General features: G+C 37.1%; 1 protein-coding gene across 2 annotated transcripts; it reads right to left on the bottom strand.

The window, feature by feature from the left end:
- Nucleotides 1-21,015: 21,015 nt before the first annotated feature.
- ARHGAP5 (Rho GTPase activating protein 5) lies at nt 21,016-69,115 on the bottom strand. 2 transcript variants are annotated; one of them, XM_069017780.1, is made up of 8 exons: nt 68,855-69,115; nt 61,626-61,732; nt 54,152-58,051; nt 44,382-44,529; nt 32,274-32,351; nt 31,158-31,289; nt 29,456-29,561; nt 21,016-25,119 (listed from the first exon to the last, which is right to left on the bottom strand). In XM_069017780.1, the coding sequence occupies exons 3-8, from the start codon at nt 57,872-57,874 to the stop codon at nt 24,789-24,791; spliced, it is 4,518 nt and encodes a 1,505-aa protein (XP_068873881.1). In that variant the 5' UTR covers nt 57,875-58,051; nt 61,626-61,732; nt 68,855-69,115; the 3' UTR covers nt 21,016-24,788. The 2 variants fall into 2 exon arrangements, with proteins under 2 accessions (XP_068873881.1, XP_068873882.1); XM_069017781.1 differs by lacking the exons at nt 21,016-25,119; nt 29,456-29,561; nt 44,382-44,529 and having other exon boundaries at nt 31,182-31,289.
- Nucleotides 69,116-72,089: the final 2,974 nt, after the last annotated feature.

Here is a 72,089-nt window from a genome sequence, read left to right as displayed (position 1 = left end):
TTAGAACCATCAGACTTCTCAGATATTTAGATTTAGTTTCCTTTTTCAAATTAAGTGAAAAGGATTTTTTTTTTTTTTTTAAGTATTGTTATGATTACTGATTGATTTTGGTAAGAATCTGAAACAGCCTTTTCTGGTAAAGAAAAAATTAATCCAACGATGTAAAATATTTTCAGAACAAAAAGGTTAGGGAGGCAGGCAAATATTGTTGCTGACTCAGGATTAAGTTGACAAAAACATCATCTGTGAAAAATACTTTTACTAGAAAAGAAAACTGGAATGAGATTGTTGGAGATAGTCCTGAAAGAACACATATTTACAAAATATTGCCAATTTTCGGCAAGGAAAAGATGAAATTCAATTCTCACAGTTGACCAAAAAAAAACCCCAAGCAAACGATGGTGTCAAAAAAATGTAAAAAAAAAGAGATGCAAAAAAGATGTAAAGATTTTTATTTTTATTTGTGTTATTATGAAGAGAAAGAATAAATAAATGAGCACCTGCATATTCAAGAGAGAACAGGATAGTTCAGTTCCTTTTCTATTGCCTTGAAATATTATGTGTGTGTCTTTCATTTAAACATCATGGGCCTTTGTGAAACCTCTGTGTAACAGCACCTGTCAAACCAGGTGAGGCTCACAGGCTCCATCCATTAGCACTGCTTAACTGATTTGGGAAGCTCAGTTGCAACATCCTATGCTGAAATGCAAAAATCTCTTCTGCATTCTGATGTAATGAACAGACACGGTATGGAGGGTGTTTAGAATAAAAATTCAGAGGAGAGTGAGACTGTCTTAAAGTTGTGTTTTCTGGAGAACTGGTTACAAAAGGCTGGCAAACCATGGAAGGTATGAGAGCCTTCAAGAAGAAAGGGTCTTTCATGGAATGATCACAGCAGTTTCCTCTGGCAAACATTAAGGCTCGTGTGCTTTGTTCATGAATTTTTCAGTGTTAAACTTTTTCAGATATTTCAATAGCAACATCAGATGCAGTTGAATTCGATCACCACAAATCAGATTTGTGATCAGGAAAGTCAGTCATGCATATCAGCTACTCATTCTGCCAGTACCATCTTTTTCAGTACCATGGAGCAGACGCTGTGAGCCACATTCTCCCAACATTACTCTCTCTGAGCAACTTTTCTGCAAAAAGTCCTGTTGATTTCAAAGCATAAGTGAATTTTATTCTCACTTGCAGGAGATCTGATTGCAATTTTTATCACAGGCTTTTCCCTAGCTTCTATCCTCTATCATTACCCATCAAGTGATGATCTTTTTCTGAGAGCACTTTCTATTGTCGGAAATAATAGTCAATACTTACATTAGGAAGAGGTGCTTGGGAGCACCTGTGCTGTGCTGCAGAACAGATCACATCCGATAGGAAGGAAAAAAGTGTGGTGAAAAATGAGCAGTTCCTCTAATAGTTACTTCCTGTTGGAAAAAAACTCTTCAGAGCCTTGTTCCAGATGTGCAACCAATCTTGCAAATAAAGCATCAATAGGATACTGGATTGACTGTTTTGAGCTAATTAATTTTTTTCCAGGAAAGAGAGAAATGTCAGAACTTTCAGCTTACTGCATGTTTTTCTAAAATATGGTGCCAAGTTTCCTGCGTATATAAATATATATATGTATGTATGTATGTATGTATGTATGTAAAAAAAAAAAGGATTCACCATGTTCTTCTGAAACTCACTTAATTCATCTCCCTGTATTAAATATTTTTTAATGTGAGATTTCAAGATTCATGACTTTGCATTTCAATTGTAAATGGATGAAAAGATGTGTTAACAAAAAAGCAGGAGTGTACCACCAGAAACTGGCAGAATGAAAGTTTTGTAGATGAAGAAAAAGGTAGGGGAAAAATGCGGTCAAGTTTCCCACTGAACTAAATGCTCCCATATCACCCCACACGCTAGCAGTGAAGCAGATAACCTATCTGCAAGGCTACAGCTCAGTTACAGGAAGGTTTCTTTCCCCTCTTGCTATCAAAGGCAAATAGAAGAAAAATTATAGTTAGATGGTGAGTTATGAAGGATAACATGAAAGTAAAGAAATAACTCACAAGCGAGACTCTTCTTTTTGTTTAAAACATATGAGACATTAGAAACACAATTTTTTTCTCCTAAATTTCAGTTGTCTGCTGAAGCATTCGCATACTGCAAATCAAAATACAGCAGTAAGTATACTCTGGCTCAAGATTCAACTTCTGACAAAGAAAATTGTAAGTAAAATGTACAGTCAGATTTAAACAACCCACTCAGGAACCTAAGCCTGCAAACAAAAATCTTTTTCATGGGCAGGGATTACTGTTCCTCATAGAACAGAGGGGGTGAAAACTCTATCTTCCTTCTTGATTTTTGAGCTCGTTCCTGTTACCATCTATAGTCCAAAAAAAATCGATCCACTGAGTGCCAAGGGCTTTACCCAGTTGGATGAGGAGAGTTCATGGGTGGCTAGTCTGCAGCAAAGGGGGTTGGCTGTGTAAGCCTTCCAAGATTTGAGTCTTTGTGAGCAGTTTGCTCTTCTACACCCTCTCCAGCCACACAACTGAAGGGAAGGGGAGCGAGAAAAGCAAAACTCCAGGAAGGAGCCTGAGAGAAGCTGCAATTAAAATAGGCCTGGCCAAATGCCAGCCCTGAATACCTCTGGATACAAAGGGTCCTAAACCTAAATTAGGCCAACTGCCAGGCTTGGGGATGCATGCACAACCATAATCTCCCAAGAGCAGACAGACAGCAAAGTTCAATTAAGTGTTCTCAGTTCACCAGTCAGTCAGAGCAATCCTTAGGCATAGCAACACTTGCCAAACGTTTTTCAAGTACAACACGAATAAAAAAAAGAAATTAAAAATTTGTTCAATTCCTATCACTTTGGAGAAAAAGAGTGAGAAAATTTGAGATCTGGGAAGAGAAATACTAAAATGCACATATGGGCAGAGCTAGGAAAGGAGATTTTAAAGCTATTTTTTGACAAGGCCACATGCCTACACATGAATGACATTGATTTACCTTTCATTAACAAGCACAATTGCAAAAATGTTGGTGAAGAGGGAACAAATTAAATAAGAAAGCCACGTGGCAATATAGCTTGGCTACAATTTATGTTTGTTGCATTCTCTTCTTGTACAAGACAGACTTCCAGTTATCCTCTCTTTGACACTAGCACCATGATCCAACTTATTCTCTTCATTAGGCTCAGTTATTGGCCATCTGTCTGTGCAAAAAAAAATAGTCTGAATATCATTTCTTCCTCATAACATGAAAACAGTAATGAAATATCTTACAGGAAAAGCAAGCTAGAATTAGGATACCTCCCAGTTCAAACAAGAGAGAGCTGGAGCCCATACTAAGGTTGCTGGATTCCAAGTCCTGCCACAGCCTCATACCAGGAGCCAACTGCAGGGACTGCCAGTGAGGAAAAAAGCATTAAATCACAGCCAGCACTACTTAGGGTCAGGAGTCCAATGAAAATAGAGTTTTAGTTATTAATAATGCCACTGTAAAGAAAACAAGCCCTGCAAACACGCACACATTCAAACCCCAAAGCAGTCCAAGGGGAAAGCGGCCCTGAGGGTGAGGTCAGTGCTTGCAGTCTCCCACAGCACTGGGCTCTGCTCTCCTTCACATTAAGCACAGCCAGGATGCTGTCTCAAGTTTTGAGTATCAGGATTTAGTGTCTTCCACCCATCTTCTCCTCCTTTCCACGGCAAAAAAAGGCAGGGATGGGTTGAGAGAGATGGCTATGGATTACCTGGAGCCTGCTGTCTGGGAAGTGCCCTGCAAAGGGTGTGTGGCTGATGCCAGGGACATGCAGAGGCAGGGCTGCAGGTGCTGGGGCAGGGGACAGTCCTGCTGGGCACTTGTGAGGTGGCTCTGCAGCCCAAGAAGTGGAAAGAAACACAGAAGGTCAGCGAGGCAGCAACACCATTGGTCTGGGCTAAAAGGACAAACCAAGGAGCTGAGAACAGACACCCACCTGTGCCTGCTCGCTGCTCAGCCATGGGCCAGCAGGGCTGCACAGGGTGGTCAGGAGCAAGAATAGAGGTCAGAGTGCAAGCCTTGTCTCCAGGAGTTACAGGATGCTCTTTCTGTAGGTAAAAAACTAAAGGATCATTTCAGTAAATTTCATTCATTCTCCTACAAATTCTGAAGACAGGGATATAAATACATTAAAAGATCCACAGCTCCCAGTAATTAAACTGAAAAACTGGCCTAACTAGCCAAGATTTGCAGCAATGAAATTAGGGTTGCCCTAGTACTTACCTTTGTCAGTCTGAATCACTAATTGTCTTTTTGCCTTTCTTTTGTACACAGTGTTTATGTGGAGATCCTCATAAATAAACCTGAGGATATTGAACCTCACAATCTAATAGCTGAAAAACTAATTCTTATGCAATAGCTGAAAAATTAATTCTTATTTTACTGATCACCAACATTTCTAGGAAGCCAGAGATACCAAGAGAAAGAAAAAAATACCCAAAGATTTCTGTGTACCTTTTCTTCCAAAGATATAACCACAAGGTATTCATTGTCTGTTGGCTGTTTTCTTTTATGATTGACAGAAGTGAAGAAATTCTCCCAAAGGAGCATATAAATAATTTAAATAGCACACACAGTGGCTGCCAGTACCCAGCCAAATTCACCCTGGCTGTAATTCTGCTTGGCTCTCGCATTTCATCTCCAAAGCAGATAAACCAAATGTGTAACAGAGAATTAAGAAAGAATAAAAAATACCAGTAACCCTCTGTAGTAACAGTTATAATCTGTTTTGATATAGATTTAAAATCTAAACTGTGTTTTCAGAAAGGTTATAAGGAAATTATGCGTTGAACTGCTCTGGGATCTTGGGATGGAAAACACTACATATATTCCAAATCTTTGTTAACTACCACAACTTGCATACCATTACTTTGAACACAGCCAATCCAAAGTTTGTGCAAAAGGTGCTGTAGGAGTATTTTAAATCAGGGCATCAAGCCAGAGAATATTAAAGTATATAAACTGCCTTCCTGTCTCTAGAGGTTTTAATGCAACGAAGGCTTGAACTCCTGTTAGCCTTGTTACATGAATTATGATGTACTAACTGTTCATCTGAGCACAAGCAGCCCATTGTAAACCTAAGGAAAATGGATACTACCCTCCAGTGAAAACTAAGCATTGTTTTCTCTGACATTTTTTTCTTGAAAAAAAATTGAGTTAAAATTTTCATTTCAACACTACAACAAGTTTAAAGATCTTGGTTTGTCTGATGGTTTGGATGACCACATGAAAATGGCTTCTTTTGTTTGTTTTTTTATATCATTAGGGAGTTAAGGTGTTCTTTTTCTTGTAAATGTTCTAGAGAATTAAATGTGCGCACAAATTAATTTAGAAGTTGAAATAAATTTCATTACTTTAAGGAAAACATGTTTTGCTACAGCAGCCCAAGGAAAACCTATGATCTCTATTTTTGTCTTTGAACATCTTATCAGCTACAATTTGAAATAAACCTGTGCTAAGGGAGAGGAGAATATATACAGTTTTGTCTAACAAAGTTAAAGCACAAAGCACAAACATCACTAAACTTTTCAAAATCTTTGTCAGAGGTAGAAACGTTCTCTCTGAGGGGAAAACCAAAAGAGAAAATGAAAAATTACCCTTGTTTAAATTCATAATATGGGATTTTACCTTTTAAGTCTGTTAGACCTCCTTCCTAATCCACAGCTATAGAGGCATTTGAAACAGCAGATCTCAAGAACTAAATGTTTTGTGGTTAATTCCACATATGGAATCATTTACTTAACAACCAAATTGCTTGTGATATTAAGAAATAATTGTATGGTTTCTTAGCACTATCTTGGGTGTCAAATCTTCTTTTCCCACAGAAAAATACTGCAACTCGTAATATCCTGCACTGCTGTGGGTTTAGAAAGTCAGACAGATGTAAGCATCATTACTGAACTTGAATTAGCTGCACAATACCAATTAACATGGCATGTTATCTATGGACGGAGCTGCCTTTCAGACAGTTCCAAAGAACACACCTGCCTCTGAACTAGCCACTGCTAATGGTGGTTTCCCAAGGCTCTTTGGGGAGAGCAGTGTTCTTCCCACTCCAGTACATCCACAGCACTCTGTGAACTCCACTGAAATCATCTTGCTGATCCTGCAGGCCAGTAAGATCTTAGCCAGGTCTCAGCTGTTGTATTATTATTTGTGTCGTGTACTGCCTCAGTAGGTGTTCTGTCTGCTCTATCAATGCTCAAACTCTCCGTGTTTGTTTCTGTGTGCTTAAAATTCAAAAAGGGATCACAAGTGACATTCACTTTGTAGAAGTGTGAGGACACTAAACATGGGCCTGACACATGCATATGGCAAAAGTTTACTGTTATGTACAAAACACTATAAAAAGTTAAATCTAGCATGGATAAAAATCACCAGGGATTTCAGTGTGAATGTTAACCCACCAAACTCCTCAGAATTTGCTCCTTTTGAAAACCTTGTAAAACAAATACTAGATGAAACAGAAGTGACTTTACAGAATTCATAGAACCTGCTTTACAAGTATAAAGAATGTGTACTATTTATCTGCATGCGTAAGTAATTAAAATTCAAAGCATTAACATGAATAGTAAGAATAAGAAGAACTTTAATGAGTCTCTGTGGAGCATAGGCCAAGCTTGTTTGTTTGGCTAAAATCTTTCATATATATAACTGCAGTGGAATTGTGCACACAAGAACAATAAAGCAGAGTAACTGCCTGGAAAAGAAAACCAAATAAAAGTGAATAAAGGAAAAAAGCATGAATAAATGTAACTCCAGTGTAGCAAATATAAATGAGAATTAGAGACAACTCTACCAGGATGTAATGAGGAAGGCAGCTAAACAAGCATTGCTGTCTCTCAACCACTGCCTTTATCTCCCACTTCATGCTTATTTCATGTCACAAAATTGGGACAAAGGCAATAAAAGTAACTTGTGAAAAAATAAGAGATGCATACCACAGCATCATACTGAAACATACTCAAAGTCAAACCACTTTCACCAGATAACAACTGAACAGACAGTCAAAAGAAGTTTCTCTGCAGTCCACTTCTGATGCTGTAAATGGACCTGAGTTGGCTTGTCAGACAAGAGTTTGCATCAAAGCAAGCTGTCCTCCCTCAGAGGAGCATCTTTTAACAACCTCGTAAGTCTTTTGAGTGCAAATTTTCCAAATATGCTCCAAGGACACAAAAGAAGTCAGTCACTCCAATCCCTGCTTGAACTGAAGGATTTGATTAACCATCCAGAACATATTACCTTGGGACACATGACAAGGTTACATCTTGCTAACTCCATTGCATGGATTTTCAAACAGATTATGAGACAGCTCCCAGAGGGCTGTAATGCAGTACAGCTTTAAAGCACATGGAAATGTGAGATAGTTCTCTGTAAAATGTTACAATTTAACCTAAAACATAGCCCCTGAATCATAAACAACTTGGACACGGAAAGAATAGGGCAGAAAACCTGGAGAAGTTAGAGTGAAAGTTGTCCCAGAGTATGCCTTCTGTGCTTACCTTCAGAGGCCTGAGAATACCCTTCATTAATCTGGCTGGATCCACAGCTGGCTCTCAGAGCACCTAGCTTTCAGCACTTCAGAGTCTAGCACAACATGGAGCTTTTAACTGGAACTTAGACTTCTCTTAGGATATGGGGAAAGACCTGATAACTAAAAAGTGGAAGTAAAAAAACACAGTCCTGGAAGCAAAAAGCAGACCAAACTGAGGGGTTTTGTCTGCATGGGAATCATGGTCTTGAGACTGCTTCTGAAATTCAGTCTCCGACAGCCATGGCTCATAAAATAAAACCAGGAGACCAAGTAGTGGTTCTTTAGTTTCATCCTACCATTAAATGTCTGCAATGTTCGTTTGAGACACAGAAGAGTTTTACCCAGATCCATTCTCTGCTTGCAACTCTTCGAACATTTTTTCCTACACAGGCTGCTTTAATTGATTTTATAAAACCTGGGCTTGGAATTTTTGTTACAATTAACATTTATGTACATAACATTCAGTAAAGCATGATCAGAAAGGGGAAAAAAAACAGTAAAAATGTTATTTTTACTTATTGCAAGTCAAAATATTAAAATAATTTCAACACATAGTAAATGTAGACACAAAGCCACAGTAATGACTGCACCAACAAAACAGAACTTAATAATATTAATTTCAGTTATCTGTAGTGAAATGCACTGATGCAACACTGGAAATCTTCTAAATGGAAATAACGTGCTCAGACACACCAGTTTATGATTCTCTCTATAAGCAGGTTTTTTGCAATATTTACTTTTGTCAGCATCAGCTTGTCTGCAGACACTTTCGAATTGCAGCAGGTTTCTGCAGTATAAAAGCCTGAAGAATAATAAAACAAATAGCTTTCTCATTCAAGAGATTAGCCTCTAGCACACAAAACCTTTATTCCAGCTATAATACAATTCACATCTGGTTAAAAGAGATGCAATGCATAGAGAGGGTCTGTCCGTCACGCAGGCCTGATGCATTAAGTCTTTATTTTTCCTGTTTGCTGAGCTCTAAGGTTCAGCAGTAAATGCGAATGGAGGTCTCACAGACCTTTTCTTTTTTAGCTTAGAGGTCAAACCTACTGCATGAAATACAGAAAGGAAAAAAAACAACAAACCCAAACCTCTTTTTTTAAAACTAACCAGCGGTGAGGATTATTATTCTTATGTATTTTGTTAAACAGGGATAGTTGGTTTTTATGGTAAGGTCATTACTTAACACCGAGAAATTTTAGTGATTCGCCTCAGTTGCATTCCTGACAAAATAAAGAAACAGTACCAACAGCAAGTTAGCATTTGTTTTCACGAAGATAATTACTTAAAGGGACAGTAGTGAGTATCTCACAGTGGTAGAGAAAGAGAAAAGATGTTTTCTTAAAAGTGCAGACTTGAAGAACTATAGGCACAATAAGGACACCTCAAAGTAACAGCCAACACAAAAATATGTATAAATGCCATGAGTTCTATTTTACATCCTAACCACTACATATGCTTATTTTCTGACCATGAACAGGCTCAAACAAAACCTTTTTTTAAATGACAAGGAGAAGTAATTAATTTAGAAACACGAAAATACTTATTTATCTGTGCATATGGGTCAAATCCTTAGTAACAGTAAAGTTCTCATGAACTAAGAGAAAAGATTAAGGAAGGTTTCAGTAGTAGCAGAACAAAGATTTTTAGCCAGGAAAAATGCAAGCAAATCCATCTGTGAGAAAAGAAAGCAAAACACCGCGATAAAATATGAGCAAATGCTCAGTGGAGGCATGGGAGCACAGGCAAACTGGGACAGAGTGAAGAAAGGAGCAGAGGTGTTGGAACTCTGCAGGGGTCAGTTCTCCCGGGGCACAGTCGGCCGCTTTGCTCACAGGGCTGGCAACACGCCAGCTCCCAGATGTTAACCTGGAGATCTGAGCCATGACACAAAACCTCAGAGGGAAGGCATCCTGTCCTCCTTTCCACAAGAATTCGGGGCTGTGTTCCTCCTGGTCCTTAGCTGTCTATAATGAACTTGTCTTAAGGCACAGCTGTCCGCTGGGCCATTGACTCAGGTGTGTCCTGTCCCCTGGCAAACATTTTGTGGCTGGAGGGCTGCAGCCAATACAAACCATCATCTCAACAGACAGCCAAGTGGCAGAGAGAGAAGGAATTCACATGATGTTGCTCAACAACTGCTGTGTGCACAAGGTCTGCAAGGGCTCTGCTTGATTTGTTGTCCAAGTTGCTGCTCAGCATTGCTGAGCAGAATCTCTCAGAAGGAGAGAAAGGAAGAAGCCATTCAGACTGAAAACATGAGCATCACTCCTACATCTAATTCAGCCTGAGAAGACCTGAAACTGTCAGTGAATGCTTTCAATGATGAACATTAAGTTGTGCAAATTGAGTTGTGTATGATTAAGACAATGTCATACATGAAATCCCTATTTGTGCTTGGTCTTTGCATATTAAGTGCTTTAATTAATTCTGAGCTTAATATTTTTAAATTGAATGTTAAAATCAATCCATCAGTCCAGGTACACTAATCAAGTTTTTATGGTCTTCCTGTGTTTACTGTATACCTTTACAAGTGTTTTAAGATGTGTTGGATGTATTTTTTTTATGTTTTACTTGTATCTTGGTTTCAAAGCAGATTTAATAAAAAAAAAAAACCCAGTTGCAACAAACAGCCCAGCCCCCATAACCATATCCCCGTAAGCTCCATGACCCTTATCTCAACTAATATCACCCCTCTGACCAGGAGGAGCCATTGGTGGACGGAGATGGTCTGTCAAAGGGAGAGCACCAATCACCTTGAACCAAGGGGGTGGGCTGTGGGCGGACTGTGGGCGGAGCAAAAGCTATAAAAGGGAGCAAAAGAAAAACACGTGTCTCAGTCTCCCTTCCTCTCCAGCTTGCTAAGGCAGTGCTGGAGAAACCTACCCCTTTCTAGGGGCTTTTAGAAATAGATTTCTTTTTGACCAGCCTAGACTGCAAGTTTGTTTTTTTCTCTACCTGAGGTTCAGAGCTGTCTTAAGCCTAAGCTCCTGAATCCCTGCGCTCCTGGGGCATACTTCTTGAGCCATCAGGATCCCAAATTTTTATATTTTGTTAGGTTTTTTTTGCAATTTTTCAATTTTTCTGTTTTAATAAATTGTTTTAATTTCTAAAAAGAGTTGTCTCATTCCTCACAGACAAGAAACCTGAAAACTTGCCGAAGTGTTTTAATCAAATAGGAAAGTAATTTTCTTAGAATGGTTCAAGCAGGTCTGATTTTTAAAGTGATAAATTCATTTTAGAAGAAGTAACTTTCATAGATTAAACAATTAGGGCTTCATTTTAAAATAAATTAAACCTTTGCTTTTAACACATTATTACTGAAAGCTGTGTACTGAAGTATTTCACAAATCCTATTGTGTTCCTGAAAGCATTATGCCATTTCATGGAGAACAGAAACATTTTGGGGTTTGTTTTTCACCTGCTTAGTGCTACGCTTTCTTTTGCCTGTTTCATTGTTAAAAGAAACTCATTCACTGAGCTCTGAAGATCAATTGAAGGCAGCTTACTTGTGGTCCATTCACAGCACCAGGTCCATTGCTGGAAACCCCAGGCCACATCACATCTTCTCCTGCCTCCACAGGGAGCACACCAACACATGCCAGATGGAAAATCTCGCTGCTCACACCCAAGCAGTAGGCTGCTGCTCAGAATAAAAAAACAACTTGTGGGCCAAATGAATAACACTAAACTCAGGTAGCAAGTCATCAGATCACCCAAACCACTGAAATGATGAAGGGAGCTTATCTAAACCACACTCCCAGAAGAGCCTTTAGGAGCCAAAAGAATTCACATGTCCCTGTAATAGGTACGGTATTTTTGTGCCTATTCAAAGCAGTGCAATGCAAAATAGACTTGCGCTCTTCTCCTTCCACTCCAAACTGAAAGACACGTGATCTTCCATAACATGAGCAGTACCCAGTAAAGCCTCTCAGTTCCCAGACACATTAAAAAATTCCAGATGTGCGACATAATTCGGGCGCAGTGGTCCAGAGAGACCAGGGCACAGCACAGCATGGAGGGTCCAAGCTCCCAAGGGCTTTGTTGGGTCCTGGTTCCCTGGGCTCTCCTCACCATATTGTCTTTTGTCTGGAGACCACATGGGCAGCACTATTTCTGGGAGGCATTTATTTTGTTCCCTGTGGTGAATGCCCTTCTGTGGGTAAAGCACCCTCTCTGAGATGCTCCTTGCTCTTGGTAGTGCTATGGTTATTGTGATTTTAGTAAACTGTTATTCCAATTTATAATGTCTCCTTATTGTTTCTTCATTACCAGAAGGGGCAGAGGGAGAAAGGGAGAAGCTTGAGTGGGGTTTAATTTTCCAACTGGATTTTAAACCACTCCAATGTACTAGCTCTGTCTCAGTGGCTTTGCAATCAATTGGTCCTATGGTTATCCCACACTTTTGTCAATAAAACCTTCACATTCAAAGCACAAATTATTGCATTTCTAGAACAATATACAATGCATTCTGTCTCAGATGATGTGTGCATAGCTGAATGTAAATACATCATCAAGAAGATGATTAGAGAAATATTTCTCTACATTAGAGAAATATGCTTCCTAATAGGATATTTTTCTTAAAGCAATCCTTGCATGTTATTACCTGTTACAGATGTATAGTAAGTTGTTTGCCTTGTCATTTAAGAAACTGCTGCTTTGAGATTTTGGAATGCACTGTCAACACTGAAGGGACTGATATTGATACCACATTTCAAAACCAGCAAAACTTGATTAATGGCCTCTATTGCAATAAGGAATCACACTGCAGTGCTATGGATTTACATTTCCTATGAATGTAAAGAAAGTGAGAAGAATGAGAGAAGTACAGATGAGCATTTAAAAGGCCAGATCACACACCTTCAGACAATGGTATTTATTGTACAAATTAAAGTTTTTGGATTTGGGGGTGGGGGGATAGTTGCTTTTATCTAGCCCTGGAACTGATGAAGGGAGCCATAAACTTAATAGTCAATAAACCTTATGGAAACATGACAGTGAGTCTTAAATTAGCGTGTACTAAATGAGACATTTATTATGGGATTCAATGCCAAATATATTTGCATTGTTTGTAAAATGTCGCATGTATCTTTGCAGACAAAGCTAAGAACACTGAAAGAATTTTTTCAGTTTTAGAACAAGGAGTTATAAAATGTTGATTAGGTACTCTGATAAATGGGAGGTATTTAAACATTTTGGATATACTGAAGTAATTCAGGCGTGAAGACACCTAACTCACCCAACTATATTTCTCTCTTGAATGTTAGAAGAATCCAATAAAGAACAAACATTAATTCTTGAATCCTCACTGAACAAAGCAATTTTTGTATTTCTTTAAAGCAAGGCAGCCATGATAATGGCATTTGCATTAAGTATACATGCTTTAAGAAGAGACACATCTATTCTCATCACTCAATTCAGTAACCATTTTAAAAGGCTGCCTTTGCTCTCACCCAGGCTTACTGTGTCTTTTGTGTTTTCTCTATCATCCTTCTCAATGACAGCATTAGATCACAGAGTTGCAGCATGATTTAATAGCGAGTGTTTCAGGAGCAATTAATAAGAAAGCCACCTGCCTCTCAATTCTCTGAAAGGCAGAATGCCTCATCCCACATCTCCCTGTCACTCATGCGCCTACTGAGCGGTGCCTGTAGCACAGTGGTTCACACCACTTGAGCCCCTTGAGTGGACAGAAACACCCACAAGACTGTGCAATAGAGGAACAAACCAGTGTCCCTGAATGAATGGTATTATTTTAAAAGGACAGTCTGGTAATAAAATCAGGGCCTATAGTATATTAGGCAAGGGGTTAATCAGCCTTACTTGTTATTTACACGACATAAAAGGTATTAAATGGGGTGTCATTTGTACTCATAGAGTGATCAGGACTGTGCCCAGTTTGGACCACCAATATACTTAAAAGAAAGGCAACAAAATACTACATAGGTTTTAAACAAAACTATAAAAAAAGCTTAAGAGATTGTGTTACTTGGACAAAGGTAAGAGAGTCATGGAAAGCAGTGAGAGAAAAATGGGCCACAGAAGTCTTCAAGACTCTAAAGACCACCATAAAGGTGACAGTGATAAATATCCACCACATCCACTTGCAGTAGAACTAGAAGAATTCAGTTTATCTTGCAGTAAGGAAGATTTAGCTTGGCTACCTGGAAAATCTTTCTCCCCATAAGGCTACTGAATCACTAAAATAAGACACGGAGAACACTGTGGAATCTATTTCACAGGTTTAGAAAAAAAAGCATAGATCAATATCCAAACAAGAAGAATGATTACAACCTACATTTGAATATTCAATAATACTTATTATATAAAATCTCTGGTGTGTCAAGAATTGTTTTATCTCAATAGTAGTGTAAATTTAAAAACCTAACAAGCATATATGTATTGATTAAACAAGACAAATATACAGAAATAGTCAAACAAACCCATTTGCATAGCCTAGAGCTAGAACCCTTATATTAACACATGCAACCATTCCCACATTTCATACAGCCTTATTTTTACATCTTCACCTTTATTAACAACTAAGTTCTTCCTCCTTTGAAGACCTTTGCCTTAACTCTACTTCTTAACCATTTCCATATTTGGGTCCCTATTTTATGGCCTTTCTAAAATTATTATTAAATGTTAAATTATTATTAAATATATAACTCCGCTCCCCCGCCCCCAACCACACGTTTCTTAAACAATCTGTGCAGTCTCCACAACTTCCAGAATTTTGTTAGCAGAAACAACCAAATGGCCATAGAGGTCTACCACCTAGCAAGGGAAAACAGAAAGAAAGTAGGTCAGGGGGAAAAAAAAGTGAGTGAAGATAAAATCATTTTAAGGTCTCTCAATTCTAAATGCAGTTCCTATGGCATCCTCATTCTTTCTAAAAATATACAGAAAGTTACTGCCATCCTATTGGTATTGCATCCAATTAAATTTTGCCAATACGATTTACAAAACTCAGCATAATCCCAGCTATTGTACACTTACTTTTATTACTGTACAGGTGTGGTCCCAAGAAGGTGCCAAATACCCCGCAGCATGAAAACTTCCTTGTTCCAGAAACTTGTGACTTAAGCATAAGGCAAGAGACAACAGCTGGCTGTAGTAAATGGGCAACAGAGTGTAACAGTGGGTGATGTGAGTCAGGCAAGGTCACTCTGCTACCTGTTTCATTTGGGGAAGTAGAGGGCCGAGGATTTTTAGCAGTAAGCTTGCTAGAAATACCATTTGCAGGTCTTCCAATAAACCAAAGGGCGTGATTTGAGAAGACCACCATACTTGTGCCCATACATTTTTACACACATCTTTAAAACAACTATTTTTCAGTCAAAAGGGAAAAGAACTTCAATTATTTCCTGCTCAGTGAGTATGTGCACCTGATGTCATGCACATATTTGAACTTTTCTTCCATTTACATAATTTGTTATCTCCTACATCAATTAAAATCAGAAGGATGAGGGAAAGTTTGCAGTTGAGGAATAGAAGTGTGTTCCTTTAAGCCTCTTGAGGAAAAGGGGAAAGACTCACATTGCTGATGTGAAACAAGAGGATAGTTTTCTAAATTTTACTTTCAAAATCAGAGGGAGAGAACTTTTCCTCTGCAGTATTTAAAGAGAACAGTACACAGCCATTTACCAAAGGTCTCAAGGATACAACTGCATATGAAATGCCAGCCTTTGAGACTGTGCCCTGCCTAGAAACAAAATACTCGGCTACCCTCAGAGTGCCTGTAGGAACGATGCAGCTGGATCTCTTCCACAGACAGAGAACAGGGGCAAATTCCCAATACAGAAACTCCCAGATTTTTCAGAAATTCATTCACCTTTATTTTCTTCTCTGCTTCTTAAATACCAACTGTATTGACAAAGCAAGGATGCTGTTCAGGAAGCAGAGAGACTAAAAGTTAATGCACTTAGAGCAAATTCGAGTTTTAGTTTCCAAGACAAGCTGGAAAACTCAACATGTTGTGCTATACATAGCTGAATCTGAGACATTTGGGGACACAGAGTTACTAGACTAATGAGCAAACTGCAGCGTCAGAGAGCCATTTTCATAACCCTCCATGCACACATGCATGTATGTGAGACTTCCACTGATCACGTCGGAGCCGTCTGCCGAGGACTTTGCAAGTAAACAAAAACTTTCATTCCCTCCTCACTAACTGAACCAACACCAAAGCAGAAGTGCAACATTTCCATCCCCACTTTACTTCTACTTCACCTTTAAGGTGAAGAGCAGCATTTTAACAGTAACACAACTTGCTCTACCTTTATCAGATTAACTCTAACCAAAAACTGTTTTCTGACAACACTCACTAAACCTTTTAATCTGAACTAATACTGCCATTGTGTCATGTGTAGACATCACCTCTTTAAAAAAAACCAAACTGGGTACAGTCAGAAATGAAAATATAATGAATGCAGGAACAGAGGTCTGCTAAGTATTTTTGAAAGGTGGGTTAGAAAATATACATCTGGCATTTATATTCAGACAGATTATGTCCTAAGACTATAAAACAGACTAAGATAGTCAGTCTTGTAGTCAAATTTCCAGTAAGGAAAAAATTAAGACATGCTTTCATCTGCTCTACCTAATGCTTCTTTCTGGAAGTTACATTCACAGAACAGGTTCTCTTTCCTTTGTACATGGGTGCTCCAGATACTGCAGTTGCACTATTGCCAGTTGCAGTTGAAACCAAACTTCCGCCAATTCAGGCAAAAAAAGGTCACCCTAGTTGTTCTTTAACAATAAAGAATGTCAGCTCTCTCCTTTTTATATTCTCGGGAAGAAATCTGGATCTCTTTCACTCACCATCAGAATAATGAATAATCAGGGCCTCCTGTATGCAGCTACTTCAACAGAGATTTTTTTAAAACTACTACATACAACTGTAGTTTAAAAATGGCGTTAATATCCCTGCAAATAAAACACATTTAATGACTTAAAAAAGAATCTAGTTGGTAGTCAGAAAATTATGAGGCCACTAGAAAAACTAATCAGATTATTGCCTTTAATATGAATATTTCACTGGTATTTCCAGAAGGTTACTTAGCTAATTCTAATACTTTCTTTTAATAGTAAATTCTAACACCTCTCCAAAAGGAAAAAAAAAAAAAAGTTGTGCCAAATTCAACAATTTTATGTTTTTTAAAAAAAGGACAACCAGTCCAAAAAAACATCCCCATAGAAACTGCTGAGATTGGTTTTGGCCAACAATCTATATTCCTGAGAATTTTGTGAAGGTGGGAAACTCCCTTATCCTACATGAAACCTTTTAAAGCCCTTGGGTTTTACCTGAAAGGAAAAAGGATGATGCAAACTGCCTTCAGCACCTCCTCATCAAGCACACAGCTAGACGTTAGTTAAGAGCATTGTAGCAGTGGGAATGTGTCAGAACATGTCCTCATGTTAAAAAACCACAAACAGAAGTCTCTGAAAACCCTAGAATGGAAAGAATACCCACCGTAAATATTTCCTTCTGGTCAGTTTAAAACTTCTCAGCTCTTAAAATCCCCACTCTATCATGGTTTTCTTCAGATGAGCTAAGCTATTTGCACATCCTATTGGCTTGTATTTAGCAGACTTTCTAGTAGTCCTTCACTTCAGCTGGACACGCAATATGTTGGCAAGAAGGCAATTGCTTACATTTTTTTTTTTTTGCTAGACAATTCTAATATAGAGATATTTATCATCCAGATCAGCGCAGGAACATTCTTTTTACTACTATTCACTGCAAGAATAGCTGTAGGTTTCCTTAAGGAGTACATCAGAAGGAAGGAGACTCACAAGTTTTAAGCTATTTTTTTTGTTTCTGAAGAAATTTTGCTATCCTAGGGCTCTGGGCATCTGTCCCATAAATTAATGCACAAAAACAAGTAACTGCCTGTAGACATTTGCTTTGGCCAACTCATCCTCACCAACTTTAGGGAGGAGAAAAAAACAGGGTTTGTAACAAGCCCAGAAGTTAAGAAACAAATTCTTATAGCGCAAAGGAAGAGAGCTGAGATCTAAAGCCAAGTACTTTCAAATGAGAAAGCCCAGCAGCCTGCAGGAGAATCCTTTCTTCATATTGACAGAACTCTAGCTGTGTAGCTCTGTCATTTTGGGGAGGGTCAGGACATGTATAGGGAGAGGAAGTAAATAAAGAAAAATGGAGGGAAAGAATAGCATTTCAGGAAATCAGACTCAATCCATTTACAGATCAGTACCTAAAAAATACATTTATTACAGCAAATGTCTTAAGTAAAATAATGGATATGGGGCAGTAGTCAAAATCCAAAGGGAGCTATGGGACCCTTCCCTTCAGTTTATGAAAAGCGCATAGCCTTGGAGAAAAACAGAAGCATCCAGTTCCTCCCAGTACTCTGAATACTACAGGACATAGATGTCTGCATTGCCTTTTAGTGTGCTTGGTGTCAAATTTTTTGCTCATTTCCCGTTGGGGTCAGAGCTCAGCTTTGACAACCACATTACATGTACACCAGTTTATCCCCCTCCTGAAGAATGAAAAAGAAAACAAACAAAACAAAGTATTAAGTTTCATTCAAAGAGGAACTACAGCCATGACTGAGAATTTCTTCTGCAATTCACTTACTCTGCCACAGTCTTCCAAATGATTCCAGCAGGATTCACATCTTCATAGACTGCTTCAATGCCTTCATTGAATGACCTGGGCATTTACCTCATGGTGTCACTATCATGCTACAAAAACACACCTCTGACAGATAACAGTTCAGTCCTCTGATTTTTCTTAGAAATGGTTTTCTTTGAAAAGAAGAGAGAAAACAAAGTAACACTTGATAGTGCTGTGCACAATCCCAAGGAGAATAGAGCTTCATTTCTACTTCCTCAGATGTATTTCAGGTCAGAGAATCTTTGTATCCTCTAAAAATCACCTGGACCTGCAGATTGTGGTGGTAATACCACTCAAAACTATTTTAAAGTAAAAACCAACAAAACTCTCAGGCCAGCACACTTCGGGAGAAGGGATGCTGATAAACAATTTAAGGCTCATATATATGTCCCCACTGCTTTGGTGTGCCAAGTTTACTTGAAGGCCACATGCTAATCCACAACTCTGTGGGGCCAAAACTCCACACTGGACATAGGGAACTTTTTGCCCCAAACTCTGTAAGAGTAACACTGACCCTTGAGGTCAGAGACAAGGGTATAGATTCAATCTCCTCCTCCCTCTTACACTATCAGTGGAAGGCTTAAAAGCACCCTACACACAAATTTCTAGCACAGAAAGGAAGCCCAGTTGAGATGAGCATCTTCACCTCATCGATGTACTAAGAGCTCGCATTTATCCTTCACCATTTTTAATGGTTTCCTAGCTGGTCTTTCCAGCACTCTTTTATAAAAAGCAGGTTAGGATATGGAAAGGGATCACCCCAGTATATACCTGCTAGTGATCAGAAATCTCCAGACATGGACAAGTCTATCCCCAAAACTGCAAGTGAGTACACACATAAAAGTGCAGACAAAAGGGGACAAAAGAGTATTGTCAGACTTTTATAAACCTTATGTGGGACCTGGTCTGTTTTATAGGAGACAAGTAGTATGATCATGTTATAAATTTTAAGTTTTGGTGTTAAGTCAAAAAGAAGAGTAAAGAAAGCAGTTATCTGTGAAAATAAACTTTCCAACTCTTAAGAGTTACATCAAGGACATAAAATCAGGCTTGTGTGACCACAAGATAATACAGTAACAAAATTAAACCATTAGAGCTAGACAATTCACCAATACAGTATCAAAATTAGGTATAACTGTTGACATTCATTTTTCACAATTTAACATGTGAGTTGTAAGCAATATTTACTGTAGCAGGCTGGCCCCCTTTACTGTATTAAAACCCCTGCACCAATATCCACTTCTTTACTAAGGTAAAAAAAGTATATGTACATACATACATACTTCAATAATCAACCATGGACATTTAATTCCTCAGATTTGTTTTATTTGCTACACTCTATTTTTAATAATTTCATCTAAATATTTTCAGAGACAGCTGTTCAAAGTTCATGATTTTTTTTTGAGGTTTCTTGATCTCTTCTTCATTCCCAACTGGCACAGCATCAATATGACCAAGGGCTGTCACTGAAGAAACTCAGGTTACACTGTCAAGTACTTAAGAGTGGAGCCTTCAAGGGGAGACCGTGACACCTGCACTTTATAATAGTGCAACTTGGGTTTTTTCTATTTGCTTCATCAATTGGTTGCACTCAGCGTCAGTTAACTCAAAACTAACCACTCCATACATTTCCTACTTCAGTAAAACACTGCAAAGGCAATTTAGGGGCCCCTGACAATTCTCATCAGTGACAAAGCTGAGAACTGCAGGAATTGACGAGAACAGCCACTTTGCCCTCCCTTCACTTCTTGAGTTGTGAAGCAGAAAGAGCTACAAGAACAGATAGATTGTGATACCATAATTTTGGGGGCAATACAAGCTACGGCTACACTGCAGAAATTGGTCAGTCACATAAGCAGCCAGAGGTACTCTGCAAGTCATTGCATCTAACCCAGAAGCACTGACATGCAGTCATTTGCTAGACTCACAAGATTTCCTTTCCATCCTTTCTCAAATCAAACAGCTTCTAAGTAGAAGAAGCAACAGTCTTTTGTTAGTATCACATTGTAAAACAAAAAAAAACCCCAGCTGCTGCACTGCAGGCCTTCAGTGAAACTATTTTCTCTATTTTCTAAATCACACCAAATAAAAATCAATAATGGTCAAATTATTACTAATCAATTATACTAAACCCTATTCTGCAATATAAAAGCACTATGAGGTCAGCTGGGCACCAACACTCAGTTCAGCAACAAAAGTGCCAGCTCTAAAAACACATGCATTGTATTCCATAAGGAAGATGAGAAACACATGGGAAACAGCCATAAGATGCACCAGCTACACACTTGGGAAAGAAATTACCAGTCAGGAAAGGCAGGAAGTGTTCAGTTCACTAGCTATGATGACAGATTAACTCCGTCTCTTTCTGATTCCATGGAAACTATGAATTAGGTGAAGAACCGAATTTGACACAAGTGAACACTGATGTTACACTTTGGTTTTCTGGGTTAGCTACTATCAGAAACTTGAGTCTGAACAGCACACTATACTTCAGTCAGATTCAGTAGAGCTGTGTTTTGATACAGCAATCCAAATAACTGAGATTTACACGTAATTTACTCAGTGTGCAAGATGAATCCTATTTGAGATTAAAGTGCTCCAGTATCTGAATGTGTTATATATATATAAATATATATATATGTGTATATAAAATAAGTATAATAAAATCTGAACAGTGTTCAGATTTGAAGAGTGTCAGGAAGGTTGTGCAGTTATTTCTGCAGCAGCCATATACTCAAGATGTTCTGAAGAAACCAAGCACAGACACTGCAAACATGAGAACTAAAACCAGTACTACTATCAAAGCTGCATTTATCCCATATCATTAGCAGAATTATGACCAGTAATGTACAACTCTGATGACTTAAAGCTGACCTTAAAAGCCCACCATTGTTACTTCAGGTTTTAAAATTCCACAGGAAAAATAAATTTAAGAGACCCATGAGAGAAAGCCTCCCACCCAAGAAAAACTTAAAACACACACTGCACTCACTTTAGCAAGATTTACTGCTAAATTTCCTTTCTGTGTCTGTGAAAGATAGGGTGCTTCTGCCTTTAAAAATTTAGTAGGCAACTAAACTGAACATTATACACAGTAAGCATCTTATTATTTTATTCGTTGCATCTTTTATACAGAATAAGCTTCACTGATATTTAATTCACTGCAGTATTCTCCTGATGTAGCAATAAAAGATTACATTATAAACAAAGAACAAAATTTTGACTTGAATTTTTCTTTAAATGTGTGCAATTTTTGCAATTGACAAACAGCATCACAATTACTGAAAAAAAATGAAAGAAGCACATAAACTATGGCTCATTTTTTTAATCTCCAATTGATAGTTTTTCTATGTTTATCATAAATATGGGAAGCTAAACTCCAGCAACTAAAAACAGACATACCTATAAATTCCTAGCAACCAGGATTCAAATAAAGGAGAAAACATACAACAACAACAAAGTTTCTTTTCACTTAAGTTGACATCTGCAATCTATTTACACTATATGAGTTTAAATTCCACAAGATCATGAAGGGTAAGGAATTTTGAAATAACCTGTTAAGCATTATTTAAAATGGCACTTTTGTAACTCAGGTCTGGGATTTTAGAATTGCTGAAACAGTGAAAGACAATACACTGCAGTATGTCTATATCATTATAACATAAAAAAGAAACTACTCCATAAAGTGTCACTGAGATGGCTCAATCAAGTAATATACATTTGTATATTCATCAAGATAGATATTACGGTAAAAATGCTCACATTAAAAAATATAGTTATTATTGTTTGGATTTTCATTAAAACTAGAAGGGACTACATGAGCCAAAGTATGAGGAATTTGGATAAACTGACATGCTTCCTCATTTTATAGCACTAATAAAAATAATATTAGAGAAAGCTCTATTATAAATCTTTAATAACCACAGTTTAATTTCCTAGTATATTTTAAAAACTTTACTATGTGGGTGTATGTGCATGCAGGTCTGCATAAACACACAAACAGATAAAAAACCTCAAAGTGTATCTATTACACATACACACATATCCACATTCCTGCATACAACACTTCCATAATGCAAACAGTATGCAGGGACTCTTCCATGTGACAACCAGGTGCCACATGCCATGCTTTCTTATTTCTCTATGTTTATCCAGTAAATGTAATAACACTTCCATATTTGGCTGAATGTCAGTGTAAAGATTCTTAAAAATAATGGTGATTTAGCCATAACATCATACATGAAGAAATGATACTGCAAATACTGCTGATCAAAAGTTCAGCATGAAAGTTCATAATGAAATGGAATGTAAAGTATTCTAAAAATTAGTATTCAAAGATTAGTTAAGTATTATGGCAAAAAACTTGCAATTTATAGAAAGTTTAAAATGTAATTCACATTATGAAGACTGGAGATACTTTATAGATGGAATTTTTAAATATGGATATGACTGGCATTTATTTTTAAGCTTACTTCTATTAGAAATACACTTGTTTCCTGTACAGGTGATGCTTTGTCTATGCCATATACAGTAGAAAAATAAATTCTTTAGCAACCTAGAAATAGTTTATAAAAACTCTTGAAGTTTCATTTTCTTTGCTAAACATGCCAAGATTAGACTGAAAACTATAAATAAAAGCTATATAGACAACAGGTAAAGTAGAACAAGTTAGGAATACTACAATTTACAGGACAGACTTTATTGGACTATTAGCTCCTGTGTGCTTTGCAATAGGAATAGGGTTGACTTTTCTTTTTTGTTTATGTTTTCTTAAAAAAGATAATTACTTGCAAGAATATAACACAATATCAAGATAATTTATAATATACATGTACTTCAAACAGCAGCCAGGTTTATGGTATCTTAGTAATCTAGAATGATAATCCAAGTCATTAGAAGTACAATACCTAGGACATAAGTGGGAAAGGCAATTTTTATTTTGGGAAAATGGAGCAAATCAATCTCTTAATAAAAGCCTTAATTCTCAAAATCATCTATTTACTATAATACATACAAGACGATCTTAAATCTTGTTATAAGTGAAGATTACAACAGTGACCATCATAAAGCTTTTTTTTTTAAAACTACACAAAACATTCTAGCAGCTGAATGAGAAATAAACTTTCTTCTTTGCAGACCTAAAAAGGTACATTTTGAGCATGAAAGAAAAAAAGCTGCTATGAAAAGTCTCACAGGTAGTGTTTATCTGTGGTCTCCCCTCTGCTACAATTTGTAACCTTCTAATTTTTTTACCACTATCAAAATATTTAACCAAAAGATTTGTTTAAATTAAGCAGCATTCTTTTACAGCAAAATTGGTACCAATATAAAAGTAAAATAAATGAAAAAAAAAAAAAAAAAGATAATTTAAAAATATGGTGAAAAAAGAGAGTCATTTGAAATTTTAGTACAACATACCACAGGAAAAAAATATGAATACAAGTTTATGTGATTTTATATATACACACTTCAAAGAGGTTAATTGTCAGTACCCAAAGTATTTATTGCTATGTATTAGCAATGCATTTTTGTATATCTTTAGAGGGTCACATAAAAATAGATTTAAAGAATAGATTAATTGAAGTCCTAGATTAAAACATTGTTTGGTTTAGAGAATTTTACTACAACAAAAGTCATGTTTATGTATGAAAAGTTATATAACCTTATACGAAAATGTCATGAACTATTTTCTAAACACTACATGTATTCCCAAGTGGGAAAAATTAAAATATCTAAAATATATTAGATTAAGTTTACAAGACCATCAATGATCTTTTAAACATGCAGCTGTTTACAGAATTAACAGTTTTACAAAATGTTTAGTTCAGTAATGGAACATAAAGAAATAAGTAGGCAACATCAAAATTTTTGTACAATATTTGAAACTCACTTTTACAACAAGCATGTCCTTGGTATTGTGCTGTAAGAAATAATAAGCAAGTTCACCCACCCTTAAACTGTCCACAGGTTTACTTATAAGTAGATGGATGGTGAAGGATCGTAAAATTCTCAACAGTGCATTTTGCATTCTTCCATAAACCACCCTAAGCATAAAGTCACATAAGTAGCCAGGAGATTACAAAATGAACTATAGCTGGGCTTTAGTTGCTTACACAGAATGCTTGAATGTGAAGCAAATTGCCAAAAATAGCATGTTAAATAACAAAAACCAGCCATAAAGCAGGCTGTAAGCACTGAATGTTTCATAAATGTAATTTTTTTAAATCATTTAATTTCTATAGAAAAATTTTATTCACAATATATTGTGACAAACCGTCACAGGAATGATATAGTGATTGCAATAAGGTATCATGCAGCAGCAGCTTTGTACTTTATAGCTATTTTTGCTTTTAAAAATTAAACCTCTCCAGTCATGCTTATCACATAGTTTTTATCTGCAGCGTGTACAAATGAGGAACACAGTACGGGATATAACAAAAAGATGTCCAATCAGCTGGATGGGAATTATTTTTCATAAATATGAAGTACATTACTGTATCCTGAAACATGCATGTCTATAGCTTGTCTCTACTGTCCAGCGCCAGGCTGCCTGCAATCATCTTCTGTCTATATAATACCAAGAGGGTCTGCTGGTAGCTGCGACTGTATCAGCTGAGGCTGCAGCGGGGGCGGCAGCTGCAGGGGTACCATGGGTTCCACCATCTGCACTGGGTTGGAAGGTGGTGGCTGACAAGCCACTGGGTTAGGTGCTTCTACAATCTCCCCGTTGTAAAAGAAAAACTGACATTGTTGAATGAAGGTCTCTATAACCGACTGGTGGATTTTGGTGGTAGAAAGAAACTCTTTGTTTTCAAAATCAGGTCTCATCAAAGTAGGCCAGAAACAAATCGATAAGTTATCAGCAGTCATAAAGTTGGTCTTATATTGCTGACTAACCCTGAAATGAGAATGATACACACAGCGTGAATTAAAACCAGTATGCAATCGACTAGAAATATTCTCATCGCGCTCTAACTGTAGGCATCATTACTAAACAATCTCAAGATTTTTGCTCCTTTCCTCCAGCAATCCATTAAAACAATTGTGCTGGAATACTTTATGCAATTATGCATAAGAAAATTCAGAAACCATGCTGTTTCCAGATTTGGATAGTTAACTAATATAAATCTGATTAAGCTTTTAATCAAGAAAGAAATTCAACATTCCACCAGCATTTTGAACTGACAATAATAAACAAACTGAACAAGTTCTTCACTTATCTGAATTCATTATTGCAATACTATTACGAAAAAAACCTGAAAACAAACCTCCAAAGAATAACAAACCATCCTGTTACCAAATTTATCATCTACACGTAAATGCCTCCTCAGAAAAAACAAAATGCTTTTCAGAGTAACAGGCTACAAAGAGCCTGGATATTTTGTTTTCTAAAATATTCTGCATTCTAAACCAACATCACAATTTTATCAAGAAGTAATTACTGAGAGATACATTAAAAATCATGTGTTAATACATCTGAAAAACACCTAAGATATGCATTCAGCTGGCAACATGCATTTTCTATATTACAGTACACATCACAATGGTAATAGACCTACAATTGTCCTGTAGAAATAGAAAGTGAAACTTCAGAAATTTGTCAGTTACAATTTTGATGATTAACAAGAGCAGCCCACAAGAAATTCTGACAGCTGGCTGTAGCCCATAGATTCAAAAGCTGTGAAAGCCATAGTAAACACTAGAATTAACACTATAAGAAAATATTTCCACTCATTTACAATGCATGTATCCTGGTAACTATAAAGCATAAAAAATAGTGTGAAGGTATACAAATACTGCCTCTCAATCTGTTTTGAGTAAGTTTGGTCCAAAGGACATTTGGATACTATTTCTGAATGTCAGTAACATTCATAACCTCTTTGCTAAAAAATTACATTTTAAATTAATTTACAGATAGAAGAATAAATGTAAGCTACATTTTGCTTAGCATTATTATTAACATGCTGTATATCTCCACAATCATTACACCCAATAAATGAAGCAATGGGAACCTATGGCTAGAGGTCAGAATAAACAGAAAGGCATTGCACCTCGTCCCCAACAACAACTCGCTATCAGATTAAACAAAATCAACAATCAACTGTATACCCTCCTGTGCTTCAACTTTACCTTTGTACTTTCTAAGAGTAAGCAAAACCCTACCAAACCTCTATGCTGTCTCCTACCAAACTTTCCCAAACTACTTCAGAATCTTCTTTTAAGTGCTCAGCAAATGCTCATTTACCTTCTGTGTTCACTCAAAATGAAAAATGACGAGCGTCTCTCCTGATCCTGGCCCACTTTCTCCACTGCCAAGTCTCAGGAAATTCAGACTGTAAACCCACTCTGATCAGACTTCAATGGCTGTACACTGGTGCTTTCCCAGACTTCAGAAGTATATTATGCCATATTAGTCCTTATGTATAAAGGATCTTGTTACCAAAGAACGTGTATAAAACACAACCAAAAAAGCCAATTTCAATCCAATACTATCCTGTTTTAAAAGCTCGCTTCTGCTTACAGTTAATCAACCACAATTACCTGAAATGCTCAGAGAGGTGCTTATAACACTAATGAAAAATTCATCTCACTGTTGCCATTTATTGAATTCTTATGCTTACTGGTCTCATACGATGTGGACAATACTTATATTTTTTGTTTCAATAACCGGGTCTTGTGCTTGTGGACACACCAAAATATTATCAATCAACCATTACTAACTATACAACAATAGCACACATTTTACTATAATGACATAGGATGTAAAAACAAAGCATCTAAAACATTAGCTTGTGATGAGAGCTCTTTCATCATGTAGAAGACTGCTTTACCTCATTAAATGAGCAATTCATTTGGCAAACATTTCCATTTTAATTATATACCAGCAGTAATTTACCACAAATTAATCTCTTAAAAATAAATACAGACTGTCAAGAGTTTAGCTGCAAGTAGCCTTTAAGATCCTGTACACAGCTGTATCCACCTCTTTCTATATATGCAATTGCTTACATTGAAGCAGATTTCTTGCTGAATGGAATGCAACTACCTGACACTACAAATGAGACAAAAAATGACAGCCTTTCTTTAAGAAAAGATCATGTTGTTACTAGCAACCTGTAATGTAAATCACCCATTAACAGAGTGGACCAGACCAGAAAGTAAAGGCCAGCATACATCACTTATGCTCTCCAGTGAATTCCATGATTAATATGTTTCATTTGTTTGTAGATATGCATGCATTAGAACCTATTCAGGGATTTTTAAAATTATGTTTAGCACTTTTACTTGCAGCAATCCAGGTACTTGACATTGTACATTCAGCTGTGCTATGCAAATAGCTGACCAGATGAAGACTTTTGACAATTCCAAGACTGCCATTCTTCCACAAAAATTTTTATCAGGTTGATTAAGAATTAACAAAACATTTCAGGTAACTAATAACCAAGTCAAGTCTGACACATTTAGTTTTACTTTAGATGCAAGCACATCATGAAGTTCTCTAATATGGGTATTTGTTCATTGATATGGTTTAATCTATTTTAGGGCTGAATTTGTATTGGACAAGACTACAATGGAAAAATTGATCCCTTTCCCTGAAAAGGAAAATGGATGACTTTATAAACATTAAGCAAGTTGTATATGTGACGGAGAGAAGTGTAAAAGTAGGCACCTAAATTCTAAAATCTTACACATTCCATGAAAAAAGACTCCTTCCAAACTGCAACAGACTACCCACACTCTCCCTGTTGACTAAGTAGGGAGGTTAAAGGTTCTTATTTCTACCTCCATAATACAAGCGCAGTTAGATCATTACAAATACCTGCAGAAACACAAACACACAGAGAGTAGTCCAGAACAATTATATGTCATGAAAAGCTTATATATGCATGTATACACAGAAGTGCCTGGCTGAAAAGTAACAGTGCAGAGAGAGAGACTGATGGACAACAAACTGAGCATGAGTCAGCCAGGTGACCCTGTGGCAAAGAAGGCCAATAGCACCCAAGGCTGCATTAGGAGTGCTGCCAGCAGATCTAGGGAGGTGATCTTTCCCCTCTGCTCAGCACTGCAAAGGCCGTATCTGGAGTCTGGGATCCAGCTCTGGACTCTCCAGCACAACAGACATATAAACATACTACTGGAGTGAGCCCAATGAAGGGACAAAGAAGATCACTAAGAGATCCAAGATTCCTCAAATGAGGAAAAGCCAAGAATGTTAATATTGCTTAGAGTATCTGATAGGAGGATGTAAAGATGATGAATTGAGACTCTTTGGAGTGGTGTTCAGCATAGGACATAAGGCAACAGGCACAAACATCCACAGGAAATTCTCTTAGCATATGAAAACACTTCTTTATTGTGAGGGTGACTGAGCACTGAACAAGTTGTTCTGAGAAATTGGAGTCTCACTTCCCAGAGATCCTGAAAACCAAACTGGACACCATCCTGGGCAATCTGTTGTAATTGACTCTGTCAAAGCAATGGTGTTGAACAAAACAATCTCCAAAGATCAATCTCTCCCTGAACCTCAACAATAATACAGTTAATCTCATTCTGTGGATTCCAGAGAATAATTTCGTAAGAAGCACAAGTAAGCTGGTCTTTTTCTCTCTTTTTTTATGACAACATTGTATATGTAAAGGCTCAGATTATGATGTGATATACATCCATTAATACTATTTTAGTACATATGGAAATAACTTTTAAAGATAAAAACATTAAATTTTTATGCAAGAGGCAAAATTTAAGAAGCAAATGTAACCAAGTTACTGTTACTTATAGATTTGTTCTACGTTTTACTATTCAGCACAGGGTTTGGGCTCTATATTTTAGATTTTGATATTTTAGCAGGAGGGGGACAGAGGGAGGAAGCCAAATGACTCAAATTCCTTAAAACCTAGATTAGTCTATAATTTTAATGGCTATTATTTCCTGGGGGAGGGGGGGTGGAAGGGGGCTATAATAGTTGTAATTAGGTGCATTGTTATTATTAGGTGCAGTTATTCTTTCAAGCTTTTTTTATGTAGAGCAATCATTCTTATAACTTTATAGTAGCAATGATGCCAGATAAATATATCAGTAAAATGTGAGAAACAAATCTACAAGGCTTTAATAATCAACTGTAACTCCTAATTTATTTTTCCACATTTTCAATTCTAGTAGATATTTCATTGTTAAAAACACAATCTTTTTTGCAATTATTACAACTTAAATGAAATTGAAAAATACTAAACCTGTTTAGATGTGTTATTATGTATCTGAAGACATCATAGTTCACTGGGTGGAATTTCTTCACAATTTCTTTTAACTCGTGTAGCCGTTCTGTCTTATCCATGATTTCTATAGAAATAAGTGACATTTTCTGACACATCTAGAAAGACATACTGAATAAAGTGTTGCTAAGTCTTTTCCCTAGTATAATAGTACAGATAAGATACCCACAGAGAAATATCAAGTGAGAAAATATTTAATAAAATTCCTATTTCCATAGAGTAACTTTTTTATGATAGAGTTTAACTAAGCAAAAAATCTTTTTCTGAATTTAAGCAGAATTATTTATGAGTTCAGCAAATAACTACTTGACTAGCTTACTGTTGGCCTGTAGAATAACAATGTGACAGGGTCATTTCTTGTTAAGAGTTCCCTCTGCTTGCAAAACATTATGACAGAAAGACATTCACATGAGCTTAGAATATCTTAAACTTCACAGTTACTCAAATAAGAAAATAATTACTAATAGGGCTAGTGCAGCTATTTTAAATATACTGCTTAAAGAAGAGCAGAGATTTTTCACAGGACCAAAGGACATTATTCATGCTTCAAACAGGAAATAACCAACATGTAGGAAAGGAATATGAAATAAAGTAACAATTTTATTTTAAAAAACCCAGCAAATAATGCTGTGGATCCATACATTCTGCAGAATACACTTCTAATCAATGAGGATTCATATCATAAAAAGGAATACAAGGTTGCATTGCTAAAAAGAACTTTGATCTATCCTAATGTCATAGAAAAAATGTTAAATACGGTCCAGTATATCCCAAATATAAATTTAAAGCAGTATTAATGGGATTTTAAAACAGTAATTCCACTTATATTCTAAGCTACTTTATGCTTTGACTGGAATTTAACTGCTATACTTTTAAGAAAAAATAAAACTAAGGTAATTACATTAAACAAGCAATATGCCTGAAATGTACAGTAAAAACACCAGAAACAGGTACCTACAGATATCATCAAAAAATACAAAATTTCTAATGGCCTATATATGACTCAAGCCCAGGCCCCAGCCTTAGGCTTATACTAGTGTTTCCATGTTTTGAACAAAAAATACTTTGGAATACTGTATGTCACAGTTGTATTCTGTAAAAAGTGTGGTGGTCATGTTGTGGAACAGCCTGCTGCCAATACAAGACACTAATTTCAAAGACAGGAATACTATGATATGTCTGAAAAATGTTTGCAAGGCAAACAAAACTAAGCATCTTTTATAAGAGTTCAAAAAGAATTTGAAAAAAGTCTAAGAGAATTAGAGAATTACCATAATATCCCATAGATGTGTCTGATTTTTAAAGCCTACTTTGAATGTAGGACTTCATGAATTCAAGAGGTTTTTCCTGTTAAGAACTGCAAAGCCGCTCCAAGAGCTTTCATCATTTTCATCACTTAACAAAAAACAGAAAAAAGTAGATTTCTCCCAATTAAATTTTCTAGGAAAAGGAGAAATAAGCCAAATTCATTCTGAAGAAAAAATGTATTACATTCATCTCATCATATAGTTCTTTTAAGTTCAAAGAATATTAAAAAATGCACATATCTAAGCAATTTAAAAAATATTCAGTGCAGATAGTCCTTTCAACTTACAATGAAGTAAAAATAGCAATAAGGGCAATGGAAATAACACAAATAAAGAAAAGACTGTTTAGTACTTACTTGATGTTTCTAACAACTCTTGATGCAAAGAGTAAGGAACTAATGGATCTGGCAGATCTGCAAAAAAAGCTTTAAGAGCCCCAGCCACGGCATTCACTGTTACTCCCATTGATTCTAGACTGATATTATGATCTGCAAAACAAAATTTGAAAAATTAAATAGCAGTGTAAGTAAAACCTACTGTTATCATTCCTTATAATAATTTATGAAAACAAGAATTTATTCAAAACACTGAAAACTAAAATTTTGCCAAATGGTTATTAAATAAGGCATGAAAAGGCAAATATATTGGTAAGTTGCTACCACGCCGACCGACAAGGAATCACATATGACAAACTCTGACAGTATTACAAAACAGTAGAAGATTAGAAAAATAAAGTTGTCTAATTCTCAATGAAGACTTGAATGTTTCTGTATTTGTCATTTAACTGGCTTCCGATTAATCAATTTTGCCCAGTAAGGAGTTACAAATTCTATTTCCCAAATGCTGCTAAACAGCAAAGCAAGGCATAAAGAAATAGTACATTTATTTTCTTTAACATCTAGGAGATATTTTACTATTTTTCACAGGCTCAACTTCATTATTAACATCCAAGAATTTTTAATAAGAGTATCATTTTAAAAAACAAATACACCAAAGTGAACAGCCTAACCTAGCAATAGCATTTCACTATATTCTACAGTGGCAAAGGCTGTGTTAGAAATTATCCAGACTTAATTGTTAATGTGTATTATTCAAGAGACCTTTCACTCCAGTAAATATCAAGAATTACTATCTTTGGGGCATAAGAAGCAGAAGTGAATGCCTTAATGCCTAGGACTGATGAACTGCTAACACAAGGAGCAGCTATGACTGCACTTAAACTCTTCCAAACCTTCAAATACCACTTAGATAATATTTTAATAGCACTTAATCCAGCTGCAACAAGATTCCCTTCCCACCCTTGGAGCTTCACTGGTAACAACCTGGACTATACCAATACAACCCACCAGAGCATTGAGTACTCAGTGCTATGGAAGTTGATTTGAAAATGCAATCCTTTTATATTGCACTGTGATAAATCCATGGAGAATTCATGTTCTGTTTTGGCTTTAAATAATAAAATCTCAGATTACCTTGATCAAACTGTTTTTGAATGTTGTCTTGATCTGTTTTATTCCCACTAACACGGTACAGGCCTTCAGTACACAATCCTTAGAAGAGGAAGAAAAATAAATAATTAAAAGCAAGTTTATGTACTATAGAGCAAAACAGAACCAGTTATAACTACTAATTCAGAAACCAAAAGTAGGAATACAATTCTTAAGTGCCTAAAAAGTTAACACATTAACCATTACAGGGATATAGGACTACCAAAACACAAAATGTCAGTTGTCTAGAGTCCACTATTCCATTTAATATGAATCAGAGGAAATGACATTGTAGGATAACAAGACTCTGATGGCAGATAGTTGTTGAATAATGTACCCAAAATTATTCTCTCACTGATCTCTATTAGACTGTTGTTATTTATACAGTTTTTTTAATAATAATCAAAAACCTAAATTCTGTGGTACCCACAACATTTATGGTTTTAAAAACTGTCTTCACAGTTTAGGCTTAACAACTTACTGTGGTAAGCAACAACACACTAAAAATACTCTGCAGGGAGGAAAAAAAAAAAAATCAAGCATTTGTAACTGAATCCTGATCTTTTAATTTCATGGTGTAACACACTCCTGTATATGTTAAGAACTTAATCTTCCAACATTCTTTCCCTTTTACCATTTATATTTTATAAACTTTGAATCCATTTCCCCTCACTTCTTATCTAAGGTAAATTATCACATCACTTACAAGTCTTTCTTTAAGGGGTGGGGGAAAAGGGAAAAAGAGGAAAGGACTTAGGAAGCAGAGGTTCCCCAAGCTTCTCATTATTACTTTGTTTTACCACACATTACAGAGTCATCATAATTCCATCAGCCTTTCATGGTAAACACTGAACAGTACACCTTAATTACACACACACACACTTGCACACTCCACTCCAGTGATTATGCTTCCTATCACATTGCTATCTTTTTTGCCCACAGCTACTCACTAAATGAAAGAGTCCATCCTGATATTCACACCATTACCGGAGGTATTTTTCTTTTTTAATTTAGAACCTATTAGGGAATTTAAACAACTTATAGGTCCATAACTCTGCAAGTTACCTTTATGGGTGCAAAATTCTCTGTATGCTAGATCTCCATAACACTACATGGTTTTATTAAAAAATTCACAGGTTTCACAGCTTTATGGAATCTCTTGGCCTTTTGCCATCACAGGTCAAAAACTGAATGCATTTTAGATCATCAGATCAATACTTAACTGCTCTGACACACCACAATCCACCAAGTGTTCCTTTTAAGTTACCAAGAACAATTAAGAACCCTATTACAATGTTCAAAGTACAAAAAGCACTTGACTGGTTCATACAGCTGGGAAATTTTTAATGATTTCATATGACTCTTCTAACTCATTTCCTTCTTAATGCCTCAACAACTCACGTGTCTCTTTACTGGCTGCATCAAGGCTATTTTAGTAAGCAATTCTTCAATAAACTTTCATGTCTACCTTTTAGCTTTCAAATTTCATAGCTAGGAGTTCTCCTATTGTAGCCAGACACCAGAACAGTCCTTTCAAAAAACCTGAGCCTTGTTCACTGATATCCTTGAACACCACCAGAAGGTATAATCTGGTGGCACAGGGCAAAAAGTCAAAAAACCTGAGCCTTGTTCACTGATATCCTTGAACACCACCAGAAGGTATAATCTGGTGGCACAGGGCAAAAAGTGGTTTCAATGACTCAATTGTTTCCCCATCTCAAAGGGTTTTCAAACCTGCCTTCAAAAAAATGCCCGAAATGTGCTATATGTGATCAAAGCCAGAAACACTTTGCATTCTTCTTCCAGAAGCTGTAAATAAACACAGAAGACCACTGGTAGATAAGAACAAGCTATGATCAAGATTCCCTTTGTCTAGTATGGGAGAATTCTCACTTGGAGACCCTACAGCCCCAGGATATTCTTTGTTTTATCCAACTACAATTCAATTTCTTTCTGCAAAAAAAAAAAAAACCTGAATGTGCTGCAAATAGCAGTTTCTGACCCAGCCACTGTTTAGTGTATAGACCCTGAATACTTCAACTGGCTCTGGACATATATGCTCTAGTGTGGTATCTCGGCTACAGCTCTAAGAAACATAGAAAAACAACTTATAGTACTTCAGAAAATTTTCAGGTTAAACACGGAGATGCCTACTGAATTTAGGCATCTTCCAAAAATAGTGAAGTGCTGCAGTTCTGGATAAGCTAACTAAATTTGTCTTCTTCCTCAAGGAAAAACTTTTTCTTGCTTGTGTATATTCTAGAAAGTCACACTTCATGAAACAGTTGGTCAATTGCCATTACACTTTTTCTAAGTTTAATCTGTTTGTGTGTATACACACAGCTAGAAGTCTGAAAGTATTCTTTAAGTAATACTCCAATTCTCTATTGCTTTCTATCATGCAACCAGGTCTCTCCAACGCTTCTTACATCAGGACCTTCAGCAAGTATCAGACATTCTAGTTCACAAGTTTTAGCTTTTAAACTTCTTGCATATCTATAATGTGTATCTATAATAAAAGAAGGAGAGACAGAGAGCACTCAACATTTCTTTTTTCTGGCACCCTTTTAAAAATTTGTTTCCTTCATCTGCAAGCCTCTTGGTTTTGCAGAATTTTTTTCTATGTTCTTACCTTGCTTGCGTTCTGGTCCAGTCGTAATTTTCAATATATCCTTACTGAACACAACTGCTACTGTAATATTATATATCAGAATCATATGATTTATTTGCTTCTCTGTCCTGCTAGCTTTACAACACCGCTAGGTTTAAAAACTTAAGATTCTCCTTACTTCACATCACAATAACCTATATATATTTAACAATCATATCCCCTTTGCCTAGACTACTCTTTTCTCAAGGTTTTCTAGAGCCTAATAAACTCTCTTGCACCTTCTTTTGTGCTGCCAGTTGTGACCAGGGCTCCATCCCATCTAACTGGAACTTCGCCACATGGGGTTCAAAGCATTTCAGAGAAAATGAGCAAGGTGGATCTGCACCTATATGCATAATCAGTCTGTAGGACACTTCCATTCTTAGGCTTCAGTGTATTTTCACAATTCTTGGTTCCTCCATAGAACAAATTAACTACAGCACAAGAGAAGACCAAAGTCAACCTGGTACAGTATCTACTTTCCATCCCATATACTACACTAAGTAGTAAGTGCTTGAGGAGAGACGTAGAAAGGACAGGAGAGGAAAAAACCAAAACCTACCAGCAATCTTTCTGTGGTATATCCTCTCAGCTTCCTGCAGATGGTGGCTTACATAGGCTTTTGCATAAGGCGTTGTAATAGCCACCTGGGGATTTATCCATCACTAATTCACCCAAACCCCTTCAAGTCTTGTGGTCTTTACATCATGGTGAATGCAGCTTTGTCATTCCAGAATGTACATTATGAAAGCACAGAGAGTTTATGCTCAGTATTTGAAGTTTGCATAGTTTTTATTCTTAACAAGAAGTAGTAACTTCTCTACATTTTCCCAGCGCGTTTTTTAAATTTATGTAATTTCTCTTCCTCAGAAATGTTCTAAGCTAATCCATTCAGTTCATCTTTATCCAAGAATTACTATTACTGCCATATGTATTATCTTTTCCAATTCTTTCCTGTTCTGAGAAAGGCTGAACCAAATTGCAACCAGTATCCAAATTGTATGTATACATGGCATTATGTAATAGCATGATTTTTCTTCCTCCATAACACTATTTTTTTTGGTTTTTGCTTGCTTGATAGCAAGTACAGAGAGTTTAAGCTTTCAGAGAGCTGTCTGTGATGATTTCCAAAGCCTTTTCCAAAGTGACAACAGCTATACTAACATTTAGACTGTTGGAAAGTCATAGAGTGTCTGCTAACAACATCCACAGCCAGGTTCTGCTAGCATGTTCTGTCTGTGTTTCTGAATACATGCCACAATCACAGCAAGCCTGTCTCTCCCCAGTTCAATTCCTTCCTCTACAGTGGCCAATGGTACTTTCCAGGACTCATTCTTCACTACAATAGTGAAGACTATCATTCCCACACTTACCTTTATAAATTCGGTGATCTATATATTGCTCTAATTTTATTCCATGGATTGATCTGCTGTACCTCTTTCCAACCCCTATGCTACAACACAAGACTAAAAGGAACCACCAATTTACTGATCCAAAACATTAATTTCTATGTACGCCTAGAATGCATGTAATTACCAAGCAAAAAACTCTAAGTAAGAATCTAGCACTAACTTTACTTACATAAAGCACATTTAATGTGTCCTTTTCAACACTGACATTTAAAGACACATGACATTCAATTCACACACTGAAAACCAGAACCAAAAATAAGTTTCTAACTGCTTCTTGAAATAAAATAATTTATAGCATATTGAAATGTTCAATAAACAATAAGCAGTGTAAGGAAATAAGCAGTACTTTTAGAAAGACTTATAATAGGAAGCTCTCCAAAGCTGAATTAACATTTCTACAATTTACACTAACTGATTATTAAACAAGCCCTCAATCATTTATGAAGTGCCCCTCAAGCCCATATTTTATGGCCCGTTCATTTTGAAAAAAAGAACAAGAGACTACAATTAATATGACATTACAAACATGCCTAGGAAAAGGTAGGTGCATTCTTTGCTTCATTAAAAATGGGTGACAAGTGAAGCATTGTAGTTTTCCAGGCATATAGTACAGCTGTTTAGTCACTTTGGGTCTGGAGAATGCAGACGGAGTAAGTGGAGCAGCGTAACTATCGTACATACCCTGGCATCTTGGTCCTACCTGCATTGTTTAGGAATTCTTTATGTAACTCCCATGATGTTTCCTTTGAAGAGATAACTCATTAGCCATACAACCCAAGTGCACAACGTGTTTTATGAGTATTTCAAAACATATTTGTTTACAGTTTTCAGTGATTCTCTCTACTGCTACTATTTCTCTACTAACTTAATGCATCTGCTCCTCCCCCATTTGGTAGTCAGTCTTCCATTAGGAGAAATGACTGATTTACCCTCTTGAGTTTGTTTCCTCCCTGTTGATTAATTTCAAAGTAACAAAACACAAACCGGTGTACAGTCTCCTAACTACTGAAACCTATTCTATGCCAGTTTTGAAGTGATCACAGAAGGAATTCTCAGGAGATCATCTAGTGCAACCTCTTGCTCAAACAACAGTCAACATAGAATTTAGATTCGGATGCTTGTCTACACTTCCCTTGAATGTCTCCAAGATACCCCACAACCTCTCTGGTTAACCTGAACCACTGCTTTAATAACCTTCAGAGCAAAAGTACTGCCTTTCTTTTTAATCAGAACCTCCTGTATTAGTGACACTGTTCTTTAGTTCTTTAGCCTGGCTGCACCTTGTCAGTAACCTCCTCATAGGTATGGGAAGCCGCTTCTGGGTGCCTCCTCAGCCTCTCTCTCCAACCTGAATAAACCCACATATTAGGAACTCCAGCCCCTGACCTCTTTTTGCCAGACTCAAGTTTGTCAACACCTTTCTTGCAGTATTTCAGATGATGTCCAGCAAGTGCAGAGCAAAACTTAGTAACCACTTCTGCTCTGTAATGCCTGCCCTTCTACTGGGACAGTCCAATACAGAAGGCATGATCAGCCTATTATCCACCATGACTGCAAGATTCTTTTCATTAGCACTGATACGGCACCAGTCAAGTCCTCAGCATGTACTGTTGCAGGTGTTTAGTCCTTGCAATTCTAGTTGAAGGGTTCGGCATTTGTCCTCAATGAATTCCTTCAGGTTCCTACTATCCCATTCCTCCAGCTTGTCTATGTTCCCTTGAGCAGAAGCCCTGGTCTTAAATACATTAACCACACCACCCACTCTAGAATCACTCACCAACTTGATGAGGGTACAAAATGTGTTGTAGAGCTATTTAAATCTATTGTTACTGTACCTATCCAGAATCAAAAGTAACAGAAGCATGGCCAGAGGTGTGTTTTTTGCTAAACATAAAGCTTCATGGGCAGATGGGTGAACTTAACTGAACAATATGACTGAAAAAGATGGTCTAACTCCCTGCCTCATCAATCACTGTTTCTGTCCTTCCCTTGCTCCTGCTCCCTGCCTTGCACTTGTTTTGGCACATATTTGACCCTTAACTTACCAGGTGTAATACTACACAGCAGGACTTTTATCATTTTTGCTGATACAGCTTTTCAAAACAGTGAATGCCACTGATTCAGAGACATCTGACAAGTACCCAAATTAAAAAGTGGCAGAAGCATACAGCAGGAGAGAATCTTTCTGGCTATTATACTATTTCTTATGAAATTACTCTGAGAATGCCAGCTCTCATACACCAGGCCAGGGGGATGTCCGGTTCTGTCCTCTCTGTCCGAAACACCAAGCTCCTAAAACCCTCTAGGCTCTCCCAAGCCCCTTGAATAAAAGGTAAGGTAAACAACCTTGAATTTCTGGATTTTCCAGCCACTAGGAATATATTTCAATGATTTACCTGACATTTTTACCACAAGCAGCACTGCTGATTCATTTTCTTCGCCTATTTCTATCAAACCTCATTCTCTGGAGACAAACTTTGCCTTATCTATGCTGTCAGTGTAAAAATCTGGCCTCACTGCAAATACAGCATAAAAGACCTTGGTGTAACCTAGGTTTGAAGGAATTCAAAGAAGGCAATATTCTTTTACTTGAATTACCTCCAAAACTAAATTTAGCAGCATTACAAAAATGGTCTCAATATCAAAAGCAGTAATTATTGTACATATACCAAGTACACGATTTTTAATTTCTCTTATAGCTCTCCATAGGAAGCATGTGAGATATTGACACTTAACTCTGTCAAATTCCTTCTTCCGTCTTTATTCCATTCCTTGTCTCATATTAATTGAGTAACTAAATTATTAAACCACAAATTATTCTAGTAAGCTTCTCTTTGCTAAATTATTTCATGTACAATTAACAATCTATTAATATTATGAGTTTTCTATGAAGTACAGAATTTAAAATTTATAATCTGCTCAATGAAGTACATGGATAGCAATATTCTATAAAAAAATTAAAAACATTTGAAAGCTCAGAGAAAAAAAACTTTAAAATACTGATATTAAAGTTGAATATCTTCAAGAGCTATAATTACTAAATGGCAAAACTGCTAGTATTTGTAATGTTAATTTGCTGTCTCCTTCCTTAGTAAACAGAATGAAATGTGATCTATACCAAACTTTCCACCAATGCCTGAACAAATACAAATAGTAAACCCAAAAAAATACTGAAACATTAGAAAACCCCTCATATGCTAATAGTATCAGTTAGCATAAGTCATCTTGCCTGAATTATTTTAAGTTTGGGAAAAGTTAAAAATCAACAACAGTAGGTGCTGAACAGTACACAAACAGTACATGGAATAGTTCATCACTAAATTCAGGGTGTGTATAACAGCATAAAAATGTTACTAACAAAACACTCAAGCTACAAAGTTAGCATAAACATGTACACTCTTTACACTTACAATCGAACATTCAGTAAATATTTTTCCATTACATTGCAATACAAAATTCAAACCATATCAACATTTTGTTGAAGACATTGAATTAGCCTTCAGAAATCTGTTCCTCTCTCTCAAAAAAAATTATCAGCGTATCAGAATATCTACCTTATTCTCTTCATGATAATTATTAGAGAAACACAGAATTCATGCAATTCATACAGCTAAACAGTTTAGTTTCAAAAAGTATCTCAGTTCTGCTGCCTATATTTCAAAAAAATGAATTGCACTAAAAAAGGTAATGGTCTACATTGGATTTTTTTTTTTTTTAAAGAGCAGGTAATCTTTTTTCTAGTATGTCTTAGCATAGCACCATTACTTCTACATAAAAACAGCCACTGCAATTTTCTTAAAAATTAAAACTCTAGTTTCCCTGCTAAATACATTTTCATAAACCTAGTTTGCAGAAAACTAATACACTTTAGAAGTTCATTTCAAATGATGCAACAAAATTAAGTTCTCTTCAGTCCATCAGGAGAAAGCAAAAAACAGACCAGAACAACTGTATCATCAAAATACTCTTTTGGAAGCCCATAATCAAAAATAGCTACCAATGACAAAGAGTCAATTGAAATAGCTGCCCTCATAGGCAAGTTACAAACTGACTTGCAAAGGTTGTGACAGAGGTAAAAGCATACAAATATCATACATGTCTAGTGACAGAAAAGTGTTCATATAGTCTGTAAAAGGTTACAGATAAGATCACAGGATCTTTACAAAAAAATCAGTTTTCCTGAAAACATTATACATTTATACCAAGACGTTTAGTGGAAAACTTTGTAATTCACCATTGGCAAGTTACTTACCTGAAAAAAAAAAAATCTTTTGATCATCTTCAGTGAACCAAGAAAGAGCTCTGACAACCAAACAAAATATTACTCATCCTGCTATAATTACAATGAATTCAAAAATTAAAGGCTTGGATAGAAAAAAGGTTTTCCTATAATCATGGACAATGCAGAAACACAGAAGCAAAGTTTGTTTACAATATTTAGCAAATCTTTGCTTCTTTCTTATCCAGAAGTTCCAGTGGTATAAAATTTAAGATGTTCACACATGATACTGTGCTATTTTTTTTTTAATCAATAGATTCCAACAAGACCAAGTATTATATGCTATTGCTGCTTCATACCCCCAGTACCAGTGACAGTGCAGACTGTTGTGAAATGGAGATTCTGACATATATTTACAGCTTACCAGCTTTAGATCTACTCAGGTATTAACCACTTTGCCCCCTAGTTTCTGCTTCCAGTACTATCAGAAGATTACAAGGTGATTCAAACTCTGTATTATATATCAAAAACTAACTTGTTGGCTCCATAAAGCTAAACCAATTTAGAAGAAAGCTTTTTGTTGAAAAACACTAAAGAGGAACACAGAGACAATAACCTTCACCTGCAGGCACAGACTTGGGATCCCTCATCTTTACCAGATCACCCTTTACATTGACAGGAACAATATGGCTTCTTCAGAAGAAAAAAATCTGTTTATTTACAAAAGGCTAGAACTTTTAAGTTCCTGAATTTACTTTAGTTTTTCCAAACTGTCCCTCTTCTACTGACAAACACTTTTTTTTTTGTGAGGCTATTCCAGAATATTATGGTAAAATAAAAATCTGATAGTATTTTCTGCATGTGCTCGATTATTTAAGGTTTATGGTGGAACAAGAATATTCAAAGACACTTTAAGGTGCTATTGTCTCATCTAGGCATCTGAAATACAGAAAACTTTTTCACACTGTGTACTTTCTAGCCTCGGCCAAAATTTAGAGTCGGTACAAAGCATTGCCTTGCATAATTTCATAAGACAGAAAGAGGGAACATTAAAAATTAAGATAAGCCCTTCAAACAGAGATTAATCACATCTTCACAAATTCAGCCACAATCCAAATTACATAGGAAGGAGCTGAACTCCATGAAAGTACCTGAAAAGGAAATGCTAAACAATTATATCCTCTGTAAGAGAAAGATACAGATTAGCCAAACTGGAAAAGACTGCACTTCTTGATTAAAAAGACCATGATAATAAACACTGGTATTCAGTGCAGTTCAAATTGACAGGAGGCTGACTTGCTAAGAGACAGAGGAGTACTGAATAACTCCCCAGGGCCAAGCAGCTTTATCACAAAGGAATGGTACCATTCTGAACTCCAGCCTGGAGCCAGTAGGTCCTGACTTGTCTTGTGCAGACTGATAAATCTTCAAAACTGTATTTGTGGAATTTTCTCACAGTCACAAAGTCAATGATGTGAATCTATCTCAGTACAGGATTTGAAGGCAATGCAAGTGAACATTCTCCTCTCTCAAAGGTAACAAATACATTCTATCAGAACCCTGCTTGAACCTCAAATGCCTACAGCATATTAATTCAGTATAAAAATAATACACACCAAAAATAAAACTCCCACAGCCAAGTATGGAAGCTGAAAACAACACCAAAACTACTTACACAGAATCCAGAGTAAGAGAAAGAAAATTGTAATAAAGATCAAAAGTAGAGGTTTTGTTCTAAGTGCTTAAACAAAACGAGCAAGACAACTACTGTCTTCACAGTCACTAAGTATGCAGATGGCACAATGTTTGTCCAGCTTACATTTATGGCCAGAATTAAAATTCTCCAGCTGTACAGCAGCATCCCAGGATGAACTAACATATACGCAGCTAACAGTGAAGTTGTGCCTTCTGAGTCACCACTTTTGAGGAGACCCTACATTTTGAACACACAGCAGCTCAACCAAACATTTTATTTTCCCAAGACAGATCACCAGAAAAGATGTCCTGAATCTTTCAGCTGGTCACACGGTTTGACAATCATGAAGAAAAACAAAAGACAACAAATAATGTTTCCACACTGTTATAGTTCTCTCTCTCACCCCACAAGCTGGTGAAAATTCGTCAGGAGAAATACCTTTTTTTAGAAAGTTTACCACAAAGACAACAATATTTTTAAGCAAATAAAACTCTTAGAACTGAATTTGTAATTTTGTTGTTTGAAAGTATTCTTAAAAAGTGAAACATGCTCAGATTAAGTTATTAGATTCTACACACTCTTGAAATTGGTCTTCAATACCTGCTAATACCTGTTTCATATAGCTACACATAGTAGCTGTATGTACCCACTTTTAAAGAACAGCAATTCCAACAGTGACTCACCCATAATTTACGTTGGCTTGTTTTGGGTTGGGTTTTTTTTTTGCTACAGAAAACAGCAAACACAACATATATATATATATGTTAAACTGCCTATGCTACTCTACTACTCCTTGCCCTTCTTCCTCCTTTCCCATTTTAAACTGGGTGAAAAAAAAAAAAGCAAAAAGCAAGAGGGAAGAAAATACAGCTCTTACCTTTAATCCATAGAAAGTAAAGGTTAAAGACAGACCTATACAAATATCCCTGACTCTGAAGTGCCTGAGGTTTCACCTAATTTTTTAATTGCAATAATGCAGTATGTAAGTCTTTAAAAACAGCTATTAGGCTTACCAGCTGTGGTAATTCTTTTGGAAACACTATTCTTACAGATGGCAGCAAAACTGAATTTTATTATAAGAAAGAAAACCCTTCAGCGTTACTCTTGCTAAAACTGCTACTGTCATCTTACAGCCAAAATTGTATTAGAGATCTAAGCAAATTAGAAAAACGATGCTGTTTTACTTTACACTAAAGAACATCCAATTGCAGACACACATCAAAAGATGGTCCTGCATGTTTCAGTTGTCACACTGTCATCTACTTTAAATACAGCAATATAGCATTTATAAAACTTCAGAGCAAGCAGGATCTACACACTAACTGAAAAGTAGTGCTCACAAAAACAAACAAACCAAAAAAAATCCCCCCAAAACCCCAAAAAAAACACAACCACAGGTCACTCCCAAACCTCAAAACAAATCCCCACTCCTAACTGTAGTCTTCTGTTGGACCAGCAAAATCATCCTACTTGCCTCATGGTCACACAGTAAATAGGCTGAAAGCAGGGACAAACACACAACCAGGAAGCCAAGGAGAAAGGAGAGAGAGAAAACCATACTGTGAAATTACATCTTAAATAGATTAACATTTTTCATGGAGAATTACACAGTGTTTAGAAAATAAATGTTTCTGTCTCTGCGACAAGTTAGAATGCAAAACTAGGTTCACCTTCAAAATCAAGAAAGCAAGCTGACTAATCAAACCAAGTCAGAAGCCATTTCAAGTACCTGTTCTCTATAATTGGAAAAGGCGGATTTCAGAGCTTTTAAATATGTGAAAGAAAACGCAGTGGCAATAGTAAGACATGTAAGACTGGACTGCCATTGGGTTAAACGTCATTTGGCATTAGACAGGGATATAAGTTTTTTAAATTACAGGGAACATATTAAACTTCAGACATTAGTAAAAAAGTAATTAAGTATTTGTATAAATTAAGTCAAAAAACCATCACATATTAAGCATACAATTTAGAAAACGTTCTTTCTAAATGTGCCTAACCCCCAATTATTTATTTATAGTAAAAAATTCTGTAAGTACTTTATAACAGAAAATGAGAGGCTTTACTCATTATGCAAAATGGGCAAGTCTTTCCTCTAACAGTCCTCCTATCTTACCTGTATCTTCAATGAATTGCACACATTTTTCAACAAACAGAGGTATTGGTTTCTCAGGTGTAACCAAATCCTGTAGGGGCATCCCAAAGTAATTACTTTCCCAGTTTCTACGGATTGGAGGATTGAATGTCTTAGTTTTCTTTTTCGGCTACAACAAAACAGAGTTATTTAAGTAATATTCAAGTAACATTATAACCAACTCATTCAGTAAACACAACTAGATCATATATCTATCAGACATTAAAATCCCTCTACGGCAAACTGAATGAATAAAAATTAAATGCACTTTTAAAATGATAAATTTATAATTACTTAATTATAAAGTAATTATGCATAAGATACAAAGTACTCAACTTCTAAAAGTTTTGATCCTTTTTGTATTACACTAGGAACAGGATGACCCAATATATCAGTAACTGAAAGACCACAGGAACAGGAGACACCACTTGTTTAGAGTGCTGTGACAAGTCTTTCAGCACAGCTCACAGGAATCACATCTGAACCACACCTCTTTATAAATTGTCAGGATAAAACTCCGGTGTCATATCACCAAAACAAGGCTGGTGTCTTCTGCATATATTTAAAGATACTAAATAATCTTTATATTGCAACTATACAAGAAACATGACAATGGAGAATAACTAACAATCAATAAGTCTTGAAGTTAAAGTTGCAGGCACTCCTATTACGCATGGATGCTTTGTTACAGGCATAGGATTTTAGCCAAAAGGAGGTTTGCACACAATCAAATCTAAGATGGAGAGTTTCATATGGAATTTTCCTGGTTTTATTTTTTTTCCCACTGAGAAGGACTTTTATCAGTGGAACTGATAAACCAGCCTTGGATGATTACAAGAATTATATTGTATCAGATACCATAATGCATCTCTGAATATTGATGAAAATATAAATTACATCAAAAAATATTTATTTAGGCAGCATCCAGCTCAGATGAGCAACAGCTGAAAGGGCCAAGCTGAAGCTAAACAATGTATAAAACTCACTGAAAACATTTCTGTCAAATGTTAAACGAAAGATCATTTTAGATACATATATTAAGGCAGTAAAGAAAGGAGAAACAACTCAATTTTTTTTCCCAGGATGTTCACTGCACAGCTCCACCATCACAGAATAAATGAAGCAACACTCAAGACTGTGTATTTAAGATCAACAAGATAGAAAAAGACTCTGTGTGTCTCTTGGAAAGCAGTCAGGCAAATGGAATAATAAACTAGGACTCCACAGAAATTTTATGAAAATTATGAATATTATCTGGGTAGAATACCTGGACATAGTATGAAATACCAGACACAGCTACAAAATCGGAGTAAATAGTGCTCTTTTCCAATAATTGTCCTGCTTTTAGAAGAAAGGTTGCAAGGAACTGTGATATCACGTTTGACATTATGCACACAGAAATGCAAAAAGGTTTCTTAGATGAACTCTTTACTTGAAAACAGTATAATCCCCAGTTTGGAAAGTGAAAATTTGTCTAAAGAACTTAATGAAGCATAAAGAATAAAACAATAAAGAGAAAAAGGAAAGAACCCTGAAGTCCTTTGCAAACTGGTCTAAAGGCAGAGTACAAGATATGATCACTGCAAGACTATTCCATAAACATGAAATTACAATTTCACAAGGCCGCTACAACAATAAGTTTATCAGCTATTTCTCATCAGCTATCTCTCATTATGTATTTTGTACCTCTCCTGTCCAATATTTATTAAAATATCTCTCTCATTATTTTCTTTTCTTCTGGGGTATATGAGTGCATAAACTCTCCACTGACAGCATAAATCAAATCCTCCTGCAAATAACACTATCTACATGATCTTTACAAAAAATACTTCTGTAAATTAAAAACAAAACTTTAAGGCATTAAGAAAAACCAACATGCTACTTCCTGATTTTAGACTTCCACACTTTCCTGAAGTTGTTGGTCTAGATTTCTTAAGTGAAGAACTTGTTCTGAACAAAAACGTGTACTGTGGTGCAAAAGACCTAATCTTTGCCAAAAGACTAATTGGCTTCAGGGAAAAAAATATGGGTCTTATTTCTAACAAAATTAAGTCTTAGTGAAAGCTTTCTTTAACCCCTGTTCCCCACTCTGAGAAAACACCTTTTTTTCTGATCTATCAGACATAGAATGGAACTTTCAGATTTTCTAGTCAAGATAGTGACTACCATTTAATTTTACGCAGAAAAAGTTCTTTTAAAATATCTCTAATGAAACAATAAACAGAAACTGTTAAGCACTAAAGTATTCATTTAGTTAAACAGCGCCTGAGTAAGGTGAACCATAATTCCTAGATTTTGGCAAAGAGATTATGATTTTGCCCCAGGTATTTTTAGTTCAATCATCCTCCCCAATACACCTACGCCCGACAATGCAGCAGTCATGTAATACTGCATGCAGCAAGTACTAATCTAGGCACAGCCAAAACCCATTTTGTATGCTTCTCCTACATCATCATAAAAAAATAACTAATAGGCACCAAGTTAAAGAAGACAAGAACCAGCACAAAAGTTTTGTGACTTAAGCCTAGCAAAAAGCTCATTGTTTCACATACCACTGTTTTCCTGTTACTAATTAAAATACAGGCCCAAGACCGTGAAGTTGAAATCCTTTGTTTTCGTATAGATCTGTGGGGCTTTGTATAATTGATTGCTGCACTTACGTTGAGCTTTCAGCATGGGTTTCACCACTTGCTTCTTGCCAAAGACAACTTCTCATCATACCCTAACAGAGATTAATGCCAAACCTCCAACTGATCCTTATATATTTTGGCAGGAAAGCATTATAACTCTGATAATTCCAAACTTGCCTTGCATTGCATTTACTTGCAATATTGTTTTATTTTGCAGTACTTCAATCACCAAGATACATGTTGCAAAAGATTAGCTAAAGTCCTCTTAACATAAGACAAGGTAAACACAAAAACATAGTCTAGCATGCCACAGTATCCAATTCTTGATTTCAAAGAAATATTATTACAAAGAACATTAACTTTGAAAATATAGATGTAAAGAATACCCAAGCTTAACCTCTTGACTCCAGGTACTAGGGAACCAGCTAAGTAACACTCATCATCTAGAGAGAAACTAAGCTAAGACTTAGCCAGTTGTGAGTCTTGAGGGTATAATGCACTTAAATACAACCTTTTAAAATTAACCTAGAAAACTAAAAACTGCCAAAATCCTATCAAGTCCCTTTATGGATGGGCTGCTTACTCTAGCAAGCCCTCTGTTCAAGACAGGCTTTTTTTTCCTCTCACTGCCATCCCACCAGAACTACCATCAATAATTTATTTATTTAATAAGAAATTCAACCACTTCTCTACCTCCAAAAGACTTCACTACTACTTTTGTTGCAAAGGAAATTTTCTGCCTGCATCATTTGCAGTCAGCCCTAGGGTCATGGAGGGCAAAGTCTGTATTTTCAGGACTTCATAAAACCACACACCATGAACAGCATTCACTTTATAGGCTTAATAAAGTATTTGTAATCTCTAATTCACAGCCAGCTCTTCAGAAATTATATGATATATGAATAATGCAGATCACTGTCCCTAACATGCTCTTTCTTCACTTCATGCCTTCTGCCATTTTTAGAATTCCAGCTTGTTACACTGTTTTAAACTACAGAGGCTCAAGAAGGCATATGGCTCTAAATATGCATATTAAGAGTGTTAAATTTGAACAGATGAAACCTGAAAGTACAGATTCTAATATTTCCTATATTCCTCAGAACAAAAAAAAATTCACTGCACATTCCAGTCTGAAGTACAGTATTTTGCTAAATTAACCACTGAATTTACACAAGAACAGCTGAATAAAAATATAAGTTGATCTGCCATTGCTCACATGTTTACCATAGTCTTATTAAAACTGAGATCAACACACATGGGCTCTACAGTTCCTCACACTATTTCTGTAATGGTTTTAACACAGAATTTCATATAGTTTTGAAATTATAATGGCAGCAAGCAAGTTTAAGCATAGAAAAATAGATGAGAAACGTACTACTTATATCATGTTCTAAAAAGTCAAAGTAAAATATGTGAGAATTCATCAAGATGCTAGTGGATTTTTCTTGCTGAAATACTGAGGAAAGTGTTCAGATTCATTTAAAGTAAAAAGCATCTTACAATCAATCATCTTGGTATAAATGAAAATGGAAAGAAGTAATTCACAAACTTCTCTGGAAGCAACCAGTGTTGTTTGCAAACAGGATTACAAAGCAATGTTTTAAAACACTGTTTCTCAGATTTAGCAATACAGATGGAAACTCCATTCACCAAAAAAAAAAAAAAAATCAGACGTTGAATAACCAAACTACTGACCCTTGGCCAAAGAACATATAGTGGAACTTTTTCAGATTTCAACAATGACATGCCAAAGAATTATCATTGAACAGGTCATTTATTGTACTGTTTACAAGATCTCTCTAGTCTCTGTGGTGGGTGGATTTGTTAGGATTTCTTTTCAGAAGTACTTAAAATATTCAAGATAAGGCTTTGCCTTTCCCTTTGCAAAAACGTAGTCAGGGTATTTGTTGTTCTTTATATGTTGTGGAGGATAAAAACCTAAACAACACTAATCTATAAGAGGAGAAAAAAAACACAGCCTAAATTAGACACGGAAAGTATCTCAAAGTGTTCACAAAGATAAGAGCTCTAAAGCAGGTGGGTAAAGTTTTAATATACATCAATTCCATTGTAAAAACAAATAACAAGGTTATTAATTGTCATTATATGGAATAGCTACAGGTTTCCACATCAGGCAGGCTTCCTGCTGAAGAGGGAATTACTAAATTAAGACAAGGATCAAAAACAACTGGCTATTATTTCATAGTAATAATAATAATTTTAAAAAATCATTGATAATAATTGATGACTAATTTTTTAAATATTTACACTGGGCTTGTTTACACAGTGAGAATGGAAAGCCAAGGACTACTGTGGTTTGGGCTTTCTATTAATGCATAAAATGCATCAGTTGCAGCTTTAAGGTTATTGCACACACATGAAGCAGTTCTTCCTAAGATATTAGAAGGCTTCCTTCAGCAAGATCCTTTTCCTCTAGGAATGTTCATGCCCTTTCATGACCTGAAATTTTCTGTAGTTTGTTGTTTTGTATCTCCAAAGTAATTAAGTTAAACTATTTTTGTCTTCAGTTTATGATACAGCTTGCAAGGCTGCTGCTTTTCATGTGTACCAACACCAATAATGTTTATACTAGACCTTAATGTTAAAAATTCTAATTGAGACAAGCATCTACTTGTAATTCCCACTTCCAATTTCTGATAAAGACATGGAGATGAGTGAGCATACATCTCAGCTGGAGAGGTCTAACTTGGCAAAGAAGAAACAGGACAAAGCTACATTTTAACACTTTAGTCTGTGCTTAGATCCTTTAAGTTTGTGAACACCACGATGGAAATAAACAATCAAACATAGAAAGCATGACAATATAGAGGAGAATTTACTCCACAAAATGCATTTTTTTGCTATTTTGTTTAGCAACAACAGAAAGGACAAGGTGCTTTTCTCATAAGAGAAACTTTACAGAAGAAGTTCTGTAGGTGAAGGAACAGGCTACTACAGCTTAACAAATACTAGCACACAACATGCACTTCAAATATTGAACAACATGCACTTGAAGTATTTCAAGCTCAGTGTGCACACACAACTCCACATGAACGTGGCTAAAAAGTCCTGTGATTGAAGCCAATCTGCTTGCTTTCTTCACCTCCTCCTCCCTTCTCTTCATATTTATCCCTACCAGAAAAAGTTCAATGGTCAACTTGTTAATAGCACGTGCAAGGCCATATAATGGATTTTTCAGAACATTTAGACACATGCTAATAAAATAAAATAGGATAAAGGTGGGTGTATCACAGATTAGACTATACTGATTCAACCTTTTCCACTTTTCTAGAGGCAAAGATAGAACTACCATCTCTTTGTTGGTCGTACCAATCTGGACTTTAGTAAGGCACTTGGTGATGGCATATAGGAAACTACAGTGACAACTGGAGGAGCAGAAAAAAGATGATCTTCAACAACAAAAAGGACAAAGTCATAGAGTAATGGAAAAATCATGCACTGGAATGCGCAACTAGTAACAGTTATGTGCTGTAATGTGCCTGTAGCACCTGCTCTAATGTACAGATACTATGTGTATGTACTATACAGGTGCATATGTACAATAAACCACCTGTACTACACAGAGTGAAGTCATTACCTGGAAATTATCAAGGACAAGAGCAGGCCAAAGGTACCTAAAGTGACAGCAACTGCAGCTAAGCAAAGGTTGGGTACAATCACACAACTGTCGGGTAATTTCTAGTAGACATCAGCAAACATTAAGATTATATGATGCACTGTTATGACATTCCTTGCAATACTATGCACAGTTTCAGTCACCCTCATTCAAAAACACAGGTTCAGAGGACAATTCCAATTTCTCTTTAAATCTTCTAAAACTCAGGTCAAGAAGCAGCCATTTTTTCTTTACCAGTTTGGAGGTGACCAGACAGAGAAAAAAACATTCCAGGAGAGAAGCTACCACAAGGAAGGGTGAAAACTAGGAATTGCAAGATTGCTCACCAATACAGAGGAAACAGAAGCTCTGGATGAGTTTTTCAGATTTAATGAGTAATGAGGGGATAAAAGTTTTCAGAGGAATTATATTGCTGTGATAATTTAAAGAAGAGCTCAAGGACAATTCTCTTCCAGTTCTGACTACCAGTGTACTGAAAAAAAGATCTAAGAACACTAGCACAGTGTTATGGACAAAAATAATGGGCAAATAATTCAGACCAAAGCACACTTGCTTAACTGGCCTGAATTTTAAATTGTTTCTTTTGGTAGTAAGAAACGTTAGATGACCTTGCAAGTAATGTTACCTGCTTTCCACAGATTTGTCATTGCTATACTTTCCACAGTAAAACATTTTAATTTATGCTTCCAAATAGCAACAAGTAGCACAATTCTGACTATTTACTTCTGCCTTTAATAACATGCGTTCACAATAGATTTTTAAAGTTTGATACATAAGTGTTAGGCAAACTATAGCTGTTCATTTTCCCACTCTACTGTTTGTCAGATCTTGATTCCTCCTTCCTACCCACCCAACTCTTGCCTTTTTGCCTTCAGTTTTTTTACCTGAACCCTACAATCACTCTACATCCATTTTCTGCCTCCCTATAAACATCCTAGTGCCCATATTTTTACATGATTTTATCTTGTGAGTTGGGAGACCGGGGTCCTGAAAGAATCAGGGCAGAATGAGCATCCTGCAGCACAGTCATGTCTCTCCTGAGACACCTTACAAGAAACCCACCCAGAAACACCACATCTCAAACAAAAATGCAAGGAGTATCAAGAGTGTTACACCCTACTCGGGCTTAAAATAAAATAATCAATCTCTGAAAAAGACAACTAGGACTTCAGACTTCAAAGTTCAAGTTTTTCCAAACAAATTCATTTTGTTCATAGGATTTCTGTATTTCAGAATCACTGTAATTAAAGCAAGAATAGTTACACATGTATCCTATGCTCCCTTTACAAAGAGCTGAACAATTCAGAAAAAATATCAGCAAGAGATTTAAGAAATAGTCAGAAAGAAAGTACACAAGTTCTATTTATCTCTTTCACATTCAAGCGGTCAAAATTCTCAAAAAAACTCAGCAAGTAATCTGTAAATAGTGGTGCACTAACATCTCTCGCATGGACCAAATAACACTTGACAAGAAAAATATAATTTGAATAATTTTTTGTTTCTGTAATAAAAGACTGCTAGTTGCTCATCCAAAACAACACAGGAAAACATGTGGGAAAAGTTCCAAAATTAATAAAACTGCATCTCTTCTGACCATAAAATTAAGCATTAAAAAACCCAAAGGAACAGATAATGAACTAGAATGACTCACTTGAACTGGAACTGCTCTCACTTCAACTTCATTCAAGTCAACACAGAAGTCACTACTTATCAAAAGCACTGAGCACTCAAGATAGCACTCAAGATACTTTGAAAACTTGCAAACATTTGAGTTATCAAGTTAAATTTGTTTTCTCAATCATTACAATAATTTCCACGATTATTAAAAGTTTTCTCTAATAGTAGCAGCTTTGCTACTTGCAAGTAAAAAAAAAACCAAAACACATACAACCCCCTCCCAAAAAAAACCCCCAGATAACCAACAAATCACAAACCAAAGCAAAGCCAACCAACCAAAACTTAAAACAATTCTACTCTTCAAGAAACTTATCCACTACAAAAATTAAAACAGCCTGAAACTTGCAACTCAGGCTTCTTCTCAACAGGCTAAAGCCAAAAGTGGAGGCTTTGGTAGAGGCATCAACAGGTTTCCTGACACAATTACAGGAAGAGAAGACCCCACTCTACTAGATCTACTCAGTTTAAAATATAAATATTCAACACAGAATAACTCTGTGTCAACACAGCTGGGACAGCAGGAAGATTTTGAAACTACGTTTCAATTTCTATGTAACAAGATTATTTCAAGCAAAAGGAGTCCAGAAGTTGGACTCAATTATCTTTGTGGGCTCCTTTCAACTCAGGATATTCAACAATTCTATGAAAAGTATATAAATTATTGGGGTTTTTTTAAATCTAAGCTTCTCCACAATAATAATTCAAGGTATTTTTAACCATATGATTTTATACCCACAAGACATCATTATCCATGCTTATGAGTAAGCCCTAAGAAAATTTAGTGCCCTTTAAATCAGTCATGTGTAATTCAAATCACAGCTGCATACCAGGAAAAATTTTATCTACTAGTAAAATGTAACTATGCTCTACTTTAACAAAACTTATTTCTACCTGGTTTTCAAGTACCATCAGATTTAAGCTAAAAAAGTGACATTTTGAAAATGCTACAAAAGATAATATTTAAAAGGTCAGATTATTTTTAGACAAGACAGAAAGTATCTAACTGATCAGGAACAGTCTTGATTTCATGTCAACTATACCCAACACAATGACTGCTGGCCTAAAATTAAAATCTAAGCTATAAAGAATGTACATCTAGAACCCACAACACTACTTTGGATGATAAAACTTCTCAGACAGCAAGTCAAAAAATAAGTAACTCTCAGGCATAAAGATGAAAAAGAAACATTTTTCAAGTAAACTGCAACATTGTTATTTTCCTTTTATTTCTCTATTTTGTTCCTTTTACTCTGCTTGAATAGAGAACCTTACAAGTGGTGTAACTTTCAACTTGATCAGCTGTTTGCTCACACTAGGAAAATGCAGCAGTCAGTAGAACTACTATACAAAGTTTCCTTTTCATGCACTTGTTCAAGAGTTCCAGGTAGACAACCAAGACTTAAAAAGAAATCACTCCTTTCATTCACCAGCCCTAAACCTCATTCCAACAGCAAAAACTGCAAGAATTGAAAGAACCGGTTCTACTCAAGAAGTCATAAAACATCTTTTTCCTTAAAAAAAACCCCACCACCTCACTTAAAAGAAAGGAAGCTTCCACATGTAAGTACAGAGATGAAAACAACTGAAATTTATTAAACAGCTGATAAGGTGACAAACCATCTCATTCCCGAAGGTTTGCTAGTTCCAAGCAACTTAACAGGAATTTAAGACAAAAAAAATCTAACAAATACTGATTGGAAATTTTAAAGCACCTGTTTCAAAACAGGGTGCAACTCTTTCACATTTTGGGTCTTCCCTTTTTACAATGCACCAGAAGTTGTAAATAAAATTTAAATTAACTGACTTACCTTTTTATCTTCTTTTACTTTGTGGGGTTTCTTTTTCATTTTTTTATCATCCAACTCTTGATCCGATGTAATAGCAGGATTATCTATGCCACCCTTCCATGTTTCAACAGGTGAAAGAAGTGGGTCTTCTTCACTTCCACGATGTCTTCCTTTTCTTTTAGGTTTAGAGGTGGTAAAAGCCTCATCATCACTTGCATCCGAATGTGTTCTCCTATAGTAAGACTTGGCTTTGCTGAACAGTGTCTTAGACTTGTATTTGTATTTTGAAGGCCTTCTTTCCCCATGACTTTTGGCTACTCTATCAGAAAACCCATTTTCTTCCTCACCTTGGTTATTTATAACAATTGAGTTTCGAACTTTAATAATACGATTCTGACTATCCTCTGGAACCGCATAGATATCATCTGCAAAGCCTTTGTGTTTGTAAATCATGTCAATAGGCTCAGCATAGTTGTCAGATTGGTCTGTATCTTCTGGCGGTGCTGCAGGCACTCGAGAAGGCTGTTTCCTGGGGTTTTTGCCGATACCTGCCTCAATTGTTTTCAGGAGGTTAGGATCCAGTTTTTTCACATTTGTTCTTGGAACAAGTGGTTTCGGTTTTATCGGAGGAGGCACTTTATGGTTGCGTTCATGGTCATGACAATTGATTGGTGTACTGTGAATAGGATACTCATTTCCTTCCAAATCCAGTCGGTACTTTGAACGATCACTAGGTGCTGGGAGTAACCTTACATCATCACCAATCGGACTGTAAGGCGGTGGTCCTTCGGCATCATCCTCTGAATCTGGGTAATTATAGTCAAGGGAACTCCCTCTCGGTGATCTTGGAAAAACATCTTCACTTGTATGCGTTGATTCCCTTGTGCTGTCTGACATGTAGGAACTTTCAATCATGTTTTTCTTCTCTAACACATCACTGAAGAACAATGTGAAAACCTCAGTTTGACGGTGATATTGAGATAATGAATATAAAGCTGTAAACTTCGCAGTAATTTCTGTTGCTATGTGTTCTCCTTCAGTCATAAGTTCCTTGATTGCTTCATTCTCAAAGAAGTCCGCCTGGCTATCAGTAACAGCCACCAACTGGACAGGAATTGTATCCTGAACTTCAGAAAGAAATGCCCGAAGCATTCCCATGGATGCCTTTCGCTTCGCAGAATAGACCAGTATATATCCATGAACAAGTTCATCTTTCCTTACACCAATTGAAGAATGGTATGATAATATAGTTATCTGTATTCGACGTCTCTTTTCACCTATTATTTTATCAAGCATCAAAGAATTATTCTGGCCAGCCTGAGCAGCACTACAGGAGTGAGAATCAAGGAAAGGTGAAAGAATAAGATCCACACTGAATGGGTCACCACACATGGCACACATGACAATCCTTAAGTCAGCTTCTGACAGATCTTTAATAGTGGGAACTGGACTTACAACATCAAAATTGTGTTTAACTGCTTCCAGTACTCCCCTTAGAGCTTGTTTTATTTGGGCCTCATTAAATTTGCGTGGGTATGTACCAGCAGGCACATCTACAAAAGGACACTGTAACTTGTTAGCCAATTGCTGTCCCTGATGTCTCAGAATAGGTAGATTCTTGCTAACACTGTCCCTCTGGTTAGCCAATATTAATGTAAATGAAAGATTAGCCATATACTTGTCTCTCCTTATCTGAGATGCTTCAGCCCTTATTTTTGCAATGCACTCCCCAATAAAAGTCAGTGATTCAATAGAGTTAAACACACAGAAACAACCATGTGGTTTGAAGGCTGAGGTCCACAACTGAGTCAGCAGGTATGGGGATTTGGCATCAACAGGCCTAAGATCTAGTTCATATATTTTTCCATCTAATGCATATTCATCATCAGTGGATTGTGTCCGAATTTCATTTGCCAATTCTTGTGCAAGGCCATCTTTGCCCAAAATAAAAAGATTAATTTTATCAATGTTGGCACTATCATGGTATAAGTTTGAGCGTCCATGGTCTAGTTGCAGAAGACTGTTGGCAAGCAACTCTTCTACTTTTATGTCCATGCAGTTTTGGCCACTAAGACAAGTTTCTTTAGTTGGGTGATAAACAAATCCTATGTGTTTGAGCAGAAGAGATTCTCTATCAGGTGCAAGTTTCTGTAAAGCTTTGTATCTAGGTTCTTCACTCAGAACTGCATGAATTTCACTCATTTTATCTGTACTCGGTGTTGCATTAAGATCCAGATCATAAAACAGCTCTGAATGTTCAAAAAGCATTTCCTGAAACTCCTCTTTGGCTTTTTCAACAATCTCCCTCTGATGCCTACCATACACTTCCTTACTATCTGCATCAGTGATGTATTTGAATGCTTCGTCATCCACCACAAAACATATAACTTCTTCCCATGGCTGCCCGGGTGAAATGAATTGGATTTTCTCAAGAGTTTTTTTGAATTTCTCTTTCATTTCAACCCTCCTTTTTTCGGATATAAGATGCTGCACATGGTTTTGATAAACTTTTTCTGCCTCTAGGGTAGTGAGAAGGTCAAATGGAATCCTTCTGTCATTCACTTTATCTATGTGGTCAGTTTCATCCCAGGGTGTTTTTTCAAGCACTACAAAACAGGACTGGAAGTCAGGCCTTTTCTCCATTACCTTCAAGGCTTCTGACCAGCTCAAAAGTTCAATCTCATCTAGATTTGACAGAAGAGTATTAAGAGCTCTTGGCAATGCATTAATGTACTCCTCTTTTCTCTTTCTAATATGTTCCTGTTTAAGTTGCTCTATGTGTTTTGAAAATGTGTTTTTGGCCTTTTTTGTTCCTTCCAAATTTATGTACTCTTCATAATCAGGGTGGTTTTTCAGCTTGTTACTAACGGTTTTCCAAGTTGCATGATAGTCTCTCACAGTTTGGACAAGTTTTTCAAACTTATCTGTTGCCGTAACAACTAACTGTCTTTGAGTTTTATAGGCATCCAGATAGGGGATTATTTTAGGTTTACCACGAGTTTTATCCATCATTTGTACCAGTGCAGTAAAACATGTTTCAACATTGACATTGAATCTTGCCGATGTTTCCACGACCACAAGGTTCTTCTTATTTGAAGCAAAGGCCTGAACCTCTCGCAGATAATGATCCACACATTCATCACATTTTGTTGCTGCTATTATTATGGGTTTTTTAGACTTTGAGAGCTGGATATAAAGATTATTCACAAATTTAAGTTGATCATCAAACTTCCTATTGCATCCTTGGCTTACATCAATGCACAATAAAAACCCATCTATGTTTAATTTCCCTTCAGGCATTTGCTTCTGCTCAAAGTCTTGCTCCAAGCCTAGCTGATCTGTGCAAATGTACATTAGTTTTTCTGCGGACTGCAGTTTGGAGGCAGCTGCACGTTTTATGTATGGTTGTAAATTTGTACTCCGATGAGGCAAGAAAGTCTGATCATCAATGAACTCAGTCTGTTCAATTACATGAATTCTGCACTCAATTCCATCCTCACCACTTTGTGTTACGTCACCCCAGTACAAAAAGTGATCATTGTTAACAACTCTTCCTCCAAAGTCAATTGTGCTAAGCACAGAGGTATGCTCAGGATAATATTCATCTGCTTTTGATCGAACGAATCTATTGCACAAACATGACTTTCCGACTCCACAATTACCTTTATCCTTTTCAGTTCCAGACAGTCCAACAACACTAACAGCATAAGATGGGGGGCGTGGCTCTTTGTTTTTTGCCATCATAACTTTCCTCTCATCCTTTTGCAATTATCAAGGTAACTGTATGTGGTTTTCATTCTGGAAAAGGTTCCTACAAATTTAAATTGTATATCCAGGGTTCCAAAAATCGCTTTCAGTCATTCCTGCTTCACCTTGTGATTAAGAGAAACTCAGACAACCATGACAAGGAGGATCATCTTCCTAAAAAATACAGGGAAAAAAAGATTGTTCAAGATTGCAGGTATTTCTTTAAAATATTCATTAAAAAAGGAGATTTTAAGAAGCACTTTTACTTCATCACCCTGATTTTCTGTGTATATGAAAATTCTTCTACTTCTTTGAACAAGGTTTTAAATTCACAGTTCAGTATGAACTATAGTTAATGCTATTTATACTACAGATTTAAAAATAAACAGATTTTAGGCACAGTTTAGTAGTAGTTTGTCGGCTGTTTTGATAGCTGATCAGCATTACTTCTAAAAAAAGAAAACCCACACCCAAATCCCCAAATCACTCTTTTCCTCCTTAACTTATGAATATTGGGCACTAAAAAGCAAAAATACAACATAAAAACTCTAAACCCAACCCAATATTCATGTACTTCTATTCACACTCACATTTTCACTAGGTATGCTCATCTGCATGAATAACACTACTTTTTTGTGCATCTGTAGTTTTGAGCTTAGGTTGCAGTAAAGAAAATTTCAAAATAAGTAGTTGTAAAAGCAGGCAGTTGGTCGCATGGCTCAGCTGGTACCTATCTGCCAAAGTAGACTACTTTATTTGTACACTAACAGCAAACTGCTTTTAAGGTGATGTTTCAAACCTGAATACCACAGAAAAACACAAATATCATAAAAATACTAAGAGTAGAACTTCTGTATAGATTTTAAGAATACAGTGTTGTGTCATTCCTTCTGTTTCTGTTAAAAAAACCCAGACTTTTATTAACTGGAAACAAAAAAACTACTATATCTACATTCAGACGTTAACAGAATTACTACAAGGTTCCAGTGGCTTTACTGAAGCTGTCATCAAGTATAACAATTAAGACTACGTCTCAGTTATTAATCAGAAGACTTTGCTTGCATGCATACTGCAAATGGAAATGTATTTGTTGGTTTTGAATCAATTACATTATGAGGAAGAAAGAAAAAACTGAATACCAAATAACTGGTCCCAGTAGATTGTGACAAGTGGCATGAAATCTAGTTGGGGGCCAGTAACTAGCAGTGCACTCCATAGGCCAGTACTGGGTCCAACACTGTTCAGTATCTTCATTAATGACCTGGATGACAGGGGAGAATGTATCCTCAGCAAGTTTGCTGATGACAAAATTAGGAGGCGTGGGTGATACAGGCCTGCATGCAGGGAGGAATAACTCCATGTACCAGTATATGCTGGGAGCCACCTGCCTGAAGAGCAGCTGTACAGAAGGGGACCTGGGGATCCCAGTGGACATGAACCCCAGCAGTGTGCACTTGTGGCAAACAAGGCTAACAGTCCCCTGGGCAGCACTAGACAATTTACTGCCAGCAGGTCAAGGCAGGTGAACCTTCCCCTCTTTGCAGCACTGGTAAGGCCACACCTGATGCACTGTGCCCAGTTCTACAGTACAGGAGAGATACAGAACTATTGGAGAATGCAGCAGGGGGTTAAAGCACCACAGCATCTCTCATTTAAGGAAAGGCTAGGAGAGCTAGGACTGTTTAACCTGGCAAAGAGAAGACTCAGGGAAGATCTGTTTAACCTGGCAAAGAGAAGACTCAGGGAAGATCTCAGGGGAACATCAATGTGTACAAATATTGGGAGGAAAGGTGCAAAGAAGGCAGAGCCAGACTCTTTTCAGTTGTGTCCAGGAAGAGGACAGGAGGCAATGGGCACAGACTAAAATACAGAAGATGCCAAATGAACATCAGGAAATACTTTATTGTGAGGGTGACTGAGCACTGGTCTGGTTTGCCCAGAGAGGTTGCAAAGGCTCCTGTACCAAAGATATTCAAAAGACACCTGGACACAGACCTGGGAAATCTGCCCTAGGTGACTGTTCTATACTCTGTGAAAATATTTTGATTAAAACACTTCTCATTTTCTTGGTAAGAAGACAACTATTACATGGCACTTTAAATGAAAGGTAGATACCACAGTACTTAACATATTTGTTAATGCTTTTACATTTGTAGAGTACAAAGTAACAACATTAAGGTACTTAAAACAAACCTGCAAATAGCCCTTATAAGAACACAAGTATAACAAGCATCAATACTGAAATTTTAGTGTTATATACTTTGTCCTTCTTAGCATCAATTAACTAACCAAAATATAAAATACAAACTACATACATAAAACCAGCTATTAGTTATAGAAATTACAGAAAAAGAAAGTACTTTTTTTAGGAAAAAAGTATCAACTTCATTACAAAATGAAGAGAAACATCTAATTTTCATACTTGAGAGCTCTTCCATTGCAAAAACTGAAACTTTTATGCCAGATTTTAGAATTATTTTTTGTTTAAATCAGATTACTCAAAGACACATTCAGAAAGACAACTTGTATTTGGAATTTTGCTTTTCACTGTTTCCACTGTGTTTATTATATTCTTAAAACACAGAATTTGGAGCGAACAGAAAATAGCTCCAGGAATAAAAATACTTAGCAAAAGTAACATCCTTTACAAGCAGTATTTATATTACTACAAATAAACCCAGTGTTTTCTTTCTAAAGCAAAGCTTATCATAGTAGCATCATTCAAACTGTTAGAATGAGAAATTTAGTCAGCACTTTCACTATAAAATGTTTTCTGTTTGCCACAGCACAATACAGATTTCATGTGGACTAAACTAGAACACAAAAATCTTCATCCACAGGATTACTTCATTTCATCAGGAAGACACTGTCAATTTGCAATTAGTTTATAAGAAACAATCAATACTTTCAGATACTCTACATCCTCAGTAGCAAAGGTTGTTCCTCCTCCATCTATGAAATCTTTTGTTAAATTGATACATTTTTAAGTGAGTAAGTACAAGGAGTAAGAGGAAAAGGGACACTGACAAAGGGAGAACAAACACATCAGTCTCTCATTAAAGTTCTGACATGGAAGATTTTAACCATAGTAGAAGCTGAATCACTACAGATATTTAAAACCAGTGTGGGTTTGGTTTTTTTTTAAATACAGTTCCTACTTTGCACTGATTGTACAAAGTCACAAAATGAAATCTATGTTAATTAAGTAATATGACTGGTAAAAATCTGACATTATAATAGCTTCACATTTAATATGTAATCATTAAATTGCTCTCCAAATGGAAGATTTTTCATTTCACTATACCACTAATGTAAAGATACTTTTATAGTTTTGTACTCTTTTAAAGCATGCATACTGGAAATTCATTGTAAATTAGTTCCATTATCTTAGTTCAATCTGCCTAATTCAATTATAACAAACTGTAAATACTACGATTCACCCAACCCTCCCCCCCGCTTTGTTACAGATTCAAACGAGGGGTTGTTTGATTTCCCCAATTAATTTCAATCTTAGGATTGAAAATAATACATCTATAATATACAGAAAATTCTGAGGCACTCAGAAGATACAAAGTGTCTGACATCACTACAGGAATAATCTCTGACCATCTACAGATGCATTGTAGGACCTTGTCTCTACAGATTTTTAGATTTCTAAGTGTAGTTATAAAGAAAATAAGGTAGCATCTTGTACTTATTTACCCACATTCCCCCTTAAACATAATAAAGGCCTAAAGCCCAAACTTACCCTTAGGAAAACGAGGTGCAAAGCAAGATGATTATCCTGCTGTGATCTTCCTGCAGTAATGTCACACATTTAAACAGTGCCCTTCAGTAAGTCCTTCCCTGAGGGATCTGAAAACAAAAAATAAGAACCATTAAAACTTTCAAGTCTATGAAGGAAGAAGCAGCAATCAGAGAAGGTACAACACTTCAGCTATGCATGAGGATTGTTTTCCTTATTTTAAACCCATAAACAAAACTCAAGATCTCAAGCTGGTATTTATCTAAGTTCAGAAGTTTTAAATCCTCTAAGTACACCTGTTAAAGGGGAGAGTTCTTACGTGACTGTGATTTGAATTTCAACTTGATATTTCAACAATACCTAGGTTGCAGAAGCCTGTTCTGAAAAAAATTAATGTAGTTTCTCAGATAACATATAAAATGTGAGCTATAAAAATCACTAATCACTTGTAGAGTAATTTGGAATTCTAAAGTATTTAGAACACAGCTTTGTCAGATGAAGTTGGTATGGTCATAAGTTCAAAATATATGAAACAAATGTATGTCTATGTACATATATTTTATTACTAGGAAAAAAAATACAGTCTACCTCAAAACCTTTTTACTTGTAATACACTACTTCTAAATTAAAAGGCCTCCTGAACTGTGACAAATTAGAAATTGAAAGTGTAATTATATTTGAAGATTTTGAATTCTCAATTAGGGTACAAGTTATTAATGTAACCCTCTTAAGTGCTGATCTCACTGCAGGTATGCTACTATAAAGTAACCAAAAACTGAACTCTCTTCCACTGTTCTTCCCTTTCCATTCACACAAAACCCAGACTGCCAGGCCAGTGATCCATACATTATGATGCAGAAAAAGAAAGGAACTTGAGTCACTTGCACTGGAATATTATGTAAGCCATTCTGAACTAAGGAAAGGTGTCATTGTTAAGCAAGATGCAGCACCACACTATATATATGCTAAATACTATATCAAAACAGCAGAGCTTTTTCTTGTTTTGCCACTTACAATTATATTCTTAGTAATTTCACTCAGCACTAGGAATAATGCAGGTAACTGAAAGAGTCTAAGCTTTAGCAAAATTTTCTTTTGGACAAAAAAGGTTTGGCCATACTGATAAACAATATACCAATATCACAACAGTAACTAATCTTGTGGTACCAAACAACACCTGAATCAATAGGCAGCAGTCTATCAGTCCTGCATTAAGCCTGGCTGAGCTTCAGTGCTAAATTCTATCACTTGAACAAGGAGACGGGCTGTAAGTCCTGTTCCCTGCCCTTATCTCCAAGCTGTGGCACTCCTCTACATCCACAGCTCCCTGAGCAGAGCAGATAGTTGCTCATGAGGAAAAAGACAATGGGACTCTGAAGAACTCAAGAGTATGTGGAAGAGCAGAGAGAAAAGTGAAGACTGAGAGAAAAGTGTCTCTGCTTGCAAGAATGCATCTGAGGTTTGATGGACACTGCCACAAGAGAAAGCTCAAAGACAGGCCCCCACAACATCAGTCAGAAACGTTACGAGGCCAGAGAAAGCTCTATTTACAAATACATGTTTCCCAAAATCTTCTGAGCTGAATTCTAAACACTAGAGTAGAATGCCATATTATTAGTAAGTAATAAATAGTTGAAGAGTTAATCACCTATCATTATTTAGTAATTGTGACTGCACAGGAACTTGTAGATAGCTCACAGTCAAGAAAATCACTTACAGATAAATACTCTTGAGTATTTCTCAATACCCTCCTGTTTCCTGAACCTAAAAATGTTTTAGACCTAACATGGCTGAAGTAAAATGTTGTCTGAAAGAGTCTACAGAATTGCTTATGACTGTCAACTATTTAAGCAGCTGCCAGCGAGGAAAATAAAGAGTTTTTTCCCCAAGTCCTTTACTCACTCTGTAGTGTTGTACAGACCCAATCATTTATGGATTAGTATTTTCTGGGGTTAGTTTCAATTAGCATGGTCTTGCAACTCTGTTTGTAAATCACCTGGTGAAGCAAAGAAAAGCATACGTGAACAGCCTAGTCTGCTTTACCAGGTACACGAATACACCAACAGAAACTTACTGTAACCTCTACAGCAGATCACAAAGCAAATTCAAACACATTAGGTATCACTGAAATGGTTTGGAGGATGAGTTTGAAAGTGTTGCACACTCAAAATATCACTGACCATGATTCCAAGGAAGTTACAGCTCCCGATTCAAGTTACTACTGACACCAAGTTTTTATACTGAGTCATTCCTCACTTCATACTTTTTGAGAACCAAAACTTGGCATTGGAAAACATTTACTACAGTACCCAATGTCCAAGATCTATCAGCACAACAATAACTACAGCCCTACTCAAAACAGAGTAAGAATTCAACTGTGTTCCCTTCTATAACCAGTAAAAAAAAAAATGTTGATGTACCCTAATGTAATGTTGTCATTTCTCGTTTCAGTATTTACCAGGAGTTATCTTTTTCACTCAAGCAAGCATAAGAAATCTTCCCTTCAAGTGAAAATCCTTTTTAGAAATGAAACCAGAGTGTACTGATGTCACCTTATCAACATTTCAAATCACCTAAGTCTGTTGAGGTCCTAACACTTAATGTGTCCTGTCCACTTTACAAACATACCAATATTCTTGTCTGCACAAGTGCTGGTAACCTTAATTAATCACACTTGAAATCTTGCTTATAAATAATGATAAATACAACAATTACCCAAGTATCAGCCAACATGAGAAAAAACACTATCCAGACATTATCACAAAGTAAGCTCAATCAAGCAACAGCCAGACTGTAAAGGACAATATCTTGCAATGCCCTCAAGAGTGATCCTCTGGCTAAAAAGGAATATGGTGTAAGTGGTATGCTGATTTATCATGCTAGGGAAATGAAGGATGAGAATGGGTGACTACAATCACCGTTTATTTCAGATTTGGTTAGTATGATGGCCAACTACCATCCCTACAGTAGTTCTGTAGCCTAGATAATTCTTTCCATACAAAAGCAAAGTAATCAATGTATTAAAAAAAAAAAAAGAGAGAGACAACTTCATATTATAAAGCAATGAAAAACTGTGTTTAAAAACAGAAGTTCAAAGCTCTTAGTTCCTGCTAAGTTCAATAAATGTCTTCTATTAATAATAACACACTGAAGACTGTCTGTGTATTACCCAAAATTAAATCAGAGCCTAAATATTATTTCTGAATTCTAAACAAAACATCATTTTTTAGGTGGAATCTAGCAGTCCCAGGGTACCTATTATCATCATTGCTCTCCACAAAAAAAAAAAAAAAAAAACCAGGAGAAAAACCAAACCAACCTAAATAAATTAAACCAAGGTACAATAAACAGGTAAACTGCAAAGGTTCAAATTACCAGCACTGCAGTATTCTGAACTTAGGCCTCTCAAGTTACTTATCTTCAGATTTTTGAGTATCTGAAAGCATTCAATATAGTTTCAAAGCCTGTACTTCCACAGGGAAGGAAAGTGCAGGTTTACAGAAATAATAAACTCTTAATTCTTTATGCATAGGATAAGCTCCAACCGAAAACATGCAGAATGGTCAGAGAAGTTTCTCAGGGCAAGTCTCCGATCAGGCTTATTTACAGAGGTACTCAGGAAGAACACAAAACAACTAATGGAGAAATCGGACAAAGGGGATCCATCAAAAAACTTATAAAAATAGAAGAAAGAAAAAGAAGCAGACAAAGAAGGAAGGATCAAAGTAAGGACAGAAAAAAGAGGTAAAATGCATTGCCTGGAAGAAAAAAAACATGAACATTTACATCCTGGTATCAGCAACTACAGCTAATTTCACTGATCCCCAGATCTGGATCGTTTCAGATTATTTTGCTTCATGAGCAACTGCAGTATAGAATCCAGGACTCGACACCATAAAGCTTAGTTTGTTGTTTGACCTTGTACAAGCGATATGTGTCATTTCTACCTGTGTAAAACAACACTGGTTATCCCCTTTTTAAAATTTCGAAACAAGAAAGAGAAATGGCATATATAAGCAGCAAATAATATCCTGCGTAAAAATTAGCCAACTTTAATAAATGCCAAAATGCAACAATATACACTTTTCCAAAAATTGTGCATGCAGGTATTGGTTTTGCTTTTTTAAATGCAAACATTCTTCTGTCATGTTTGAATGTCAACTGATGCAGAACTGCAAAATGTGTGGGAATTTTAACTCAAAGCCAAAAAACCTCTTATTTACCACAAAATGTAATGTGCAGAACTAGCCAAAGATTCATTATTTTGTTTTCCAATAGATGTTAGCGACTAGAAAAACACAGTTAACATGCAAATTCAAAATAACTTCACAATTGTTTCAGATTTTCTTGTGAGGAATTATGAACTTGCTTTTCTTTATATATTTCACCAAATCTGTAAACATAAGGAAGCGATGAGATAGTTCAAACAATAATCTGTAAAATGCAATACTCTTCCAGCTCACTTACACTGACCTTTAGGCTAAAAATTCTCAAGAGTAAAAAAGAACCAAACAACCAAACAAAGAGTGATTAAAGAGTGATTAAGTATTTTGTGTGCCCATTAGGAGAGACGTAACACAGATACAGGGGAGGAAAAAGCCCCGGGAGCGCTACTCCTGAACTCCCAGGGTGACCGGGACCCCCCTAAACTGCGCCGAGCTCCCCGCCGGGCCCTGAGGGGGCCTCGAGGGCAGCGGGGGCGCGGGCACCGCGCCGGACAGCCCCGCGCCCGCCAGCGCCGCGCGCACAAAGCCCTCTGGCGGCGCGAGCCCTCCCTGGCCGCGGGACGCAGGCCCCTCTGGAAAGCATTCCTTCCTTATCACCGAGCAGGAATGCACCACGGGCTCGCTCGCACAGCTACGTCATGGCCACGAATCGGGCTGTTTTCAGTCCGCCCGACGTAACCGTGCCAGCAGAACTCAGCCATGGGTATCTGGCTTCCGAACTGCCGCTCTCTCGGAGGTCAGGGAGCGTCACCCCCAAGAACGCCCTCTGCACAGAATCCTAAGGACACACCGCGGAGCAGTCTACTACACGGAGTGATGTGCAGTGCTTTGTGAAGTTTTATGCGACATACTCCTGAAGGATGCCAGTACATGGAATTTATCTTGAGTCAAGAAAGTACTTTTGGAAGCCTTAAGATAGCGTCAGCATCCTTTTAATATCTTTATTAAACATAAAGGAATTCTTTTTCCACCATCTCCTCAAATAACAAGTCCCAACAGGGAAACTTACACAGAACAATCTATTATTATAATCAGTGCTTTTTTTTTTCTACAAAGTCTGCACACGGAAAGAACACCTACAGCTTTAGGAAAGCACATAGCTCGAAAAACATGTGGAGCATTTGGTTCTGTTAGTGCTAAATATAGGACTTTAAAACAATTTAGTCTGACCCTAAAGTATTTAATCAGATTATGTTACACATGCAACACCTTAGCTAAAGTTAAGTCCAATACCAGGGAGTGGTAGGCATTTGGTTGCAATTATTTACAATTTTACAACAATGGCAGCTGCTTTAGATAGTGATACTTCAGAAAAAAATTCAATTTCAGTTCAGTATGTTCCATGCTTAAAGCAACTTATACTAAAACAAGTCAGTGATAACATAACAAATGCTTCAACAACTTCCCATACTTTACGTACTATAGACTTTAAAAAAACCCCTACATTTGCATCATACTTCTTAACATCTAGTAACATTGAGTTTTAGTAGAGTACTATAAATATAATTTTAAGATTTTCAGCACTTCTTAAAAATAGTTTTCAAAGCAGCACAAAAATGAAAGTAAACCCTTACAAAAATGCACCTGGATGAATATTTGTAATACCCTTACTTTAGATATGTACTATAAATAAGTATGGGTTTTATCAGAAGGCAGCCAACTCTGGTCACTGATGTCACTGCTGAAAACAACTGTCATGCAGAAGACCCTTCAGAAGGTAAGACAGCACAACTGACAAAAAAGCCACCTATTAACTCCTCATTCTTGATGAAATAAGTATACAGGCATCAGTGCTGCAACTGGCTTCAATGCACAGGTTTAAAATGGACGTCCAATTGACCAGCAAACGCTGTTCTCTCTCTACTGCTTTTACTCTGCAGTGTAGAGTTTTCAAATTTCTGTGAAGGATTTTATTAAGAAAAAAAATCCTCCAGTTTATCTGCATGACATGAAACTAAAGAATACACACATACTCCCACAGGCCTATTTTGGTCTAGATTAAAAACGTTCCCCTGCTACTTATTAAGGAAATATTCCACGCTGATATCAAAAGCGATACTGGAGAGAGCAAAAGAGGGGGGATACAGAGGGTGGGGTGTATAATAGGGAGAAGGTGACAAGTATGTCTTCCTTTTATAACTATACAGTCCTGCTTCTTTTTTTAATTAAAGCAGTGTTTCATATTCCTTATGTCTTATAGCTACAACACCATGGCATTACATCTGTATGTCTCTGGTGATTCCCTTGGGTGGAGAGAGTCTAAAGGTTATGCTGCTTGAAGGGATTCAAAATGCTTGAAAGCTGCAACACTGCAACTGGCTACCCTATTCCAAAGCCTTAAAATCCACCTGGTGGAAAAACAGAAATGCACACACATCATTAGGAGAGTGAAGTTTTCTGAAATTTAATATCGAGCAATATTTGAAGGTGAAAGGAAGGAGGAGGGGAATGGACAACTGTTCAAATTTAGTAGAGGAGGAAAAGAACAGAGAAGGCGTGAATGAGTATTAGTGGGTAATGAGGAGGAAAATAAGTACAGAGAAAGGAGAAAAGGGAGGAAAGGCAGTGGGAATGGAAGAAGGGAAGAAGCTAAAGGAGTAGGCAGAAGAAGGGAATGAGGAAGGAAGAAGAGAGGAGCAGGGAAGCTCCCCTTCCTGCCTTCCTCCCTCCCTAGAGAGCCGTGACCAGCTGGCAGCCTCGTAGAGCAGGCTCAGACCCTCCCATTGCTCAGGCCTTCATCACCTGTCTGGGACCAGGCACTCCGCTCCCTGCCCTTCCCGCCTGCCCTCCGTGGCGCGGAGGGGCCGAGGGGGCCGGGCGGGGGGCGCGGGGCCGGTGCCCGCTCCCCACGCGGCCCCAGCCCTCCGAACTGGTTACAGCCAGCGGCCGCCGCGCCGGCTCGCCGGGCTGCAGCCGCCTCCTCCCCCCGCTCCCCTTCCGCCTGCCGGGCCGGCCGCCCCGCTCCAGGCCGGGCTGGCTCCCACGGGACCGCATTCCTCCCCTCACCTCGCGCCGTCGGGATCCGGCTCCTCGGCGGCGGCGGGAGCGGCAGCATTCCCGGGACGCTCTCTCCACGCCGGCGCCCCCGGCGGCTTCTCCTCCCCGCGGGGCTCTCTCCGCTCTCCGGCCCGCAGCTCCCGAGCGCTCCCGGCCGCCGCAGCCCCGTCCCGCCTCTCCGCTCTCTCCCCGGCGCTCAGTAATGGCGGCCGCCGAGCCTCCCCGGCTCTCGCTTCGCTGACGGAGTCTCTCTCTCCCCCTAACTTTACCTCAGCAGCTTCCCTCCCCTCCCCCCTCCCTCCCGCCGCCGCGGCTCAGCGCGCGCCCGCCCGGACAGCTGCGCGTGCGCGGGAAAGAGCCTCTTCCTGCTGCCGCTGGATTCCCTGGGAAGCCTGGGAGGGCGCGCGCGGCCGGCACGCAGCTGCGCGCGCACGCGCGCCGCCCCGCCTCCCGCCTCCTCCCCAGCCCGTGCGGGGGCGCGCGCGGCGCGCACCCGCCCGTGCTCTAGTGGCCGCACGGGTAGCCCGGGGAGCCGGGAGTCGCAGGGCCTCGAGTTCGAGTCCCGCCTCGGGCAGCGGCGCAGACCGGGATGCCGCGACGCCCCTTCGTGAGGGTCCGAGGTGTGCAAGCGGCCACGGGCTTGATCCCGGGCCACCGGCTCTGTCGGGTGGGGGCCACCCTAAGCTGGGGCCTACCCTAAACCTACAGCCAGCAGCGGTGCCTCCCGGGGAAGAAACTGGCGGTTGACTGGGATGAAATTAAAAGATGCCAAAATGCTGTATTGGTCAATCCTGTGCCCCCAGCTCCTCTCCTGCCTGGCCACCTGTAAATTTCACAACATTTCCTAGATTTAGCCGGTGTAACAGAGTACTTCTTTGGTTTGTCAGTCATTAAAAAGAGAAAGAGCACTGCAGTGGGGCCTCTCGCAGCCGGCAGGTGTGACACCCGCCTTTGTGGGACGAGGCGCAGGACATTCCTTCACAGGGGAGGGACACCAGGCACTGGACAGCCTGGAAGTCGGGTTAAAGCGACCCAAGGCAGCACAGGCACTCGGAGAGGTCCCCACATGGCTTGCAGGAGATGAAATCCCGCTCCCACTCTCAGAGCCCTCCAGGGTTGTACCCAAACCCACAGGGGTAGGGTTGAGGAGCTTTGTGCTCCTGCCTCTGGGGCTGGGTTTCCTCAAGCAGGTGAGGCATGGCACATATAAAAGAGCTAGTAAGTAGGTGCTAATCTATTCTATCCACCATAGGGAACAGGACATCTCTGGTCATCATGTACATACACCTTATTTCTGTGCACACAGAAATGCATATTCTGTGCATGATTTATTACTAAAAATAGTTTATATGTATGCATACAAAGGAACAAATTAATATTTTGCTAGCAACCTCATTCTTGGCACAGTCCAAGTTTTGAGTGCTATATTTGTAATCATAATATTTAATAACAATATGGTTCATTCTGTGCAATTTTACATACTGCATGCACATCTGTGCATCTGTCACCCCAAGAAAACATCTTAAATATTACATCTGAAAATTAGGAAATTAAAAGGTTTACAAAATTAGATCTTTTCTAAAAACACATTGCCTGTAAACTTGAATTTTTGAGAAAATTCTAACTAGCTAAAACTGTTTGTGTTATATTTGGCTGAACAACCTAGTATGGACACTGCCTTACACGAGAATATTTCTAGAAATACTCACCTTAGGTAGGTCCACATTAAAGAAATGTAAAATTATTTGGCATTGTAATCACAGCATTTGTGCAAGAGTTTTTGCAGTCACATCCCAGTTAAAAAAAAAAAAAAAAAAAAAAAAAAAAAAAAAAAAAAAAAAAAGGACCAAAAGGCAAGCTAAACAAGCATATAACCAGAACTGAATTTTAATTTGAATTGCCTGATTTTGAGGTTTTGTTTTTTTGGGGGGGAGGAGTTGAAAATAAATACCTTGGAGTATTAAAGTCCCATTTTGCATTAGCAGAATCAAAAGCTTGTATTCATATGATAAAAATCTTATGAGATTTCTTAGCTTAACACAAATTTAAAGGAATCTTTAAATTAAATTTGAATCTGTATCCTTCTGAAAATCTGCTTAGTTATTAATTACCATAAGCAGTTAATATTAGAGAATTTTCATAAAGGTCCATCACATATAAGATCTCTCATGTAGGAATTGATTGTATAAATTACTTTGATCCTGATTTTAGTTTAAAAAAAAACCTCAGTAAGGTAAATAGGCTTGGGAATAGCAGGAAGTTTTTCCCAGCAAGCTCAAACCCGAAGAGTGCAAGGCCAGCAAGGAGTGCCTCAGTTGGAAACAGTTGGCAGCACCACTGGCTGCAGGGAGTGTGGAGGTATCCTCTTCACAAGAATGCACAGCAGCCAGACAAAAGGCAACAGGCACCAGTAGTTTCCTGTGATGTTACCCTGGTAAGACACACCATCAGCTCCAAAAGCACTCCTTGTTGAAAGAAAAAAACCAGGTTTTCAGGCAGAATTAGATCAGCTAATTCTTCTTCCTCTGATCCTAAATAGTCCTCCAAAAATTAATATAACACAGGAAGACTGTAAAGCCAGAAATTCATTTTCATATAGATTTCCTCACATTAGATCACCAGAATCAGAGGAAACTGATGTGCAGAAACTTACTTTGCTTGTGGCCTTCCAGGAAGCATGCAAAACTTCTGTCAGGCTGCAGTAGGCAGCTTGCTATGGTATTGCACAACTTATTAAACCCCTTGATTTTGCATAAAGCTACAAAAAGTCAATAATTATGTCCAATGAACCAACAAGGAGGGTTCTAAGCAGACTTGTGACACAGTGCTTTTCCTAGACTCTATGAAATTTATAACTTTGCAGTTTAATGTTAACTATTGGATAGGGATATATCCATGGACTGTTTCAGATGCATATTAAAAAGACATGCAAGGTTTATAAAGTTTCATAGGGAAAGTGGTGAGAAAACTGCAAATCCATGAGAGAACAGGTAGTTTTATGCCCTTATGAGTGCATAATATTTAGATTTCTAGGGCTACTTTAAGATTTTATGTCACTAATGAAGTAAGATAAATGAAAGCAACTCTGTCAAGGCATTTTCATATAAAATTTTATTAAAATAGATCAGAAATATTTGCGAATGTTTGTCAGAAGAAATCTTTCAAAAAGCCTTTTCAATGACTGAGTAGAATACAAGGAGCACAGTAACTCAGAGAAGGCATAAAAATAAACTATAATAATGAA

This window comes from Aphelocoma coerulescens, chromosome 5, assembly GCF_041296385.1.
Source record: "Aphelocoma coerulescens isolate FSJ_1873_10779 chromosome 5, UR_Acoe_1.0, whole genome shotgun sequence".
NCBI classification, from domain to species: Eukaryota; Metazoa; Chordata; class Aves; order Passeriformes; family Corvidae; genus Aphelocoma; species Aphelocoma coerulescens.
This window is presented reverse-complemented; position numbering and strand designations above follow the sequence as displayed.

Coding starts and splice junctions, on each gene's coding strand:
- ARHGAP5 (XM_069017780.1), bottom strand. CDS start 57,874: ATGATGGCAAAAAACAAAGAGCCACGCCCCCCATCTTATGCTGTTAGT. Junction 32,352..44,381: donor GCAATTCATTGAAGATACAG/GTAAGATAGGAG, acceptor TCCTCTTCTAAG/GATTGTGTACTGAAGGCCTG. Junction 25,120..29,455: donor ATAATAACACATCTAAACAG/GTTTAGTATTTT, acceptor TTCTCATTTCAG/GGTTAGTCAGCAATATAAGA.